A 72,089-nucleotide genomic window follows, 5' to 3' on the forward strand; every position below is an offset into this window, starting at 1 on the left:
TCATTGACTATATTCTTTAAGCTAATGGAAGGTACTTTGCCTCTCCTTGAACTTGAAGCATACTTCTTTTTTTTAGATTGGGCGTTGCTTTTATTCAGACTTGCCACCATAGCTTTTTGCATCATAAATCATATTCAAATAATAATTATTAGTAATATCATTATAAGATTAGAAATATATATTTTTCTAATACATTATGCATCAATCATTATTTTGAGGCATATCAAAATAAAGAGAGAGAGGGTGGGAGAGAAAAGGAGAGGGAGGAGGAAGGGGTAAGAGAGAGGGAGAGAGGGGGGAGAGAGACACACCAATTGAGCGAGAGGAGACTCAATGTAAGAAAAGCTCTTGGACCATCGACTCGAATTGGAGGAAGGGGGTGGGGGAAGGGTCATTAATAAAAACAATTATCAATATTAACACTTTAGCAACATGCCACTTTAAAAGTCAGCAAGTGAGACTTGTATAATTAACAATTATGGTGTGGATTACTTGGCATGAAAGTAGGACCTTGTTTTTTTTCTTTTTCTTGGTAAAATAAGGAGGGGCCATCTATTTCCAGCTCCAATTCTAATACAACTCTTATATCATATTTTGATATTACATATAAACCTTATCATAAATTACTAGGAGAAATCTAATATATAAACCCACAAACTTGTGATTTATTGGAACAAGAACCATTAAGCATTATTAATGTAAATTATTTTCAAAAATAACTTTATGATTGTAAGACTCCAATCCATATAGAACCAGGCCTAGCCCACTCGACTGACCTTGAACCCAGATTAACCCAACCTAGATGGGCCCTTTTTGGGCCATTCACGTGTGATGCATATGGTAGGGAGGAAGACTCCAATCGAAGGAAGACTTCCGATCGGAGTCTTTATTTTCCCTGATTACGATGGAAAGGAGAGTTATAGGACAAATTAAACTTCAGTGAAAATCCTAGAACTCCAATCTATATATTCTCTCCCATCTTCCTCCACGTGTCATGCAAATCTTCAATCAAATCATCGATGATATCGTGACATTTATTGGGTTTTCCATAAGCATTTTCAGTGTGCCACCATTGATTGATCACGGAAGTTAAGATACTTGATCTCTTATTCCTCTTCACCTTTTCTTTTTCGAACCCTAGGAAGCCTTTGATGGCCGGATTGAGCCATCGACCGTCGGATTTTATGGTGGACTGAACCTTTCCTATTTCTTCTTTTCATTCTTTTTTGCTGGATCAGCCATCGTCGCTAGATGTGGTCATGTTTTGGTTGCTGAGGACTGGAGCCACCACTACCAGAGCTGTCTAGTCATTATCATCAAAGGCTTTGGCCATGGAAGATGGCTGGCCTAAGATCTCCTCTTCTCCTATTATCATGAAGAAGAAAGAAAAAAAATGAGAGAGAGAGAGAGAGAGGAGAAAAAGAGAAAAAATAAATGATAATAGTAATAAATAATGATAAATTGCTCTTTCCTTTTCCTCTCTTCTACTTTCTTTCTTTATCTCTCTAGATACTCTATGGATTAGTGGAGGATCTAGAATCTAGACTAAACCTAGTTAATTGGTTGGCCCTCAGAAGGGTCTTAGACTTATAATGTTACGATCATCGATCTTAATTTTTCCAGCACTAGGATAACATATGATTATTATATTGACTTTGATTATGTAGAGGTGTAATTGTCTGTATAAAATGTCGAGTGGAATATTTGACCTCGAGTTTGTTGGTCGAGAGATTAATTGATTACTATGGTAAGGACCCCTTTATATGATTATCTATATATATGTCTTGTACGATGCATGATGATTTTTTTTGGCTTTATGTTGGATATATAATTCTTTATTACACACACACATATATACATATACATATACACACACACACACATTTACATACATACATACATACATACATATATATATATATATATATATATATATATATATATATTATATATATATATATATATATATATATATATATATATATATATATATATATATATATATATATATATATCATATGTTGACCAGTTTGATTGTTGAAAATATGATATTTGATGTTTTGAAATTGAGCAAGATATGAAATACAAATTATTAAATGGAATGCAAACTTATTGATTGTATGAGAGGATTTAGACTAGCCATGATATGGATTGTAGGTCACGAGTTATATTGTGACATCTTGAATTGCTAGTCATTAGCTAAATCATGACATCTTGATTTGTTATTATAGATCAAAGCACAAATATTCTGGTTTGTCACCATGAGCCGAAGTATAGATATCTTAGTTTACCACTGTGAATTGGAGTAATATATCTTGGTTGACCACTACAGATCGAAATGCGGATATTATAGTTTACCACCATAGGCTGAAGCATAGTTCATGGTTTGTCAGTCACTGACTGAACCATGATCGTGGTTAGTCCAAATTGAAATATAACCATTGATCTAAAATATATTAACAAAATATAAATGCTAAGTCATAGAAACCTACTGATGATATTTATGATTGATTTATGATAATACATAATTTGTGATATATATTTATGTAACTACTGAGTTATATTGGATACGTGACTTGAGATTTTATGATTTATGATTTTTTTGATACTGCTCACTCATTATTTTTAAATTATATTATTATATTCGTGTAAGTGTGATGGGATTCTTACTGAATTGTAAAGTTCACACCTTCAATTTTTTTTTTCTTTTAGAGTCATAGGACGTGTAGCATTAGTCGAGTTGGACATAAAGTTTGAGTACCAGAGCTATTAATTTATTAATTAGTTTAATTTTTGATATTGATGAATATTTGAATAATTATAATGGAACAAGTTTATCGGACTATGATGAATCTATTAAGTTGACATATTTGTTCATTTATTAATTGAAATACATTCTAGTTTTATTGGAGACTTTATATATTCTATAGGTCTTGCATGATCATCTCTAGGATGATGCTCTAAGATTCATGCGGCCATATTATATGATCAAGCTAGGTGATGATTTTAGGGAGTGACAATAACAAGTCAACTTCTTAAGGTCACATCTCATGTTTGGCTAAGAAAATATCAATTTCAATATTTTCCTATAATTTAATATTTTAAAAAACTATTTACCAAAAACTGGTGTACCAAATACTAAATTTAGAGTTTCTAAGTAAGCTGGCATTTGAAATTCTAGGATTACTTGAAGGCTTTGCAAATAATAAAAATATTAAAAGGTCAGCGTGCTTTGTCTCTTTGTAGCATTGTCACAACAATGAGGATATTAAAAGATTAGATCTATTAAACTATTGTCTAAAATCATCACATGATATTTCCCCCCTTTTGGTCATGGTTTTTTTTTTTTTTTTTGAGAATACTTTTGATCATAAATTTCATGATATTAAATATTCATCTATGAAGCAACCATGCAAACAAGTGGGTTAATCTTGGCTTATTTTTATGAGACTAATAAAGAAGTTGAAATATCACTCTACGCTAAAAAAAAAAAAGAATCGTCAAAAATAAGTTTTAACTTGATTGGATGTAGTCAAGCTTGTTCATGTCATACAAAAATTAATTCAAATATCAAGTCTAACATATTAAACTTAGGTATCCATAAATTAACAAGGACAGATTTGAAGATAATTATAAACTCAGATTTAAATTAAGAAAGGCTCATGTTAAACCATGTTGGTCCTGGTTGAACCCACTTCCAACTAGGGGTGGAAGTTTATGTCCCTACTTATCAATCTGATTCATTCAAATTTGGCCCAAAAAGGTACTAGCCAAAAAAATATGTTGATCTTATTTAACATATATATTAAAGAGGTCATGTTCAGATAAGGATGGCAATTTATGATCTGATCCATTCATCCAATCCATAAACAATCTGCTTTAAGTCGGTCTGGGTTCAATATAAATAGGTCAATCTATCTAGATCCATTTATTATATGGAATAGATTTAGATTTAGACCTTTAACTCTTTTAACCCATTTTAACCCATTTAATAATTAGATCGGATTATAATATCCAATCTATTTAAACTGTTTAAAATATGTTTAACCTATTTAAAAGCATGTTTAATCTGTTCTTGTTCAATCCGATCCATTTAATATGTTTAATCCATTTAACATGACTTGTCCTGTTTAATAGATGGGTTATACGAGTCATGTCTGGTTTCTTATTTAATAAATAGTTTGGATTTAGATTTGAGTATTTGATCCATTTAATAAATAAGTCAGATTTTACTGGATAAATTTTTGATCTGATCGATCCAATTACCACCCCTATATTGAGGTTTAAAGTACTGACCTATTACCTGTTCTAGTTATTTAAGACTCATTTAATTTGTTTGACCCATTTGGCTTTCTTATCAAATAAGTTATATGGGTTCCAATGGAACGAGCCATTTGCTTCCAATGAAGTGGCTCGGATTTGAGTCACGACGGACACCGAGCTTCGATTAAATGCCAGAATTACGAATGGAGCGTATCTTGGTGGCCCGAACACAGCATCTGGAAGTGGTATCTGATTCATTAATCCTCGGTGATACTAGAATGACGTACTCACCAATTGGATTCGTCCATATGGTGGGGAGGAGGCCGCCTATATACCCAAACTCGATCCTGAATTGAACATTCTCCAGTGGAGGCTGAGGCCCTATGGTCACGCTCAGGAGAGGTAGATGCATCGGATTGCCCCCCTCCAACTCTCATTTTTCTAACCAAAAAAAGAAGTTATATGGGCTATATTCTCTTTAATAGAAAGACCAAGTTTGATTCAGAATTTTTGATTCATTTAGTAAATGATAGATTTTGATCTGGTTTGTATCTGATCCAACCCAATTGCCATCCTAGTTGCAGCACTAGCTTATGCAGTTTATAAACCACAAAGTCATGCAATGTAGAATTGAGACTCACAATTTGAATATCTGCATATGTTCTCGTGGTCCCCAAAAGTTCATCATTTTTCATAGCCGCACTTCATAACTTTTATGCTTTTACAATCAACAATGATGCCCCAAATATCCTACACCACTCAATGGTGGACATCAAGTGTTATCCTTCCTAAATTTCACAAATACTACTTTTTTTAGGTTTCTGGTGGCATAAATTTCCCAACAACTTTGATTCAAACCACGTTGTGAGTGTGTCAGATACGTAAAAATAATGGTCTCCCAAATATCCTACACCACTTGCAGGCTGCACATTCTAAATGGCGATCAAACCCCCAAAAAATAAATCAATAAATAAATAAATAAACAAAAAAAAAAAAATGAAGTCCCTCCTAGGGTTTTAGGAACATATTCCATTATATGTTTTGATGGCTCCAAAAGCTCATTATTTGGTGCCCATGCACTTCATAATAAAACCCAAAATATCCTACATCATTCGTGGGAGGACATTGTCCCCGCATCTTTGCCAAAGTAGCAGTAATATTCTATACGTAATTGGAGGGACTCAGAGATATAGCCAATTGGATACCTTGAATAAGTTAATGCATGCCCAATGAAATCCACAAGAGACAGTATGGTCTGACGGAGGAAAGCCATGCAGACATCTTAGCATTCCAATTCATGATTGCTTGCAACCGAAAAAATGATTTTGATATATTTGACTTTTTATGAAAAAATGACACGTTCTTGAGTATCTTATATTTCGTTTAATATCTATTTTTTAAAAAAGATGCATAATATGCCTATTATATGAGAAGATATTTGTTGTAACGGTGATACCATATTAAATTTGTCAAAAGTTGGAATTTAATAGCTAGTGTGGGGCAACATTTACAGTAATCGGTGAAATACACGACACTCGATGAAATACAGATGTTTTTATTGAGTTGTGACAAATTGGATGTGATATCATCGTTGCAACGAATATTTTCTCTTATCGTACAAATATTTGTTCTTCAAAAAATTTATAAACCCAAGAAGAGACGTTTAGAGGGAGAAGCTCCGATGATTGAGAGAGACTCTTCTCTCCCCACCAATAACCACCCCCACCTTCATTGACATATTCCAAGAGTAAGTTCTCCCCACCAACTATAATACAAATCCAAGATAGACAGCCCTCACCCACCCCATCTCCCTACGCCCAAACCACCTGCTAGCCACTGTCCGCCTCATGCCATGCACTTCATCAAACCACCATTGCCATCTGAAAAATAGGTATGGACTACTGTATCTTCACACCGTCCACAACAGAAACGTCAATCTCATACACAAAATATCCCAAATGCCTGGTGGTGGTGCCGGGCATCAGAAGTGAAAGTTAGCAAATTAGGATGGCAAAAACCTAATACATTAGAGGGCTCGTATACTGAAGTACTCCGGTATGGTCACCCCCTTTCATCTTACTCTACTGCAGCGGTGGGGAGAACCCTTTCCAACATATCCGGCAAACCAAACACCATTGCACCTACTCAACAAACCTACCAAAACCCCACCATCCCTCCCAACCCTTTCATAAGAGGCTCTTGCTACCACTGTGGAGACCTAGATCACCTCAAAGGGTAGCTTGCCATAACCCCATCCGATGCTACAAATGCTATAAATTTGGTCACTCCGGTGATTGCAAGTTCGACCCCTCCCAACCTCCAACACAGCAAACCAAATTAGTACCTATATCCAACCAAAGTGGACACCCCCCTCGGGCTAACACACCCCAAATCGGGCTAACACACCCAAGGTCTTCCTACCCTTCATAGTTGAAATGACTGAAATATCCAACTACTTGATTCAAACGGCACATCTGGAATCTTTTGGAAGATTGATCAAAAAATAGATGATGTTTCTTGCACCTTGGCACACAAAGCTCGTAGAATCAGATCTTGAACCACTCGATAACTCTCTCCGCATGAATTCTTCATATCTTGCCAAAATAACCAAATAGTTCAAAACCTCATGGCAGAATGCCACATTAGAGGTGATGGTTTTAGCCTCATCACCAACCATTGGAACCAATTCTGAGGTGGTGTTCCTCATGATCTGAAGTTCAAAGTTTATGCAACTCTAAAAACCTGCCTTTAATCTGCTGGATGGTGGAACAGTGGCCACAATTATCTCGAGCTTTGGATCTCCTCATAGAGCGAGTCACTCGAGTCTTAGATGGGAGGATTTAACAGGATTCAACATTATATTTTTTTGTAAAGCAGTGGCAAAAAACATCAGAAACCATCTAGATAATGGTAGGACCATACACATATCAAGCTTCCATCTTGATTCACTTTGTCTCTGAGTAAGAGCCCAGATACGATGATTCCTCATTAGCATCTCACAACGATCATCATGATGGCGGAGAGGGAGAGAATTGGGGATTTTGGAATGGTCCAGCCAGAAGATCACCTTCTACTTATCACCACCTCAACTAGAATGACAACGGCCTCTCCTCAGAAACCGACGCAACCGGGGCAGAGGTGGGTGAAGCCAAGTCCATTCAACCGAGTCTGATCCATCTGCTTCGAAGCTCCACCTAGTTGCTCCTTCGGGTCCATCTCTTGCTCTGATATATCCTGGCCTAAAACCACACCCACTTATGCTCAGTCCACCCACCCTTCTGGAGCCTTTGCTCACAACCATCACCCATGTTCTTAGCCTGAGTTTCTTAGCACCAAATTTGAACAACAATCCCAGCCAATGTCTACCTACCGCTCTACTGCCACCTATCTATAAACCTCTTGCACCCAGTAATGAGATGGGACTCATGCAGTCTCAAAAAAAAAAAAACATTTTTCAGCATCTACCTGGATACTCAAGTCGTTCCAGTTTACCAACTATTTAAAAAAAATCCATGCAGACCTAGAAAAATAATTATTGCCTAACAAGGTTAGCTTCTCCAATAATTATCACCTGCACCTCCAATCGACTCACGACCTCCAAGTAGGATACTAAACACCCTCTAGCTTCAAAAGAAATGCCAGACTCTGGACAAAGAAACTCACAATCCTCAACTTAGATGAATCAAAATAGCTTCCATAGAATATCTTATTTCTAAATTCTCTCATAGCTGCAGAGATAAAATCCCTTGGCAAGCAATGTGGCCTTTTATTCACAGGTTCAAAGGATTAAATAGTAGCCAAACTCAAAGAAGCCGAACTTCTCCACTGTAGCATGCCCTCACCTTCAGCATTAGCTCAGTCCCTACACCAATGCATCACGACTGCAGCCTTTTGGATGTTAGTATGCGGACAACAGACTTTTGGGGTTCAAGATACACGTGCAACCATCTAACCATGGGTCTCAATCAGGCTAGAGACCTAATTGGTTCTTTTCTCAAACATGGTGTAATCCTTCTTTTGTATCACATACTACAATGGAATAGTATCTCAGTTACACCATTGTTAGCTTCTAGATGTAAATATCTTTGCAATGTCACAAGGCAACATGGAAATATTATTCTGGAATGTTAAAGGGCTAGGGAAAAAACAAAAATGCAAGAGCAACTCATGAAATCATATCCCATTGGAGCAGTAAGATAGTACATCTTCAGAAAATGAAACTAGATTCAACTATTGCAGGGATTATCAAGTCATTTTATTGGTCAAAATTTGACAGTTGGTTCACCATGTATGCAAAGTGCTCCTCAGGTGGAATTCTTACTTCCTGGGACTCCCTTGAAATGAAAGGAAGTTTGTTCACCAAGGTAACTTCTCACTAAGTGTTTGCTTCTCTCTGACGGCATCAAACTCCTCAGCAAGTACACTGGTAACAAATGTTTATGGACCTGCAAATAAAAGCTTAAGGACTGAGTTCATCAAAGAACTCATGATAGTTTCACAAATTTGAAATAGTCAATGGATTCTTGTAGGAGATTTTAATCTCACGAGATTCTCCCATGAAAAGAAAGGGCCATCTAAAGAGGTAACGGCATCTTGCCAATTCAATGCTCTCATAGATCATCTTCAACTTCTAGAAATCAAACTCTCTTAGTGAAGATATGCCTGATCAAACCATTGTGACGTACCAACCTTGGCGAAGTTAGACCACTGCCTAGTCTCAATGGATTGGTCAACTTATCAACCTCTTTCTATGCTCATACCTCTAAACAAAATCATGTCTGACCACCACGGACTGCTGCTAAAAGGAAGCACAAAACGGCAAGCAAAAACATCTTTCCTCTTTGAAAGTTTTTGGCTTACCACCCCAAGATTCTATTGTTGGTTACTAAACCTATTCATGAATAGTTATGTCCAGTGAGAAGAATTCCATCCATTATTTTGGTCTCATAGGAAGTATGTGAAATGTCCATTGGATGTAAAGATGTGTTTGATAGGATATTAGGATTTGTCTTTTAAAAGGATGCTAATTGTATCCTTTTAAAGAGTTGTCAATTGTATCTATTAAATAATTACAAATATGCATGTGTATGGGAGACCAAAATGACGAATTGAAATATTGTTATTTCAACACTTTGTGCCCTTTCTCCTTTTTAATTTCTTCTTGTGTGTCTCTCTTTGAGGCTTGCTAAAAGGCCAATATTTTGGTATTAGAGCCAAGGTCAAAGGGGAGATTCTATCAAAAAAAAATGGCCAACTATTCTTCCAATCTCAAATTTCAAAACTTTTAAAAGAGAATTGTAAGAATTGGTCTCTTCAAATAAAGACATTGTTTGAATCCTAAGATCTATGGAAGATCGTCAATGATGAGTATTATGAACTCACATTACAAAAAAAAAATTAGCCGCTCTGCAAATCAAAAAAATAAGTTAAGAGATGTAAGAAAGAAGCATAAGAAGGTATTCTTCTTCCTTTATCAAGTGGTGGAGTCTTCCTTTAAGAAATTACTGAAGCGGCATCGAATAAAGAAGCATGGGATATCTTTGCAACCATCTTCAAAGGAGATGAGCGTATGAAGTAGATTCGCTTACAGACATTACGAGCTAAATTTGAAGGCATCATATGAAGGAGTCCGAAAGTATTGTAGATTGTGTTTCTCGGATTTTAGTTATTATGAATCAAATGAAGAGAAATGATGAAATGCTTGAAGATATTCGAGTTGTGGAACAAAATTTTGCGCTCATTATCTCCAAAGTTTGAGTATATTATTGTTGCCATAGAGGAGTCGAAGAACATCGGATCCCTCTCTATCAACCAATTAATAGGATCCTTCCAAGTATATAAGCAAATGTTGCCAAAGAAACCTAACATAGAGTCAATAGAGTAAGTTCTGAAGACAAAGTTAAAGCTAAATGAACAAAAGAGTAAGAAACAAAAAGAAGACAACAGCAACAAAAAAAGAGGCAATGATCATAAATACTATACTACCAACGGAGGTTGCAAGTCTACAAAAGGAGAATACCATCATGAAGAAAACTTTAATCAACGTGATACTTATAAGTCTAATATTTAGTGTTATGATTACAAAAGATATGGGCATTATAGCAGACAATGTTCGAATAAAAAGGTCTAAGAAAAAAATTAACTCCATTAATAGCATTGTGGAAGGAGAGCTAACTCTCCTACTTGTTTGTCAAGAAGATTGCAAAGATGCTTCAAACATATGTTTCTTTGATTTAAGCGCAACAAACCATATGTGTGGCAAAACAGAGCTATTCATGAAAATAGATGATGATGTGCATGGAAATGTTAAGTTTGGTGACTCTTCTGAAGTTCTTGTGAACGAAAAAGAAAAGATTATGATCCACTTGTAGAATAGCTCACATGAGTATATCTCCAATGCATACTATATACCAGAATTAAAGACCAATATCCTTAGCATTGGACAATTGTTAGAAAAGGGCTACATCATCCACATGGACTCTACATTGACTTTAAGCAATAAGAATGAAAAGTTGATCACCAAGGTTCAGATATAGAAGAATCGAATATTTCCTATCAACATAAAAACAAAGATCGAGAGATGCTTTCAAGCATATTTACAAGACAATACATGGCTTTAGCATTTGTGGTATGGGCACTTAAAGTTTGATGGACTAAAATCTTTGTTTATTAATGGAATGGTAAAAAGGTCCCAAAATTAATGAACTATCCAAAGTAAATATGTGAAGGATATATAATTGGTAAATTGTCTCAGCTTTCTTTTAAAAATGGCAAGACATGGCATGCCTCAATATTTTTGAAGTTGGTACACACAGATATTTGTGAACCTATGCTAGAGTCATATGGAGGTAATAAATATTTCATTACATTCATAGATGACTACATTAGGAAACCAAGGGTTTATTTCCTTCAAGAAAAGTTTGCTGCATTTTCTATTTTCAAAGAATTTAAGGCTATGATAGAAAGGGAGAGTGGTCATAAATTGAAGGTATTAAGATCAGATAGAGATGGAGAATACACCTCAAATATTTTCAAAAATTATTGCAATGAAGAGAAAATTCATCAATAATTTATAGCAGCATGCTCTCCCCAACAAAATGGTATCATAGAATGAAAAAACTGGACTATCTTGAATATAACAAGAAGTATGTATATATGCTCAACAAGAAAGGACTGTCAAAGTTATTTTGGGAAGAATCGGTTGTGTGTGCAGCCAATTTATTAATAGAAGTCCAACCAAATGTCTCAAGTATATGGCCCTACAAGAAGTATGGCGTGGACATAAATCAAGTGTCAGTCATCTTAAGATATTTGGATAAAGAGAAAAGAAATAAGTTAGATATTCGAGATGAGAAGAACATCTTCATCGGATATAGCGAGCAATCAAAAGCTTACAAACTCTATAATGTAGTAATAGGAAGGATGGTGATTAGTCGAGATGTAATTTTTGACAAGAATGCTTCATAGAATTAGAGCACACAAGAAGGATAAAGTAAAAGACTCATGGATAAAGTCATTGATGTTAAGGAAAACATATATATACCAAATAATCAACTAGTTCGTTCTCTAATTCATTCTGCATCTACTCCACCTTCACCATCTAGAAATTTATCTTCTTCACCATCAAGGACATTCGATCAAGTACAAGCATAAGTCCGATGAAAATGAAGAGTTTGGATGAAATCTATGAAGAGACAAAGGAAACTCATAGTGTCAGTATGTAATATTTATTTTCCAACTAAGAGTCACTAACTATCACAAAAGTCTTGCAAAGTGAAACACAGAAAGCAGCCATAGATGAAGAAATTAAGACTATTATGAGAAATAAAATCTGAGAATTGACTACCCTACCTGAAGGCCAGAATACTATTGGCATGAAGTGGATATATAAAATTAAGCAAACTTCGGATGGCATAATTGTTAAGTATAAGGCAAAGCTTATTGCAAAAGGATACAAACAGAAGAAGAGATTTGACTATGATAAGGTACTGGCACTAGTCACTCGTTTTGACATAATAGAGATAATTTTTTCTCTTACAGTACAACATAGTTAGAACACATATCAAATGGATATCAAGTTAGCATTCTTAATTGTTATTTAGAAGAAGAAGCAAGCATATAGATACAAGGTATCATTTTATTTGGCAACAAGTTAAGGATAAAGTCATTAAGATGAATTCTGTAAATCAAAAAATCAAATTGCAGATATCTTTACAAAGCCACTTTAACTTGAGGATTTTAAGAAATTAAGAATAAAGCTTGGAGTAAGTTCTCTATGAACAAGTTTAAGGGGGAATACGTTGTCTACTGAACTATTCATGAATAGTCATATTCGTTGAGAAGAATTGCATCCATTATTTTGGTCTCAGAAAATATCTGAAATATCCATTAGATGTAAAGATTTGTTTGATGGGATGTGTCTTTTAAAGGATGCTAATTGTGTCCTTTTAATGGGATACTAATTATGTCTGTTAAACAACTATAAATATGCATGTGTATGAGGGATCGGTGAATTGAAACATTGCTATTTCAATATTTTGTCCCTTTGCTTCTTTTTAATTTTTTCTTATGTGTGAGTTTCTCTTTGAGGCTTGCTAAAAGGCCAATATCTATAATCTCATTAAATAATGCTGGACCAAGGCTCTTCATTCAGATGATGCAGCAACAAATCTTGTCAGAAAACTCAGCTTCCTCTGCTCAAAGATGAAAGCATGGTTATATACAACACAATGGCAACATAATAAGAAGGAAAGAGCAGATCAGAGAGGAACTAACAAAGCTAGACTAGGAGGAGGAATAGAAGAACTTGGAAAATGATGACCTACAACTCAGAAAAGAACTCAAAAAATAACTTGAAGAAATTCTAAAGCAGGAAGAGCTACTCTAGAAACAACGATCGAGAGTAAACTGGCTACAACATGGAGACAACAATTCAAATTTTTTTTATGCAGTGGCAAGTGCATGAAGGTGAAAGAACAACATCGGAAGCATTGTCCACAACAGGACAAGCATCACTAATCCACACCTGATTCAAGATACTTTTTAAATTTCTACAAGAACCTTTTTGGACCAAGCCAGTGCTTTACCATTGAGACGGACTAGGATTCACTCTTCGACCAAAATAGAATAGACCTTTCATGCCTCGAAGATCCATTTACAGAGGATGAGATCAAATAAGCAGTATTTGGGCTGGCAAAGGATACGGCACCCGATCTTGATGGTTTTGCAAACAGCTTCTACCAAAATTTTTGGGAGCTACTAAAACCAGATCTCTACAACTTCTTCAAAGTTATCCACAATGGATCAATAGACATTTCAAGGCTCAATACTCTCACATAGCTCTCATCCCAAAGAAGGAAGACAACCTCTCTCCGTTAGAGATTACAAGCCAATTAGTCTTACTAATGGCATCATAAAAATTCTAACGAAGGTGTTACAGCAAGCACAAATATAGGACACACACAGATAAGTACAATCATACAAAATAGAGAAGAAAAGAAAAAATAAACACAGGATTTACGTGGTTCGGTTGAAAAGCCTACGTCCACGGACAAGACACGAGAAAAAAATTTCACTATGATGAAAAGAGAGATACAATCATTCAGAATTCTCCAAACCCTAGCCGCAATTTGATTTCCCAAACCCTATCGGCCCATGCCCTCTGCTACCACCACAGACCTCCCAAAAAATTTCATTCAGGTCACAACGCGGGCTTTTCGGATCGGATCATAGTTCGAGCCCATAAAAAATATCCAAAATTTAAGCTACATTAACAGAAGGTCTAGAGTTTCAGACTTGCCAAACATATAGATGCTCTCATCTCACAACCACAAACTGCATTCATAAAGGGAAGGAATATCTGTGATAGTTATCTAGTGGCTGCCAAAATTTTGAACCAATATAAGAAGAAGAAGCCCAAAGGTCTAATGTATAAGTTTGATTATGAGAAGGCTTTTGATAGCATTTACTAGAACTTCCTTATATCTCTTCTACAGACCCATGGTTTCGGACAACGTTAGACTTCTTGGATCAAAAGCATCCTTCAATCAAGAATTGGTCATCTTAATTAATGGCGAGCCAACCAAATGGTTTCAAATACATAAAGGTCTCAAGCAAGGGGATCCTTTGTTCCCTCTTCTATTTATCATCGTAGTAGATATTCTAGCATGCATGATGGAGAAGGCATCCTCTAACGGATTAATTCAAGAAATTGGAACCGAGGACTTCATGACAAAGATCCAATGCTTACAATATGTGGATGACACCCTCCTCTTCTACAACGCCTCCAAATTCAGTGCTAACAATCTCAAATTCATTCTATATAGCTTTGAGCTCCTAATAGGTATGAAAATTTTTTTTGACAAAACCTCACTCATTGCAATGGGACTACAAGAAGAACAAAGTAAATGATTTGCAGATCTGATGGGATGTCAACTAGCAAAACTCCCAATCAAATACCTAGGCTTCCCACTCCACTATTAAAAACTGAAAAAGTCTGATTGGCGGTTCTTGGAGGATAAGATTAAGAAAAGAATTAGAGGGTGGAAAGGTAAGTTATTATCAATGTCAGGAAGAATTGCATTAGTTAATGTCTTGCTTGGTTCCACTCCTTCATATTGGATGTCCTCGCTACTACTACCAATTGAAGTAATTCAAAGAATTGAGAGTAAAAGAAGAGATTTCTTATGGCGAGGGGATAAAAATTGCAAAAGGGGTCACTGCCTAGCCAACTGGTCAGCATGTGGAGGGCTTGGCATAATTAATTTATGTTTATTCAACAAATATATGCTAATGAAGCATTGGTGGAGGTACTCCAATGAACAATGGAGGAAGCTTATTTAGAATATCTACTATAAAAAGTCCACTCCCAGTCTTACCTCCACATCAAACCACAGATGTTTTTCTAGCTATCTGGAGAAGTGTTGAAGCAGCAAAAGAATGGTTTTTTCAAAGTATCACATTCTAACTGAGAAATGGGGAACATATACTTGAAGAAGAGAAATTGGTGTCACTCGCTAGCATGCACACTGTGTGGATCACATATTCATCACCTATACTTGTACTACAAGGATAATATGATAGCAAATCCAGAGACATTTGCCTATTTACCGGTAATGTCACTCATATTGACAAAGATGTGGTGCTCTCGGAGAACAAGGAAACATGCTGCAAAACTGAACAAATGGGATTATTTTCTCACGGTCTTGATGTGGTTGATCTGGAAGAAAAGAAACAATAGATCTTTCATATGGAAAGCAACCTCCCCATAGAAGACTTTGAAGTGAAGAGGGCAATCTTTCTCCTTGGAAGCTAGACAGCAATTTATAGGGAAAAGTTGAAATTAGACATCATAAAACTCTTTCAGGTTCTTAAGGATAAAATAGCGTATACTGAATTCAACAAAGAGTTCCTCAATGTCAGTGCCAACGAGCCGTAGCCACACTACCACTGGTAATTTGTAAATAATATCTTTGAATGACCATTGACCTTCAGACTCTCAGAGGTTTAGATACGTTAGGGAGAAATAATTTCTTCTAGCATGAGCCCCACCACCTACAAAGGGTTTGTCTACGGAGAGCACGTTTTCTACCATCAGATCATCTCTGATATTCGGATTTTGATGGAATTCATGGGCGACCTGATAGGGGAAAGTCCCATTTGCATACGCGAATGGGCTTTCCAAAGTCCAATCCATCCACAAAAGCTAACAAATAGCTGTATCGTTTTAATATCATAGATACAATAAATCATGGATGGTTGCTTTCAACCTTTGCTTGCATCAAAAAAAAAATATGCTTTCACCCTATTCTATTTATGGCTTTAAAGATATTTTTAGATAAAAAAAAATCTCTGTTTCCATGATATATAGAAAATCTAAAATCATATCGCATGTAGATTTTTTATTTTTATGAATTATAAAAAAATTAGTTTTATATAAATACCATATTTTAATCTCTCTTCTTTGAAAAAAACTAACTAAATAAAAGATGCTCCTTTATTTTTCCATTGGCAATAGTTTTCTTTAACTCTTCCCATGAATCAAACGAGTCCGTTAAGCTACAATGCATACACAACATAAGGCCTATCACATACAGATGTCATCCTTTTTAAATTAGCGTGACAAATGTATTTAATAATATCCAACTAATCTATGCTGTCATCATGTTTTTCTATTAAAAATAACTTTGGTCAACCACATTTTATGTTTGAAATGGAGATGCAGAGGACGGAGGGAGAGCCTTATGGCCCTTATCCTAGCCCAATGCCTCTGCCAGCCCCCAAGGGCAATTTTCCTCCACCCAAGGCCAACCCTATCTGCTAAGCAAAAGCCACCACCTTTTTTTATTCAATGCTTGTACACGTCATTTGGCCCATTATAAACTGTTAGCCTGCTCACGTTTCTCTCCCTCCCAAAAATAGAACTTGACCCCTTTCATAACAGAAAAGCCTTTCTGTTCCTCTCATCTTCTTCCTTCTTGTAGCCCCTTGCCACTTCTCCATACTTCCCTATCCTCTGGTAAGCATTCCGCCTCTCTCATTTTCATTTAACGTAGAATGCGTTACTTGGAGATTGGCCACGATGAGTTCATGGCTTCATTGTTTTTTTTTTTTTTTTTGATTGAATTCATGGCCTCATTGTTACCATGATACCTGTGATGCTTTTATTTCCAAGTCTTGTTTTTCATTTTTCTAGTCATTTGATATATGTTTGGTGAATGTTGGAAGGGTGATTCATCCTTTCTCTTGTTCTCTATCTGAAAATAAGAACCAACTCCAACTTGTTACAAACCTTAAGGGGTAGGTTGGATCCCATTTCAATGGGGCTACGCTGGGATTGTTGGCTACAAACTAGTGTGCTTTGTAAAAGTTCCGTGATTCTTGATTTAGTGGACACTACTTATTGAGCTGTTTGTTTTTTGATCGGGCTTCCGGTTTGGTAGACATTAAAAGTGGGTGTTGTATATATGAGTTCCATTTAGTCGTGGAATTAATGGAGAAGAAATGGTTTGTTGAGAAGATTAATAATTCTTTGATGAGTGTTTTTCTCTTTTCTTTAAAAAAGAAAAAGGAACAAAGGAGGGAGAAAACTCACGCCCTTTTATGTGCTTGTTACGTTGCGGTAGTCCTGTAGAAAGAACAATCTCCTCTTTATTTTCATCTTTTTTTCCTCTTTTCTTATTTTTAGTGTATTCAGAAAAAAAAAGAAAAGGGATTTTAGTGTATGTCTGATGCTTTGAAGCATATAAAGGAATTTATACGTCTCCAGTTATTTTTAGCTCCATTCTAAAAGAGTAGAAGATGCTAAGTATTAATGTTTTATCAGTGACCTGGTCAAAACCTAAAGCAGCAAACCTCATCCCATGAATATGGGTTTGATTTTGTGAATTAATGTGTGATACTTTTTGGAGTTTGAGAATATTTCATGATGGGTATGATGAATCTGAAAAAAGTAGTCCCTGTCATGAAATTAGTTAGGAAACACAAAACTGGTATGTGTATGCAGGGGATTTCATACTCATTCTTATACTTTGAGATAATAAAAACTGCCATGCTTTCCTACTGGGGTCTTATCTTTTACTTAAATCTACTTTACATCATAGAGTTGGGGGAGGTAGGAGGAGAAGATGGCCCGTATGCTGGTTCCTTCAATGCAATGTCAAATGGGAATGACAAGCAACTCTATTCAAGCTCGGCCCATCATCACCACAAAGTCATGGAATTCTCTTCTGTTAAATTCTCAAAGGCCTAAGACTAAGAAGAGCACCTCTACCTTCAAGGTGCTTGCTCTGAAGTATGACAACAATGGTACTGTGTCAAGGTTGGAGAACCTGCTTAACATGGACATCACCCCATTTACTGACAAAATTATCGCCGAGTACATCTGGTATGTAACAACAACATTTTTCCTTTGCTCCTTCCAGTAGATTCAGATAATCATAAGTGAAAATTATGACCAGATTAAAAATGATGCTAACGCACTAGGAGAAGACATCATTTAGAAAAAAAGAACTTACTGAATAAATTGGTGTTCTTCTTTCTAGTATGTGTATCATGTTCTTTGCAACCCAATGCAACTAAAGCAAGAGACATGGTACCTTAGAGTAAAGATAAATATTGGCCTTGTATTTATATTGTTTCGAAATATGAATATAGTTTTTATTTTATTTATTCCTATGTTTTAACTAGGATTGGAGGAACAGGCATTGACATCCGAAGCAAACCACGGGTATGTTTGTGAAATGGTATCCTGACTTGGCGTTTTCATTTATTTGGAGGAACCGAGGAAGGTTATAAAACATAGGGAATGTATTCGATCTCTTTTTGTTGCTAACAACTATTATTCATCTTATATAAATTTCAGACAATTCCCAGGCCTGTGGAACACCCATCAGAGCTACCAAAGTGGAATTATGATGGATCAAGCACTGGGCAAGCTCCTGGAGAAGATAGTGAAGTCATTTTATAGTGAGACAGATTTACAGATGTCTTATAGCTCTTTATTAAGTTCTTTAAGATGAGCCTCTCCATTTTTCCCCATCCTAAACTACTACTTGTGCTTGCAGCCCCCAAGCTATTTTTAGAGATCCATTTCGAGGAGGCAACAACATCTTGGTTAGTTCCTGAAAGTTATACATGATGTCTATACAAAATGGAGATTAAAATGAGCATCATCTATAATTTCAAACAAGAAACTCTTTCAAACATCAAGTTTCTATACTAGCTTGTGAATAATGTCATAAATCTTCTGAAGGTAATATGTGATTGTTATACACCAAGTGGAGCACCCATTCCTACCAACAAACGTTACAGAGCTGCTCAGATCTTCAGTGAGAAAAAGGTCATTGATGAAGTCCCTTGGTAAGTTTCACACATTGAAAATTTATACACATGGATATGTATAAGGATTCACATATTTTCATGTCAACAATTATATGTTTTGCATTTCATGTGCTCATTCACCTTCTCAACAACTTCTTTTTTTTTCCAAAAAAAATGTGTTCGATGCATAAATACTTTAATATGACTTTCACTAAATAAAATGCTCACAGGTATGGGATAGAGCAAGAGTATACCTTGCTCCAACCAAATGTGAAGTGGCCTCTAGGCTGGCCTGTGGGAGGATATCCAGGTCCCCAGGTAATCCTGTTTTTCTCTCTTCAGACATATTTGCTAGTTGTCACAACTCAAGCTTGTCTGAGAGGCTCAAACTAGAGGCTGATGACCAAAGAGAACTAGATAAGCAGTGGAGAAAAGAAATATAGAAAGGGTTGCCTTAATCCTTAATAGAAGATATAAAACAGGAACCAAAGAAGTGGTATTTGGAGAGAACTACAATCGGTGGGATATGTTTTGTTTGTTATATTATAGTTATTGCTGCAGGCCTTTAACTCTAATTGGTAATCTTTCTTAAGAATTATGATTGGTTCAATATATGTTGCATGATACGTATTTCACCATATTTGAAAGCACAGTAGATATTGGGCTATTTTCTTTGAGAAATAGCAAACGGAAGCTCTAATGTCACAACTTGACTGAAAAGAACCAGAAATAAATTCATGATTCATAATCATATCATCTTTCAATTATTTCAGGGCCCCTACTACTGTGCGGCTGGGGCAGACAAGTCATTCGGGCGTGACATATCAGATGCTCATTATAAAGCTTGCTTATATGCCGGAATCAACATCAGTGGTACTAATGGGGAGGTTATGCCTGGCCAGGTACTACTGTATGCTCTTCTTTTTTTGCATTCATGGATGCCTTCTCCTGTGCTTTTTTTCCCCTTTTCACTCTGTTTTTCCTCCTTTTTCCTTTATTATAACACCTCTTTTTAGGTTATAACAATTTTCTTTATAAAAAATATGTCCATAAAGTCCATAAACTTTGTCTAAACATCATTTGACAGATGATATATGCATATGTGTTATAAGTCTCTATTTCTGCATATGAATTTAGTGCACAGATTCAATCATATCACATATGCTTGTATGCACTTAAATAGGTATAGATTGTTAGAGAGAAGAAGGATCTGAAGTTTAATGCTAGTCTGCTCTCTCTTTCTCAATCTATCTGTTTTTTTTAATGGACCTTTTCAATAATCTTGCCATTCTGACCACTTTAAATCATTTTTCCAGTGGGAGTATCAAGTTGGACCAAGTGTGGGGATCGAATCAGGAGACCATATATGGTGTTCTAGATACATTCTAGAGGTAATTGCTGTGATGTATTTTTAACCATACAGGCGAGCGAGTAAAAGAATAAAGCTGAATGATTTCTGATGGTTAACTTTTCAATAACTAATACACTCCATGGTCAATAAAGAGAGGAAAAAAGTAGTAGTGAAGCAGATTTAGATGTTTGTTCCTTGTAAACATAAAATAATTCATAGAATTTAATGTATTTCTCAGTGTTTTATCTCTATGAAATCTCATGTCCAACAACCAATAATGTATAGGAACCATGAAAAAAAATTAAAATAATGGTAGTCATTTGCAAATATATTCATGATAAAACTTGGAAGCCTCAAAATCACCCCTTCCTCTGATCAACTTGTGGTCCTATGACTAAAATCAGGAAGATAATGACAGATGGTTATCTATCTCAAATCTCCCTCAAAATCAAACTTCCTCCAATCAATTGCATTCTTTCAAACCTGAAAGAAGAATATTTCAAACTTAAGCAAGTTTTTTCATATATTTTAATGTGTCTACTGGATAGAATAACTTCAAATATAAATTCTGGAGCATATCTGACATTCTTAGTGATCAAGACCCAGTGGACCAACTACCCAGTCTTTCCCAAGAAAAATAAGCTTTTCTAAAAAGGTGGGCTACAGCATTCCTTTTTCTTAAAAAAATGGTTTTTATGGTGATTCCTCTTTCCAGATGTTGTCCCCACATCCTTGCAGTCCTAGCAACCAAACTTGGTAAATATGTACATTGTTGGCCTGAGGGAAGGGATTAAAGTTTGTTGGTTGTATTAACAGGCACAGAATTCCTCTCTTGGTTAATGCTCTTATTATTTAGCTTCAAATTTACTAATATATAATCACATATCATCCAGAAAGACATGCCATTGTTATTGTTGGTGCATGACATCACTTCTTTGACAGTCTGCAACTCATCAGATAAAACCAACACAAATTGAATCCTGAGATAGCCAGCTGACTAGATTCTTGATAATTTCTGATCTTACATCTGGCCCTGCCTATGCCAAATTGCTAATTTCATCATCTGGCACAGGTTTCAAATTTCAATGACTTAAGTCATCGAGTTTGTCATTTATAAGACAGATTCTTTTGCCTTTCTTCTGTGAAGCCCTCCAAAGTTCGCACACACTCTGCACCATTGCTAAAAGGAAAATTCAGTTTCTTCTCTTCCATATGATGATAGTTGGCGCATCTTTTGTTTGAATATTTTAATATTTTAGATCTTGTGCTTTTAGTATATCATACCTAAAAAGTTTTGGAATGCCATTTCTAGAATATTTTTAGGTTTCATTCATCCAACAGCTTCCGCATAGATACTATAGCTCTAGGAATAATCCTCTGATCAATTCCACTTTCTAGGAAACTGCTGCCTTAGTGTTGGTACTCTAGGAATAACATAGACCCCAATAACAGAGATTTCCCTGTTTCTAGACCAGTGCCTCTCAAATCACTCCTGTCAGTTGATTCACAGATGTGAATTTGAAGGATTATAGTCATTTTGCTCTCCAGAAATCTGTAAAACAGCTTGTTGGATCCTTGAGATATTATCTGATGTTTCAATATATGGGTTCCAATAATGCTAATTAATAGAGGTACTGCTATATGAGTACAAAATCTAAAAGGCTCTTCTAGTTGGTGAAACAGAAGTATAGAATCCTGAGAGGCTGAGACACACTTGAGTATCTTGCAATATGCAAATTAGTATTTATGATTAAAATATCTAACATTCCAAAAGGATAGATTAGACTTGTTTTCTATAAGTCCAGAACATAATTTTGTTCAAATATTGTAATATATGAATAAGAGCATAATGTACAATATGTCTTATATACAATTTATTGTGGGTCAATAATTATATTTTGTTCACCTTTCAGAGAATCACTGAACAAGCAGGCGTGGTGCTCTCCCTTGATCCAAAACCAATAGAGGTATTTGCACTGCCATTTATATACAATACATGTGCTTAAGGCATTTATAGAACTGTGAAATTTAAAAATTAGAAAAATAATCTGTGACTTTATCTGGCTAGGGTGACTGGAATGGTGCAGGATGTCATACCAATTTCAGGTACTACTGTTATGATGTCAATTATTTTTCTTCATATAACATGTTTTAAGTCATGGAACTTTTTATGCAACCATGATCTTAATGTGTTTCAAATAAAGATAGTTGAGCTGAATTATGCTTTGGAAAATGGGCATATTTTATCTAATTCACAATAAATATCAGCATGCTTGCTTGTATACGTGTGTTTTTTATTAGAGCAAAAGGGAAAAGATAATATAATAATATGTTTTATCTAAGTAACACTAATAAATTTCAGAGAGAAATAAAAGAGAAATACTAGTTGATAAAATACAATACAAAAACAAAGATTTCAAAAATCAAGTACTATTCTCTTATTTAATAAGTTTGAATGTGGAAAGTTTAGCAGGCTTTGGATTTCCTCAACTTCAAGATTTCTAAATAATGTCTCAAACAATAAAAACCTTTCTTCTCTTCAATTAATTAATGGCATAGTCCTAATCAAGAAAAGGTTTTCCAACATGTAATAGCACTACAGCCGAGTCCAATAATGCTTTGGTCTTCATGGAAAAAAGACTTTTACATCTTTTATGATCAATTTTTGTGAGAAATTTTCTTAGTGACAGACAGAGAAACCTGCATACATGTTAGTCCTTATCAGATTTATATGAGTTGTTAAAATTGTTTACATGAAGTTTACAAACGACATCAAATTTTTGCACTGTCTGTGTAGCACTAAGAGGATGCGAGAAGATGGTGGTTATGAAGTAATAAAGAAGGCAGTTCTCAACCTCTCTCTCCGGCACAAGGAACACATTAGTGCATATGGGGAAGGAAATGAGCGGAGGTTGACAGGGAAGCATGAGACAGCCAACATAAACACCTTCTCTTGGGTAAGCATTGGTAAAATTACTACTTTGTCGTATACTTCTAAATTCCCGATGTCTTAGTGAATTTATTATTATTATGTATGTCCCTCTTACCAACAGGGTGTGGCCAATCGTGGCTGCTCTATTCGTGTCGGACGTGAAACTGAGAGACGAGGCAAAGGTGTGTTTCTGTCTAAAATATTTGCACAAGTACTCGAAGCAGCTGCTATTGATGCAAAATCTAGCTGTTGCTGCAACATAGAAATTCTGAATGTGGTTGCAATGGTGACATCTTAGTCCACCGTTTCTGTATTTTGTTTAGGCTACTTGGAAGATCGTCGACCAGCTTCAAACATGGACCCATATGTGGTGACCTCTATGCTGGCAGAAACAACAATTCTGTGGGAGCCAACTCTTGAATCTGAGGCTCTAGCTGCTAAGAAGTTGCAGTTACAGGTTTGAAGCCTGAAAGTGGTTTGGAGGGGGGAATGAAGCAAAAATTATCCGTCCATCCACAGTTGATACCACCTCTATTGATGTTCTCTGACATATTTATAGTCTCATTTTTCTTTTCCTTTGTTTGGTTGGTTCAGTAATTTTTTAATAATTTGGCCTTCTCTTTTCTTTTTGAATTTCAAGACAGAATATAAATTGTCAGCAAGTTCTATACTGCCAATTGGAGAATTTCTTCCGATGTTCCTTTTGTCCCTGTGGTGGTTACAAGAATCCAGATATTACTGAGATCTAGGCCTAGCTTTCTTGCTATTTTATACAATATATTGTGTGGCAATGTGCCAAGATTTGTTGGCTTTGGCTGCAAACGGTAATAGTGTGAGTGTACCTGACTTTCTATGGTTCACTATGGTAGAATGTGAATGTCTAGCTCATTGCCACAGATTAGTCAGACCATAAGATGGCTAAATACACCAACCTCAACAACATCTTTCAGTGAGATCTGGGACCTCCCAAGGACTCTCTCTCTAAAATTTTGCTCCTAAGACAATAAGGTCTGAAATAACTTTAATTCATGGAGGAAGCCGGAAGGTGAAATCTGACATAAAACATCCTTCTAGGGAGATGCATTTGTAAACACTCGAGTGATATCTAATTTCATGTTGAATTCATGGATAGATATATTTAAATATCACATCATGACTCTTCTCAACAATCTTTGTTGTTTATGGATTAGCTTGCAGGCATGGGATCCTAAAAAGAAATACTTTCCTTTGCATGGGAGAAAGGAAGGAGATGCCTCCTATAACAGCAAAGGATGTTATCCTTTCCCTTGCACTAAAGGCAGAACAATTTGTTAAGCTGCAGCCATTAACTTATGCCTCTCACTTTATGGCATGCCTATATATATGCATTTAGGCTTTGCCAAGCTATTCACAAGTAGTTAGTTCTCTACAAGATTCAGGTTACCCTTAACCTCTTTCTATCATGGCCTCCCAGGGGGCAAAGCCTTTTGCTTCCTTCCTCCTCTTCCTCAACCTCATAATGTACATCATTGTCGCGGTGATTGCTGGTTGGGTCGTTAACTATGGCATCGATGAGACTCCAAATGCAGGTAAATTGAGTAGCCTGGAAGGATATGCTGTCTTGAATCTAACTAAAGGATTGTCGGTCCTGCAAAATTTAACGGTCATGCAATTAACAATGTTCAATGTTTCATGTGCATTTGGCAGTGTCGGGCTTGTCGCTACCAGCTCGACTTTTTCCAATTTACTATCCGATTGGAAACCTGGCCACCGGATTCTTTGTCATCTTCTCGCTCATCGCTGGAGTTGTAGGCATTGCCACTTCACTCACTGGCTTGCGAGATGTCCTCATGGGGAATTCGGCCAGCTTATTGTCAGCTGCAGCTTCTTCTATCATTACTTGGGGTCTCACACTTCTAGCCATGGGGTAATAACTTTATGCTTTTAATAAAATGAAACTTCTCATTCTAACACTCATGGTTATGAGAATGGCTAAACATACAAAGTTATAAGTTTTGCATCATTAAGGTTGTCAAATGAGAGATCCATTCTTCAGGAACTCGTGTTCGGTTTCATGCCTGATTCAATTGGGGCTTGCTCAATTAATGTTTTTGCGTATTTCAGATTGGGAAAAGTCATTAACAAAATTCATCTATAGATAGTGCTATTCTTGAGTTTTTGTTTGGATTTTTTTTGTACCATTTAAAGAGCCTATATTTTGAATTTGTTTTTCAAAATCAATATCGATTTAAGAGATGAATTTTGTTAACCACAATGCATTCTGATTCCGGCCATCAAATTGATTTTCACTGATTGAGATTATAGCTTCCAGTGTAGACATATGTAGATTTCTTAGCAGGGACTCATCCCCTTGCTTCCCTAGCAAGTGGTTCTCAACAGCTAAGCTTGAACTCAAAGTTAATCAAGCCAAGCCAGAGACCGGAAGTTTGGCTTGCATCAGAATCAAACTTCTAGATGGAGCATGGCTGGGCATTTACATTCAAAGAATAATTGATTTAAATCTTCATCATATAAACCACCAAAGCTTGAATATCCACGAAGAGAACCAATTATGGTGACCCATGCAGATGTGTATTTAATTTTTTATCGGCTTTGCATGATAGATCTTGGATAGTTACATAGGATCAAAAAATTTAAAAAGAATATTTTCTCTAGCCATTTCAGCGTTCCAAAGTTGTGATAAATGGTATTAAAGCAGACTTGGTTCATGGCCTACATAGATTAGAGAACACTATAGTATGGGACCATTAGGATTGGCTAATAGTATTTATGATTAAATTTGTAATACTTATAAATAGATTTATATATTAAACTTTTAGCCTGGAGAGGTTACCAAGGCTCAAACAGGGAGAGTATATGACGACCCATATAGGAGTGGTAGTTTTGCATCGACTATACGCTGGATAGATCTTGAACATTAATGTAGAATTAAAAAAATCCAAATAATATCTTCTAACTAACCATGTTAGCTGAGGTCCTGAATTTTTATTTATTTATTTTATTTTAACTGAGGTCCTGGGTTGTTGCATCAATTATTATGTCTTCCACCAAAACCTATTTCTTTTTCCTCAGATTGGCTTGCAAAGAGATCAGCATAAGTTGGAGGCCTCCAAACTTGGTAAGATCTTGCCAACTCAACTAAAAGTAGCATTGGTTTAACCAGCCCCATGATCAACTTATCTTCCAAACAAGGAGCCATTATTTCTAATATTTAACATGCACGTTACCATTTGTGCAGAGAACACTGGAGGCATTGACCATCATCCTGAGCGGCACTCAGCTGCTGTGCACAGGGGCCATTAATGCTGGTGCAATAGCCACCGCCAATGAACCCTACGTCACCGGACGAGTCTGAGATCATGGAAATCACTCCTCCTATGTTATCTAAACCTCCATATTCCCTATGTTTAAATTTTTTGCAACTATCTTCTTCCATCAGTTTCATGTTCCTCATTTTTATGTAAGTATTGGAGGTAAACACTAATGGAATTTACAAAGACAGGTCTGCTACATGTAACATGGAACTCCATAGAACACAAATTACAGTTCAATCAATGGCTTGTAGATAAAATAAGTGGAGAAAAAACTATGATTCTAAAGTTACATCGGTTATGAGAAATTCAATGTATCAACACTGTTTCTCAGGATACAAGTTCTGACTCGAGGAATCTCAAACTCACTCGTAGGAACCTTTGCCAGGATTCAAGGATTATAAATAGGCTTTTCCACATGATACAAATTCATAATATAGATGTATAGAGAAGCAATATCTACATAAATTTGTAATTATCCTTCAACATCTAATCAAATTTTGTCGCGAGTAAATCGATCAAGAATGGGACAGATTGATCTCGATCAGCTTATGAAAATGGCATATAATGTTGCTTTCAGCTTTCTCTCTCCAAGCGTCAGTGTAGAATGTTATTGCTTCCCCAGTTCTTCCTGATCTTCCATATCGACCAAATGATGGATTGGCAGTTGTAGATTTAGTAGCTAAACAAATAAATGGAACACAGGGTAACGATAATTGTCATGCCTCCAACTCAGTAATTATATCGACTATGTGACATGACCGTATAATCCCAGAAGAAGCTCCAGAGGTCATGTAAAACTTATGAAATAATAAAATCTTCAACAATACCAGAGTCATCAAATCAATCGTTAACTAAATAAATCCATTATTATCAAGTAATAAAGTTTAGAAAATCAAATGTCTATCTAATATCCGAAAATCAACTAACTAACAAACTAATAGCTTCCAATGCTCGAAACTCCGTGCCCATCCCGATCAAAAATAATCAAATGAGCAATATCATAATGAGAAAACATAAATTATGAAATATGATATCATAATATAACTATATGAAATGGAGAGGTCTATTTCATATAGACTTCTAAGATATTACAAGATGAATATTAACCATCAATGTAATAAATAATCAAATAGAACTGTAAACAGGGAGTTTTGCAAATAGATCTGAAAATAGCTTAAAGCTGCAAAACTGTAAAAACCAAGAAGTTCTGAAATGTATACATTGAAAATGATATTTTAATAAAAATTGAAACCTGCTATGCAAACTATTGTAGCCAACTCCTTATCGCCTGTCACCGGTGAAGAGCACCTGCAAAATCAAGTCCTCACAGATAGGAGTTGTGTTCGGTGGAGACCCTCCGATACTTAAGTCAGAGAGGAGTTGGTGAATAGTAGATAAAATGAGTAGCAGAATCTTGGCTCAAAATTATCCCTCTCGGTGTTGCTCACTTACCTCCCTTTTATAGATGATCCTGATGTAACCGTCGAGTATGTGGTCCCATTTTTTATGGCACTAAATTATCGGATCATTATTATGGAGTTAGTGTGTCGTTAATTCTCAATAATTGCCATGACACATAGTTGATAATCATTCACAATAGTTAGGATGTGTTAAACAGATAAGCCGACTGTATGTCGGTAATACTGATAAGTTGGTAGAAGATCCGAATGTCTATCGGCTGGTAACTTTAATATGTAGATGGTCTTCGATTAGAGTAAATCAACTGTTGTTGGTCAGTAATAGCCAACTCTCGGTCGGTCAACCAATTGTTAGCCGGCGTAATATGTTCATTCGGCCGATGTTGAATCGGAGTCGGGGGTCAGTTGTATTGTCCCAACAGTTGTCCCCTACTCCTAAGTCCAAGGTGGCTTGACGTGTATTTCATCACGTGATCTATCATATTAGACGAAGGGAGTTGTCATATGTCACCTCGAACCCTAACTTGATTGCTAGTCACTTGAGTACGAGGGTTCTTCGGTCGTTTTGTCATTTTGGTGGTTGCAAAATTATTATTGAGCTGTTACATCGATAGGACAATTCGATACCAGACATCTGTATCGGACGTCGTTTCAAGAAGATAATTTGATGTCGGATGATATGATTCTGACTAGTAGATTTTGGCCACATATCCAAATGATATTGGATCAGAGCTGTTTACGTGGATGACGGTGAGGTGGCATGATCAGAGACAGGTGCGTCGAACCGTCCGATCAATGATCGGTATGGATGTTGCCATGTGTCGTCATCTACTGATACTCTGATTTGATCACTTTTATCTTGACCGTTGAAGGATACTATATATATAGAGTCACTTTCGGTCAGACTTTTACTTTGCATTTTGTCTTCATCCTCTATTGCTGAAACCCTGTCGAAAAGTCACCCTAGCCTCAGAAGTCCCAGTCCTTTCCTTCATCTTCTTTTTGGTTTCAGGTTAAGTCTTTTTTGTCCTTCCTTGGGTCTTTTTTTTTATTCTGTTTCATTTTCTTTTTCAATGGCTAGGGTCTCTTCTTCTCAGGATAATCGATCGGAGAATCCGACCGATGACTCCCCATCGGATCTGAAAGTGGAGGCTTCTTCATTTTTTGAACCGAATATCGAGCGGCTCCGGGAACAATATCGTATCCTAGAGCAATATCAATTTTTTATACCTGATGCCGATGGTCGGGTGAACTCCCCTCCTTCGGGCCAGATGGCCTTCTATGTCGAAGACCTTCGGGCGAATCTTCGATTTTCGATTCTGGAATTTGTCCGAAATCTTTTGGACTATTATGGTCTCTGTCTCGCTCAGCTGGCATCAAATTTGATCTGGCTAATAATCAGTTTTGCTTTATTGTATCAGTTAATACCGATTGAACTTCGTCCTTCACTTTTTCATTGCTTTTTTGTTCTCCATCCCCATCCAAAGGGGAAGGGTTGGTGGCTCTTCAACCCTAGAAAAGGTTTTTCCTTCATTATCGGTCTTCCATCATCTATCCATATATGGAAGAACCAGTTCTTCTTTGCTGCTTCCTCTCTTCCCTGGGGCTTCCCTTCATGCTGGGGTGATCCAAGGATCGGCCCAAACGATAATAGTCGGGTGGAGGTCGACGATCGAGAGGACTTCTATCGGTTGAAGGATATGATAGTCCCATCGCAGAGAGAGCTGCTGAACGAACAAGCTCTCTACGATGCCGGTCTCAGTTCGATCACCAATTTAGGTATAGCATAGTTGATTATTTTTATTTTTTCTTTATTTATTTTCTGAATTGTACTGACTTCCTTGTTCCGATTGCAGCTATGCAGCCGAGGGGGCGAGTATCGACCGCCAATATTCGCCAGCATGCTGTCAAGAAGAGGGCAGTGGCATTCGAAGCTGGACCCTCCCGACCATCGAAGAAGGGTCGGACAACCACATCTGCATCGGTGAGGAAATCTGATGTACCATCGACGTCGGTTCCCAAGCCGGTTCTGGCACTGTCGGCTCTGACAGCGCTCCCTAATGTGCCATCTACTGAAGAAAAGGCAGCGAGAGAAGACGGGGCTATTGCGGCAACATCCGTAGCTTCACTAACCGAGGTTCGGGCCGAGGTGGAGGCCGTGGCTGAACCCGAATAGTCCGCAGCTGTGCTGGTCACTCCTTCAGCAGGAATTTCTTGGGCGCAATCAAGTTCAAGCTTCCCTGCACTTTCAAATGTGGGATCGCCGACAAGAGATCGGGAGAAGGCACCAATGACATCGACGGATGATGCAATGTCTGTGGGTCACACAGTTCATTTTGACATCCAACTTTTTGAGGATGAGTCGGCTTTGGCCAATCCGACGTTGGCCAAGCGGCTCATCCAAGCTACTTTTCTCCTGGCCAACCAGGAGAATCGAAAGAATAGAACTGTGGCTAAGTTGTTCTCTTCTTTCTATTTGATAATACTCAGGGTAAGTCTTCCTTTGTATTTTTTTTTTGATTTGATCCAATTTGTCTTCTGCTTGCAGTTGGTATATGATATGTTCGACCTGAAGGCCAGCTATGGAAAGGTTGCCGACTTCCATCAAACATGGATGAATAAAGTGGCGGCCGTCGATGCTAAGAAGGTGGCTGTCCTTGAGCAACTTTGGGCGACAGTTGAGCGGGAGGTAAAGCTCTAGGAGGAGGTCCTCCGTCTGTCTGCTGACCTTCAATCCTCTGGAGCCAAACTTGAGTCGGCTCATCAAAACAACTTGACTCTCGAACTTCGGATCAAGAGCAAGAAATATTCCATTCATCGGCTTCGACGAAAAAGAGATGGGTGTATTCTTGAACTTGAAGCCGAACGTGAGCGACATCGGACCAGCCTGAAAAGGTTGGCATTGGCCGATGAGAAATCATCTTCCATAAGAACTGATGTAGAATTGGCGAGGGCGAAAGCAGAGTCAGCGAGGAGTTCAAAGAAGAGATCCTCGAACGTGGGTTGACCTTCTACTACGTTGGGTACGAGGATGATCGAGATACGATCGAAAAATTATATCCAGACCTCGACTTGAGTAGCATCGTCCCTCCAACGTCAGAAGATGAAGCAATTGAAGAAGATGCTACACCGACTTAAGGTAGAACACCGACAGCATCAGAAGTTGTCCAAGTCCCTAATGCCACATCGGAGCAACGAGACGAGGATGGTGACTAGTGATCGATGTAATTTTTGCTTTCTTTTTGTAATCAAATACTTGTAATCAAACTTCGGTCTACTTGTAATCTTCCTTTTCAATGAAATGAATAAATTTTTTTCTAAGCACCAATTATCTTCCTTGTATGTGTATAATGTCGTAGAGTGTAATGTCGTAGAGTAATTGTTTAACTACCGAATATCGATCGATAAACTGAATGTTCGATAGTAGTTGAGTAATTGTTTAACTTTCGAACATCGATCGGTAAGCCAAACATTCAATAATAATTGTAGAATCATCAGTTAGTCACATATCTATTTGACATACTTGTAAGTATTAGGATAAATGGTCATAAGTCGAATACCCTGAGTCCGATCTTAGTTGGGTTAGTACGTCAAGTTATTTGATAATCGATGGCAAGCCGAATATCCTTCGACCGACCGTAGTCAAGTCGGTATAATTTTAATCCGACCTTGATCATATTGGCATAATGTTCCAATTAGTTAAGACTAAGTCGGCATAATAGTCGTTCGACTAGAGTCGGCTTTTATAATGGAAAGCCAAGATATAGTCGGTATTGAGATTTTTACAGTGAAAGTCGAAGTATAATTTTTATATCGATTTTTACAGTGAAAATCGAAATATAGTCGATTGGAAGCGAACATCCATTTATCAGTCTAAAATCACTTCGTAGTTGACTAAAATTTATGATTTTAATTTCAACATTTCATTCTGAATAATGTATACATGAACAACTTTATTGATAATATATTTTTAAGTTATCAGCATTCCATATTCGAGGAATAGCTGATCCTTCAAGAGTTACCAATCGATATGCGTCCAGTCTGAGTGTCTCTATTATTCTGTAAAGTCCTTTCCAGTTTAGAGATAACTTTCTTTAGTCTGAAGGTCTTGAGATTTCTGCTTTCCTTAAGACCAGATCTTTTGGATGGAAGACCTTCGGCTTGACTTTCACATTATAATATTGGGCTACTCTTTGTCGATATGCTACCATCCGAACTTGAGCTTACTATCAGACTTCTGATAGTAGATCTAAATTGGCTCTCCGATATTCAGAATTGCTCGGCTCACTATATTGTTCAATCCTTATTGATGGCAATCCGATCTCGAGTGGGATCATTGCTTCCATTTCATAAGCCAGATTAAATGGTGATTCTCTCATTGGTATGCGAGGAGTCGTTCGGTACCTCCACAAGATCGGATATAGTTCTTCTATCCAAAGATCTTTAGCTTCATTCAGTCAAGAGTCCATGCAGAATCGTTCGATTGGTTATCTCCATCTCTCTGTTGGATTGTGGATGGCCGACTGATGTGAGTTTGTGCGTAATATGAAATTTTACACAGAATTCTCTGAAGTTCTGATTGTCGAATTGCCGACCATTGTCAGTGATGATAGTGTGTGGTAAACCGAATCTACATATTATTGATTTCTGAATGAAGTCTTCCATCTTACTTTCAGTAATTTGTGCCAGAGGTTCAGCTTCTATCTATTTGATGAAATAGTCGATAGTGACCACTATAAACTTTCTCTGGCCAGATGTCAGAGGAAAAAGATCAAGTATGTCAATTTTTTATGGTGCGAAGGGCCATGACGCAGTAATTGATGTTAATTGACTTATCAGTTGGTGTTAAATATTTGCATATTTCTAACATGGTTCACACCTTCGGATAACTTCAACTGCATCTTTCTTCATGGTGAGCCCATAATATTCTTATCGTAAGACTTTGTAAGCTAGAGATTTGCTCCCCAAATGATTTTCACAAATCTATTCATGGACTTCTCTGAGTGTATAGTCGGCATTTGTTGGTCTCAAATACTTCAGTAAGAAAAGAGAGAATGACCTTTTGTATAGATTATCATTCATTAAAATATATTGAGAGGCCATCCATTTGAGTCATTTGACTTCTGAGGGATTCATAGGGAGAGTCCCATCAGTTAAGTACTGGATAATTGGATCCATCTAGCTTGGTTCAACAGTGAGTTGTAACACTTCCTCAACTTTATCAATACTCGGCTGTTCAATACATTCAACGAATGTCCGACCCAGCGAGTTGAAGGAGGTAGTTGTGAGTTGCGAAAGTGTATCGGCTCAAACATTTTCAGTCCTTGGGATATGAAAGATTTCAAAATACTTTAGTGTTGAAATTAGATCTTTCATCTTCTAAAGATACTTCATCATAATAGGGTCTCGGGCTTCAAACTCGCCCTTAACCTGTCCGGTGATCAAATTGTGAATCGATGAAGACTTTCAGACTATTGATTCAAGCTCTTTGATAATTTTTAAGCCGACTAAGAGTGTTTCATACTTGGCTTGATTATTGAAAGTTTTAAAATTGAATCAAAGGATGTATTCAATAATATCCCCTTCGAAATTTGTAAGTATGAGACTAACTCCGCTGCCTTGTGTATTAGATGCTCCATCAATATGTAGCACCCATGCTGATGTTAAGTCAGGGTCGGAAGTCGTGGCCTACTTTATTGTGTCACTAGCTTCATTCTCAGGTTTATTATCTGGTATTGTACATTCGGTGACAAAGTCGGTCAAAACTTGTGCCTTCATTGACGGACGTAGGTAATATTGTATATCAAATTTATTGAGCTTTATCACCCACTTTGCCATTCAACCCGATGTATCAAGTCGGTGTAAGATTGCCTTCAATGGCTGATCTGTCAAGACCACAATAGGATGTGTCTGAAAGTACGGACGAAGTCGTTGTGCTAATATAATTAGAGCGTAGATCATTTTTTCTACTCTTGAATATCTCACCTCGGCATTGTAAAGTACCTTGCTGGTGTAATAGATCGATCATTGAATATGATTTTCATCTTCTTGTATGAGTATCGAACTGATCATTTCTGTTGAAGTTACCAAATAGAGATACAGAATTTATCCTACCTTCGATTTTGTCAGTAGAGATGGTGATGCAAGATATTTTTTCAGATCTTCAAAAGACTGTCGGCATTCATCCGATCATGAGAAATCTTTTGTTTGCCACAGGGTCTTAAAGAAAGATAAACATCTTTTAGTCGATCTCGAAATGAATCGACTGAGTGTGGCGATCTTTCCATTGAGTTGCTGTATCTCTTTTTTTGAGCTCGGATGCTTCATGTTGATGATGTCTTTGATTTTTTGGGGATTGGCTTTGATTTTCCATTGTGATATAAAAAATTCAAAAAAAATTTCGAAAGTCACTTTGAACACACACTTAGTCGATTTCAACTTCATCTGATATCATCAAAGTGTGTTGAAAGCTTCCTCCAGGTCCCGAACATGATCTGAGATTTGAGGATTTTTCACCAGCATGTCATCTATATAAACTTCTATATTTTGCCCGATTTGTACTTTAAAGATCTTATTGATAAGCCGTTGGTAAGTGGCTCCAGTATTTTTTAAATCGAAAGACATTACTTTATAGTAGTAGATACCTTTGTCAGTTACGAAGGCTGTATGCTCCTCATTTTCGAATGCCATCTGAATCTGATTATATCTGATGAAGGCATCCGTGAAACTCAAAAATCGACGATCTGAAGTCACATCAACTAGTTGATCAATCTTTGACAAAGAAAAATTATCCTTCAGACAAGCTTCGTTCAGATTTGTGTAGTCGATGCAGATTCTCTATTTTTCATTGGCTTTTCTCACCATTACGATATTAGTGAGTCAATCGAGATAAGTAGCTTCCCTGATGAAGTCAGGTGCGACGAGCTTGTTGACTTCTTTGTCAATGATCTTCTACCTTTTAGAAGCAAAAGTTCTTTTCTTCTGTCTCACCGGCTTGACCTTTGGATCAATATTGAGTCGATGAGTTATTACTTCCGGAGAAATTTCTAGCATGTCTGTTGCCGACCAAGCAAAAATATTGGTATTTGCCCTCAATAGATTTATTAATTACTACTGCTCCGGATCAGACAGCTGCGATCCAATTTGGATCGTCTTCTCTGGATCTTCTTCTTTTAATGGGATGAGAACTATTTATTTGTCTAATTCATCCCTCTGTTCATTTTCTTTTTAATCTAATTTATCGACGGACAAAAAGTTCAGATTTATTATTTTGTGAGGAGACCAAAAAGCAGCGTCGGACGAGTTGTTGATCTCCATGCATTTCTCTAACTCCATTTTTTGTTGGGAATCAGACTAACAAATGACATATTGAGACTACTGCTCTCAAGACATTAAGTCCTGATCATCCGAGTATGGCGTTATAAGCTGAAGAAACTCGGACAATCGTAAATGTCAGAGAAATAGTACTCTATCGTGGTTCAATTCCTACGATCAAGGGAAGAGAGATATCTCTTTCCACAGTAACAGCAACTCTAGTAAAACCGACCAAAGGCGTTGAGACTTTTCTGAGTCAATCAGTCGGTAGTCGCATTCGAGAGAAAATCGAGTATAATAAAATATCTATTGAACTTTCATTATCTACAAGAATTTTTTTTACATCATAATTAGCTATCATTGCTGAAACAATGACAGCATCATCATGGAGAGTTTGTATTCTCCGAGCATCTTCTTTCAAAAAAATTGTTATATTATCAAATCGTCGCTTCTTTACCGACTCTTTTTCGAAAGTTGCCCCCCAGTCTAGTCGTCTGGAGATCATGTTGATCACTCCTACAGTCGATCGATTATTGATAGTCTTCTCAGTTTGCAGTTGAGATTGTCGATCAGCAGGAGGTTCCCTTCGAAACTTTGCAAGGTAGCCTCATCGGATCAGGTAGTTTCTATCTCGTCTCTGAGCTGGATGCACTATTCGGTATCGTGACTGTGATCACGATGGAACCGACAGTATTTCTTCCTGTCTTGGCTCCTCGATGGTGCTTTCATCGATGGAGAGTGTCGTAAGTATTCTGCTCCTTCGATCTCCATTAGGATCTGCATGTGAGGAGTAGAAAGAGGAGTGTATGAGTCATACCTGTCATAGTTTGACTTCAGACTCCGTCTTCGAGGTAAAGCTCGCTTATTGAGAGCTGGCCGACTTGATTCGGCTGGAGCTTTACTTTTTTTTTTTTCTTCTTCTGATCTTTTTCATCTGTTTGACGTCGGTCAGAAGTAGCTTCATCCATATGAATATACTTGTACGTGTGCTCTAGAAGTTCAGCATAGATCCGAATGAGAGTTTTGTCAAGAGAGTAAGTAAATCTGGATCCCTTCATATCTCTTTTCATGATCGATATAGCCATGTCTTCGTTGAGGACCCTGACCTCAAGCGTGGCTGTATTGAAACGAGCCACAAAGTCTCTTAGTATCTCTGTCTCACCTTGCTTGATTAAGAAGAGACTATCGGATGTCCATGGTGATTTTTGGCTTGTGCTGAAGTGGGCCACGAAAAAATGTTCAAGCTGCTCGAAAGAATTGATGTTTTTTGACTGAAGTTCGGAATACCAAACTCGATCAGCCTTTCGAAGAGTTGCTGGGAAGCCAATGCATAAGAGGGCATCGGTTGCCCTCTGGAGTATCATGAGAGCTTTATAGCTCTCCAAGTGGTCGATCGGGTCGGTGGAGCCATCGTATGACTCCATCTGTGGTATCTTGAATCGAGAGAAAATTGATTCCTCCAGGATGCATTGAGAAAGAGGCTGGGAAGTGTGGAAGTCGTAGTCATTGGATGATTTTTGATCTTCCACTTGAAGTTGGGCGAACTGACGATCAATTTTTCGAAACTTACGTTTATAGTCATCAAGTCGTCATTGCTAAAAAACTCTGAGGGTGAAATCTCCTGAAGAATTTGAAGAAGGAGAAGTAAAAGGTGTTCACAGTCGTTTCTCCTTCTTGATACTGTGTGCATGAGAAGGAGAGGAAGAACACCGCGAATGATGGGTGGCACGGTGAGAGTGTCGAGAATGTAGTTGTCCATCTCGACGAAAATATCGAGATGATCGCTCTGGGATGAGGAAGGTGATCATCGTGGAGGACGGCGGCTGTGCCTAGATGGCACTGACTGTGCCACCGATTACTCCGCTGGCGGTGGCTGTTGCTGCTACTGGGTTTATTGCTACTAGAGGCTTTTAACTGCCTCCGTCAAAATATTCATTTGCTGCACGAGTGCAGCAATCTGTGCGTCTGTGGTGACCACAGGATGCGAGGAACTAAGCTCAGTTACTGGAGGTGGGGGAGGAGCATCTTTTCGGTGAGAAGAGTGCTTCATCGATTCAGTCGAGTGCTGGGCTCTAGTTTTTGACATGCTTGATTGTAGTTTTCTCCTATCTGGCGCACCAATCTGTGGCGGCCAACTCTTTATCACCTATCGTCGGTGAAGAGCACCCGTAAAATCATATCCTCACAGACTGGAGTTGTGTCCAGTGGAGATCCTTCGATGCTTAAGTCAGAGAAAAGTTGGTGAACAGTAGATAAAATGAGTAGAAGAATCTTGACTCAGAATTATCCCCTTCAGTGCTACTCACTTATCCCCTTTTATAGATAATCCTAATGTAACCATCGAGCACGTGGTCTCACTTTTTATGGTACTAAATTATCGGATCATTATTGTGGAGTTAGTAGGTCGTTAATTTTTACTAATTATCGTGACACGTAGTTGATAACCGTTCACAATGGTTAGGATGTGTTGAACAAATAAGCGGACTATATGTCGGTAATACTGATAAGTCGGTAGAAGATCCGAATATTCATCGACTGATAATTTTGATATACCGATGGTCTTCGATCGGAGTAAATCGACTGTTGTTGGTCGGTAATAGCTGACTCTCGATCAGTCAATCGATTGTATGCTGGCGTAATATGTTCATTTGATCGATGTAGAGTCGGAGTCGGGGGGGCAGTTGTATTATCCCAACACAAACAAAGCAATGTTATCAATCTTTTGTTAGGCTTGGAATAGGACATCCAAATTGGGGAAATATCAATGGAGAAGCAACAAACATGTGGTTTGATGGCTGATGATCCCACAAAAGGAGCATGAGAAGAAAGATAAGAAAGAAGAGATTGGAGGAAGATCCTATTGCAATTCTAAGAGGAGAGAGATTCAAAGGAAACCCTTCTTTCATGGAAAGGAAAGGAAATAATTAGATACTATTGAGAGTTCGAATACCCAAAGTGATGGTGTGAAATAAGAGAGTTTGATGAAAATTCCACCATGATTCTACCAATTAAGAGGAAGAGATTAGAAGGAAACCTTTTGAAAAGAATCCTTTCTTTCATGGAAATAGAAGAAAATAGTTTGATGCGATTGAGTCTCAGATATCCAAAGGACTCAGTTGGTTGACAAGAAGTAAAGAAAAAGTCTCTTGTTTGATTGAAGTTTTAAGAAGAGAGAGAGTGAAAAAAATATTTTTTATGAAAAGTTACTTCCCACGTTTCATGGAAAGTGAAAATCCATGAAATAGGTAGATTTTGGCACTTTTCGTGATATAAAAAATGATGGTACTTTTTTCTTTCCTAAAATATCCTTTTAAGATCCATAGCTAAAATTTAGTAAAATATTAAATGGATGGTTAGAATGAAATAATGAATAGTAATATAATATTATATTAATATTATCTTAATATTTATATAAATATAATATTAATATTTATTATATTTTAATATTATATTAATATTTATATTAATATAATATTTTTATTAATATTAATATAATATTAATATTAATATAATATAATATTTATATTAAAAATAATCATACTATATTAATATATTAGTATTATATTAATATAATAAATTATAAATTTATTATATTAAAAATAATTATATTATATTAATATAATATTCATATATTAGTATTATATTAATATAATAAATTATTTTAATCTAATATTATATTATAATATATTAATGTTATATTTATATTAATATAAATATAATATTAATATTTATATAAAATTTATGAGTAAAAATATAGTTATATATCTACTAAGGGTATAATAGGTATTTTATACAGTTTTCTCAGAAAAATAGATGTTCATCAAAATATAAGCTACTTTATAATAAGTCATCTTCCTATGGTTAATCAAATATACCAAAATCTTATTTTCAAAAAATTACTTCTTAAGAAGAAAAATTTTTTTCACGAACCAAACGAGTCTAAAAATGTAAAACAAGGGAGATTTTAGGAAGATCCCATCGTGATTCTACAAAAAGAAAGAGATTGAAAGGAAATATTTTGAAAAAGAAAGCTTTCTTTAACGAGAACGGGAGGAAAGAGTGGACACAATTAGAAGGCCAAAATACCCAAAGACATGAGAGGGGCATTGACGGATATTGCAGTATTTTTTTTAAAAAAAATTTGCAAATGTGATATTTAGCTCGTAGTGCTACATCTATGGGAAGCGAGAGAAAGTCAGATTTACGTAAAACTACATCTTGATTAATCTTCAATATGATTCAAAACTATTTTTGGATTATAACCAAATAATCAAAATTCTGCTTTTAGATTTAGAATTAGTGGTGGATCTAGAAATTTTATTTTATGGGATCAATATATAATAAAAGAAATGGAGCTACAACAAAGAGAGAAAGAAAAATAATAATAATATATTTTTTAAAAAATAATAAAATATATAAAAATGATAATGTGTAATACCTAAATATTTTTTATGATAAAATATTATAAAAAATTATCGTAGCAAAATCTTAGATATTATTAAATATTAAAATTGTAATGGCTAGCCAAATCATATATATTTAATATAAGTGAAAAAAGAAGAAGACAAAGAAAAAAACTAAAAAAGTGTTACAAAAAAAAAAAGCTAAAAGGGACATCTAATTCAGATTGAGAAGAGAGATAAAAAAAATATATATGATTTTCTATTGTATTTAGATTGATTAGAGTATAAAAAATAAATTAATATAGGATTTAAATATAAAAGATGGATGGATGGAGATCATAGGATTGAGGTGGGATATTAGAAGATAAATAAAAAAGTAATGAATAAAGAAAGAAAAAGAATAAGAGAGGGGGGAGAGGTCAAAGGGGCATGAGAAAGGGAGAGAGAGATAGGATTTGTAAGTTCTTAAAGAAAAAAATGTATGTTATAATTATTCATTTTATCTTTTAATGTGGTCCTTGTAGGATATAAAAAATAAATTAATATAGGGTTTAAATATAAGAGATGGATGGATGGGATTGGGTTAGGATATTAAATGATAAAAAATAAAATAATTAATAAAAAAAAGAAAGAGAGAGGAAGAGATGTCAAAGTGGAATGAGAGAGGAAGAGAAGGAAAGAGAGGTAGAACATGTGAGTCATTAAAGAGAGATTGTAGATCATAATTATTTTTTTTATGTGATTTTTTTTATCCTCTATTTTTTTAAAATTTTATATGAGATATGGGGTCAATCATAAAATTAATGGAATCAATTTTGATTTTTCCTACTAGTGTGTGTATATATATAAGCTTAATATTTTTTAATTTTTTTTTTGATCAATTGGCCCCACATTTTGTTATATGCGCCCACCACTAGACTACAAACGCACCTTCAAATATGCACAACATGCACTAAAAAGAGTGGTTGCAATTGGATACATTTTGATCTCAAGAAAGATCATTTTCTTCGCCCATTTGCCGATTAGGATATATTTATAAGCATTTAACCTTGGTGAAGCAGTTCATTTGTCTCTAACCAAAGGAGCCAGAATAGTAGTAAGTTAAAATATTTTTTTAATTGCTTCCGAGATAAACTAGATTCTAATGAATTTATTTAGAAATTGAATCATGCTACAAGTGTTTAAAATCTTAACCACAATATTATAGAACATTATGTGGGATGTGTTTGGAGGCAAAGAGCTTCGATTGCATTACTTTACGATGTATCGTATTGCGAGTGACGTATGAAAAACATGAGAGTTCCCACTCCTGAATGACTTCCCAACCGCCATTAACCCATTCCTTTATGACCTTCCAACCACCGTGAACCCTTTTCCTCCTCCACTCACTCACATCAAAAACCTCTTTTAACCAGAGCAAACTCCATTCCGCGCAGAGGCTATCACAAAAAGCTCACAAATGGAAGGTTCAAGCCCTACGCTAACCCCACAGCCATCCTATCCAACATGCCTCATAGCCGTACCGGGGCTACATGCCTCTTCTACCGAGTTAGAAACAAGCAACGTTTCCTCAAAGCACCTCGACCAGCTGCAAATTAATGGCTCATGGATAGAGGTATGGTCACATTGATTACAGAAGACTGGAGCAGGAAACCCATCATACTGTCAACCAATGGGCATCCCGAGAGGTTAGTTGAGGCATCAAGTCGGAGAGATTATCTCATCACAGCATGGAAGGAAGTGTGAACAGTCAAATAGTGGAACTCAAAAGAAAAAAAAAAAAAATCTTATGCACGAGTTTTGAAGGAAAGGGTCCAAGAATGAAAAGAAAACTTGGCAAGGTACCCCATTCCTCACCGTCAACCAGGTAATGCACCGCGCCGTCTGACCCTCTGCAACAGTCCTGTTGTGGTCATGGGTGTTGTGGTCATGGGTCAAAAGATTGAATGATTCAATAATTACGCAACTTTCTACAATAGTCCTATTATGATCATGAGTCAAAAGATCGAATGATTCAGATAATTGATTTATGTCTTCATCTTTGCATACATGAGGTATTGTCCGTTTGGATTTATAACCATTTTTAGGCTTCAGTGGATCTTTAGGCTTCAATATATCTTGATCATTTAGAGACTCACGGTTTTGTCCAGACACCTCACATTGGGAGAGAAAGTTTCAATCCATATAAACTATATTCTCTCTTGACTCATAACCGATATGGGACTATAGAAGCCCTCTCTACACCACGCACCTCATGTTGGGAGAGAAAGTACTAATCCATATAATCTATATTCTCTCTTGACTCATAACCGATATGGGACTATAGAAGCCCTCTCTACACCACAATACAGCTCCCCAATCAAGAAGAATGAGGTATTGTCCGCTTTGATTCATGACCATTTTTAGGCTTCAATGTACCTTGATCATTTAGAGCCTCACAATTTTATCCAGGCACCTCACGTTGAGAGAGAAAGTTTCGATCTATATAAACTATATTCTCTCTTGACTCATAACCGATATGGGACTATAGAAGTCCTCTCGACACCACAACACAGCTCTCCAATCAAGAGGAAGTATGTATGGATAGGAGGCATTCTCACAGACGGCGCCAATGTTGTGGTCATAGGTCAAGGGGTCCAATAGCTCAGATGATTGACTTATGCCTTCGCCTCTGCATACGTGAGGTATTGTCTGCTTTGACTCATGACTATTTTTAGGTTTCAGTAGATCTTTAGGCTTCAATGGACGTTGATCATTTAGAGCCTCACGATTTTATTTTTTAAAAGGTGCCTCACGTTGGGAGAAAAGATTTCAATTCATATAAGTCATATTTCCTTTAGACTCATAACCGATGTGAAATTATAGAAGCCCTCTCTACATCATAATAAATTCAACCCTATCCTTGTCCCTTCCCACTTCGGTGGCAAATCTTTTGAAAGGGAGGTTTGCTTTTAATGTAGGTATACCGGACACTTCAAGAGAAGCTATCGGAATCCCATTCGCTGAATCAAATGTCGCACCAGAAGCTGCAAATTCTCCTCTCTTTGGAGCCACAAAAACCATTTACCTACCCAGGAAACAATGCTTAGCCCTTCCCACATTCAACACAACACCGCCGAAAACCACAACCCTCCATCTACGGTTTTCGTATCTTTCACCTCCGAAATGACGAAGATCTACACCTATTTAGAAAGAGCTGCCTTTGTACAAACCTTTGGTTGTCCTGTCCAACCTGATGATGTCTTATCTACTCTTGCATGCAAGGCAAGGAAAGTTGCTGCATGGACAATGCGGCAATTATCAGCAAGGTAGTTCTTTATATCCTTCTCTAACTCACAGATGCTCCATTCGTTAATGGCGGAGGGCTATATTCGAGGTGATGGCTCTATCTCGCTAGTTAACCATTGGAACCATTTTCAAATGGGTATGTAATACAAACTGAAGTACAAAGTCTATCCAACTCTCAAATATCACCCCCTCTTTTGCTGGACTGCCAACGCTAGCTGTTCCAAATATTTGGTTTTGGAGTGCCACACCGAGCCAGTCATTCAAGCCTTAGATGGGAGGATCTTGCCAGTTTTGACCTGATTTTTTACTGTGAATACCCAAACTGCATCCCGGAAACCATTGAGGCAACGGTCGGCCCTCAAACTTATAATGTTTCGATAACCCTTAATTTTGTTTTAGAGCAGAGTCCTCGTTTCAAGGACTCGGAGTAATTGCAAGGAGACCAAAACGATGAAGTGATGATTGAGACTTGTAGAATGGCCCAGGAGGTCATTCTCCTTCCACTGGATCTTAACGAATAACGACACCACTTGGACCAATCAGATGAAAGTCAATCGTCAGACCGTGGAAATCTGGATCAAGAAGGGAGGAGACATTCAGGCAATGGAGCACATCTCACGAGTCCTGATGGCGAACTTAAATGTGGAAAAAGCATAACGTTACCCCATACTTCGAACCCACTTCCCACTCTCATTGAACCATGAAAAAACTTTAAGCTTGGTGAACCCAATTGCACCGCCACCTTTCCTAGTCTTCCACGTCATGGCACTGCTCAACTCTTTTAAACTTTTGTTTAAGGGGGCCATGACTCACCTTGAACATATCAAAGTGCCGGTTGACCATCTTAAATCAAGTGACCCCACTCCAATTGGGGTACAAGGGGGCCATGATTCACCTTGAACATATCAAAGTGCCGGCTGACCATCTTAAATCAAGTGACCCCACTCCAATGGTGTACCCTTTTTCAAATTCAAAAAAAAAAAATTTTTAATGAGGAAATTTTTTTTTAAATATTATTTTTTAAATATTTTTTTAATTTATTTTTTAAAATATGATAATTTGGATAAGATGGCACGGATAGGATGAAAGTGCATGTTGAAGATACGATTTCTATTTAAAACTATATCTTCAATATACTATTTCAAATGAGATGAATAAAAAATTTAAAATTTAAATTTAATTTTAAATTTAATTTTAAATTTAAAATTAAAATCATGTGTTGAACATGTGGTTGCAGTTTTGAAGATGAAATCGCATCTTCAATATGCAATTTTTTTTTCTTTTTCGTTTCAGAACGTCGCTATTTTTTTCATTTCCGATTTCATATCGGATAGGAGGGCTTCGTTGGGACCAAAGAGGGAGGGGAGGGGGGCCGCCGATCAGTTGGGCAGTGTTCCAACGATAGGGCGATGGTGTGCGACGCCAGGGTGGGGGGTGCGTGGGATGCGGGCATAGTGGTTGGGAGAGGGCGAAGGGGGTTCTGGGGGTGGGGCCGGTTTTCGTGTTCGCATGAATGGATGTCAGAGCCTGGGGGAGGGGAGGAGAGGGGGGTGGTGTTCGTGCGGAGCTGGAGGCGGACGGCGAGTATGGAGAGACAATGGTGGGGTGAGGCTGCGGCGAGTGCGGCATAGACGGTCACGATAGGGGCAAAATCGGCATGGGCCTGTGGCGGACGGCACGGAGGACGATGGTGGGGTAAGGCTGTGGGTGGTGCGCCTGAGAGAGGTGGGTGCGGGTCGACTGTCGGCAAAGAAAGACAGAGGATCGACCGGATTGGGGGTGGGAGGAAGGGAAGGGAGAAACGAGAGAAAAATACACAAAAAAAAAAAATGAGAAAAAAAATTAAAAAAAAGAGAAAAAATAAATAATAAAATATTTTTATTTTATTAATAATAAAAAATATTATTAATTAATAATAAAATATTAATATTTTATTGATAATTAGATATTATTATTTTACTAATAAATAATTATTTTATTATTATATAAATTTTAAAAATAATATATTTTTTATTATTATATAATTTTTTATTTTAATGATAAATATATTTATTACTTTTTGATGAAATATATTTATTGGTTTTTAGTGTAAAAATATTTTAAAATAATATTATTAATCAAATAATAATAATAATTTATTATTAATCAAATAATAATATTTAATTATTAATCAAATAATAATATTTAGTTATTAATCAAATAATAATATTTTATACGTTGAAAATGTGGTTTCAAACAGAAACCACGTGAGGTTTGAGGTTTTGTTACATCCGTATTATCTCAACCTTACGACCGTATTTTGAAAAACAAGTAGGAAAGTAGGTAGATTAGAAAATAAATATTAAAAAAATAATATTTTAAAAAAAATCTTTCTAATGATGTCATGGGCTCTTTAACCAAGGAACCAATGACTACCTACACCTCGGAACCCAACCCACACCCCACTTTGTTCCTATCTCTGGGGTGTTTTCAAGCCTTTTAAAAATGCTTCCTGCCATTAGCGCTATTGTTGGTACTGAGGATTTGATCCCCTGCAAAGGACTGCTTGATGGGACATTGATGGAAGTCCTGAGTAACACAAGCACCCACCATCAAACTCTTCACTAAAAAAACAAACGCCGTATAGTTAAGGTTCAATTGTGTTTTGGATACATTTTAGATATACTTTAAATTTAAAAATTTAATTATATTTTAAATATTTTAATAAATATAATTTTGATATATATAATTTATATAGATCAATATTTATTATTATTATTATGAATATAAATTGATTAGATAATACAATATATAATATTAATGATAGTAATTATCATAAATATTATATATTTTTAATGATAATATAATTTATCATTAATATTTTTTTATTTTAATGATAAAGAGTATGGTCACTGATATATAAAATATTAGTAATAATTTTGTGGTTATTATAAAAAAATATTATGATATTATTTATATTATTAATAATAATATCATTAGTGATGATATTTATATCATTATTATCATAAATTTTAATAAAATAATAATATTTTAAAAAAATTTTCTAATGATGTCATGGGCTCTTTAACCAAGGAACCAATGACTACCTACACCTCAGAACCGAACCCACACCCCACTTTGTTCCTATCTCTAGGGTGTTTTCAAGCCTTTTAAAAATGCTTCCTGCCACTAGCGCTATTGTTGTTGGTACTGAGGATTTGATCCCCTGCAAAGGACTGCTTGATGGGACATTGATGGAAGTCCTGAGTAACACAAGCACCCACCATCAAACTCTTCACTAAAAAAAACAAACGCCGTATAGTTAAGGTTCAATTGTGTTTTGGATATATTTTAGATATATTTTAAATTTAAAAATTTAATTATATTTTAAATATTTTAATAAATATGAATTTGATATATATAATTTATATGAATCAATATTTATTATTATTATTATGAATATAAATTGATTAGATAATACAATATATAATATTAATGATAATAATTATCATAAATATTATATATTTTTAATAATAATATTATTTATCATTAATATTTTTTATTTTAATGATAAAGAGTATGATCACTAATATGTAAAATATTAGCAATGATTTTGTGATCATTATAGAAAAAATATTATGATACTATTTATGTCATTAATAATAATATCATTAGTATCGATATTTGCATCACTATTATCATAAATTTTAATGATAACATCATCGTCACTAATAATAATAAATTTTATGATTACATATTATCATCATTAATAATATAAATATCAGTGATAATATTATTGTTATTATTGGAATGAATCAATAGTGATCAATTTTGAAAGTCGTCGCTGATATATTAGTGATTTGAATATTAATGATAATGAATGATAATTTAAAATATTATTATTAAAATTATTAATAATAATATTTTGTATGGTAATTATTGTTATCCCTAAAAATTTAATTTTTCTGTAGTTATATATGCAACAAAATATATAAGAGAAGCGCATAACTTTTGGACAAAGAAGACCAAACTATTAAGCATGCAAGAGATAAACTAAAGTCAGAAGATGTACTCTTTCTAAACTCCTTAACTACATCGGAAGTGCGAGCTCTGGGATAAAGGTCTGGCATCATTTTTTCCTCCTACCGACCTTGAAGCCACTATTAAGCTGAAGAGCCTGGAGAAACTTTGATGCAAGTCAATGGCGACAACCTTCCCAAACTAAGAAGCCCGCAAAAAAAAAAAAAAAGGCAATGAATAATCAGAAGTAAATCTGCATACAATCAATGAAGGGATCACCTGCATCTTTATCATGTTTTGTATGTTACTTTACTAAGAATGTACGCTCCCTTGGGAGGGAAGGACCTACACTTTTGGATATTAGGGATGCTTTGTATGGAAAATCTTGTAATAGTTTGAAAGGTGTATCTCTCATGATCCAAATGAATGAAAAAAAGACTTCTACATGCCTTGTTTCACTGTCCTTCCAAAATGAAGAGGCTAAGAGCACATCATCAGACAATGACCATTCTATGTTGGAATGCAAGAGGAATAGGAAAAAAAAAATCCAAGAGGAGGGCTGTTTGTAATACAGTTTTGCAGTCAAACCGTAAGATCCTATGTCTTCAGGAAGCAAAGTTGAATTATATCTCCAATCAGGTGATTGCCTCCATATATGGGTAGAGATTTTCATCATGGGACTTGATCTCTACCTGGGGATTGATCGGAGGACTCCTAACATGTTGGGATCCGACTAAAGCTGAGGGATCTCAATACAACCAAAGTAAATTCTCTTTGGGATTGTTTGGTTGGGGAGAGTGGGGTTCTGAAATCGAAATCGGAAAAGGTGACTTCTATTCCAACCATTTGGTTGGAAAGAGTTCCATTCCGATTTTGATTCCAGAGTAGAATGGAAATGGCTCAATTTGTATAGAACTCAAGCTCTACTCTCCTCTATGGATTCAAATTTTCATTCCAATTCTGATTCCGATTCCACTTCCGATCACGAACCAAACCTTTTGAAAGATTTGGTCATTCCGATTTCGATTTCAGACCATTTCGATTCTGATTTTAGGTCATTCCGATTTTCATTCCCATTTCGGTTACGAACCAAGCACCCCCTAAGTATTATGTTCGCATTAAAATCAGACTTTACTAGACTAAGTTGGCTTCTAACAAATGTCTATGTCCCAATGGGAGCGGAACCAGGATTATAGAAAAACTTTTTTGAAGAACTACTTTTTATCAAAACTAAGGGGGTGTTTGGTTCGCAATCGGAATCAGAATGGGAATAGAAATCGAAATGGTTTGGAATCGAAATCAAAATGGTCAAATCTTCCAAAATATTTGGTTCGTGATCGAAATTTAAATTGGAATGAAAAATTGAACCCATAAAGGAGAGTAGGGAATGAATTTTATATAGATTGAGCCATTTTCATTCCATCTCGAAATCAGAATTGGAATCGAAATAGGATTCTTTGGAATGCAAGTCATCCATTCTGATTTCGATTTCAGATCCCACTCTCTCCAACCAAACACCTCCTAAATGACAAGGTCCATGGATGTTGTTGCGGGTTTCAACATGACTCACCATGCTTTTGAAAGGAAAGGCTCCACGAACAGCATGATGATATCCAAATACTTTAATGCGCTCATAGACACTTTGCAACTCTCAGAAGTCCGACTCAGCTCTCTACTTTATACTTGGTCCAATCATAGAGAGAACCCATTGCTCCCAAAGTTGGACCATTGCATAGCAATAACAGAATGGTTGACAAACTTTCTGTCATGTGTTCTTACTCCGATAGCGGAAACCACATCGGACCACTTCCCACTACTCCTCGAAATGGGACAAAGGCTACCTTTAAATAAATTGTTCCATTTCGAAAATATATGGTTTTCATATCCTGAGTTCCATGAACTAGACATTTGGTGCAAAGAAGCGTCAAACATGGATAATCCAATAAAGAACATCGCATCAAAGTTGTTGGTAAAAGCTTCGCACGGGCTGATGATATGAAGAAGTCCAAAGCCCAAGATATCCAAATCTGATAAGTCTGCCTGCTAAGGCCCTCACCGACTCCTAGTTGGCCATAATCACTGTCGCTCTATCACCGATTAGTCCTCGCTTGTTCAATCAGCGCTCCACACCCTAAGCAGATGAAGAAATGCCAACTATCGCTCAACAACTCTCACACATGACCGTCAATATTTTCTCAACGGCAAACTCCTGTAGGCTAGGCTGATATGTCGACAGCACGTCTGAATGTCCAGCTCAGTTCGATCAAAAGACGGTCATCAGCTAATCACATCCGACTGACCAACCTCTTCTTGCTGAGTGGGCCCTCAGTTCCTGACTTCCTCATTTGGAAGCAGCACAAGGCATTAGACTCTTAATTGTCATCGACTAGTCCTCACCTTGATAATACCAAGTTAATATATCAATTTGAAATTTAACGCCTGCCAGACAACAACTGTCGCAAAACTAATAAGGCAAGCACAACCGCCATATCTCAAGAATCTCGAGCGATAGTTTCATCACTATGCACAAATTGTGTCCTAGCTGGATAGAGTTGTACCAACCAACTTGCCAATCAAAGCTCCCATCTCTGTCCCTAAAAGGAGACCTGAAAGAGACCCTGATAAAATATACGTCGTTATTCTTCTCTCACGCTCCTCCTTTTATGGAACAAGAGTTTTGACTTAAACATCGAAGGGGTCTCCATCGGAGCAATCTCGAGTCAGAATTTTTTTGCAGATCACACCCCCAGGAGACCCAATCTCGCCGTCCACTCTAGTGTCCTGATGCCTTATGAAACTTTGCACCAACAGATTGGCGCTAGAGGGAGGATCTTTCTGAACCCGTTTGGAGGAGTGCAGATCAAGAGTAACAGAACCATACCACCTAAGAGAGTTTCATCCTACCATACCAATGCCACCACCTCTCGATCAGTGGGGAGTCAGGCTGACAATCAGGTACAGCCACCAGTGGTAGAACTCCCCTACCTTCGCAGTCGGTGTTGGTCATGATGGATTAGTTCAATCTGCTCTTTCAATAGGTCCAAAATTTGACAACTACTATCCAGATGATCCAGACCACTCTTGCACCTCCACAAGCAGTGCTGCAACCCAATCAAACCATCCCTGCACCTCTCTCAACGGCACCATCACCAAATCCGACTTCGTAGCCACCGCTGCTAGAACAATCATAGGCCCCTCTGTAAAGTCTGGAGAGGAGATAAACCTAGCAAAGCTGCCCCAGAACTCTGAAACTAAGAAGGCAGCGATCTTTGAGCCCTCGATCAGGATATGACTCAACTCTTGATCGACGATTCTCCTAGCACTTCGAGGCCTATACTACCTGAGATCCCATGCTTGAGTGACACTTCAGGAGATTGATCAGTGGATTGATGCGATCTGCAATACTTTCTCGACACCTTATGATGGATTTAATAACGACCTGCCTTTTGATTCAAGGATCATGCAAGAGCCATTTCCTCGATACTTCAAGGCTCTGCAATTGGAAAGCTACGATGGAACTGCCGACCCTGTCGATCACCTTGAAACCTTCAAGACAGTGATGTTTCTCCATGGAGCCACCAATGCCATCCTTTGTCGAGCCTTCTCCTCAACTCTAAAGAGAGCAGCCTGATATTAGTATTCTAGTTTAAAGCTAACCTCGATCCATTCCTTCAAGCAGCTGAGCTGGTCCTTCATCGGCTATTTTGTCAGGAGCCAACGCTAGCAGAAATGGTCCGACTACTTTTATACTATTAAGCAAAAGGAGGATGAGTCGATCTGAGCTTTTATCAGCTGCTTTAATACGGCCACTCTAGAAGTCCATGACCTAGACCGATCAATTAAAATGTCCGCAATGATGAGTAGACTTCTGAAGAATGACCTCAAGAGGTCACTGATGAAGACCTATCCTTAGAACTTCTCTGACATGCTGATCATGGTGGAGAAGTACGTCCATATGGAGGAATTCTTCACTAAAGATGAAGCCCCCACTAGTTTCATCATAAGAGAAAAGCAAAATAAGGAGCACTCTCTGAGTTAAGAGGAGAGAATCCGATAGCGCTCTAGATCTCCATCTCAAAAGTTGAGGAACAGGACCTATCCTCGGAACCACCGACCAAGAAGCCCACAGAGAAGGGATCGGCATGCTCCACTATCGAGGAGATACAATAATTATATCCCACTGAATACTCTAAAAACTCAGGTGCTAATGGAGATCAGAAGGCAGCTCTCAGAGGCAAGAAAACTACGGACACCTTCTAATCGGAGAAATCTAAATAAGTACTATCTGTACCACCGACATTACAACCATGACACAGAGGAATGTATTCAACTTCAGGATGAGATCGAAGATTTCATCATACGTGGTCATCTCGATCTGTTCATCCGATGAAGGAGGGAGCAGCAGGAAGAATGGTAGAGATCTCCTCAGCCAGTAGAGAAACCACAACAAGCAGGGTCGTAGGAAGACCAACCTCCAGTCAGCATAATAAACACCATCACTGGGGGCATCATAATGGAGGACCCGATGGAGATGAAGAAGCAACAAAAAAGCAGAGAATTGGAGAATTGTTAACTTTTACCGAGAAAGATACCCAAGAAATTCAATTTTCGTATAACGATGCTGTGATTATAAATTTAAATATCATAAATTATGATGTACGCTGTGTCTTAATTGATCATGGAAGCTTTACCGATGTCTTGTTTTATGATACTTTCTCAAAGATGGAAATATCTATCGATCGACTGGAGAGGATGGACTTTCTACTTGTTGGATTTATCAAGGACACCATCCCCATGGAAAGAGTCATCATGCTATCTGTGAAAGCTAACTGATTTTCTATCCAGTCTACTGCTTAAGTTGACTTCTTGATCGTCCAAGCACCCTTGGCTTACAATGCCATCCTCAACTGATCAGGCCTAAATGCATTTTGAGCTATCATCTTTATGTACCACCTAAAGATGATGGAGTCGGAGAAGTCCATAGAGATCAAGACTTAGCACACCATTGCTACAGCATCGCTCCTCAAGGAGCCTGACATGCCGAGTCATACTCGGTTGAAGGATTAGACATCCGCGATGAGCTGATCATGGAATGGGGAGAACCAGTCAAGAACCTCATTTTAATCTCCTTGATAGATGGAAACCAGGAGCACACAGTTCAGATCGGATCGAATCTGGATCAGATAATAAAAGACTAGTTAACCTCCTTTTGATAGAAAACTATAGACATCTTCATCTGGATACCAGCGGACATGTCGAAAATCGATCCCTCGATGATCATGCATCGATTGAATGTGAGTCTGAATCATCATCTCTTCAAGCAAAAGAAGAGGAGTTTCACATCCGAACGACAAAAGACGATAGCTAAGGAGGTGGACAAGCTACTCCAGGTGGGTTTTATCAAAGATACGACTTATCCAGAGTAGATTGCAAACGTGATCATGATGAAGAAAGTGAATAAAAAATGATGAATTTATATTGACTTCACCAACCTAAAGAAGGTCTGTCCAAAGGACAGCTACCCCATACGGAGGATTGATCAATTAATCGATGTCACCTCGGGTCATGAACTCCTAACCTTCATAGATGTCTTCTTTGATTATAACCAAATCTAGATGGCGCCTGAAGAAGAGGAGGAAAAATCTTTTATCACTAAGTATGGTCTTTTCTATTACAGGGTCATGCCTTTTGATTTGAAAGATATAGGTGCAACTTATCAGCACCTCATAAACAAAATCTTTAAGAACTAGATTGGGCAAAATATGGAGGTGTATGTGGATAAGCTCATCAAAAGCAAATCCATGGAACCCATATCGATGACCTCAAAAAAGATTTGGCTATCCTATGGAAGTACAAGATGAAGCTGAATCCAGCCAAATGTGCTTTTGGAGTGACTTTTAAAAAATTTTTAGACTTTATTGTATCCGGCTGAGGAATAGAGGCCAACTCAAAAAGATTAGGATAGTGCAAGAGATGGCTCCACCAAGGATGATTAAGGAAGTGCAGCGCCTCATGGAAAGGATCGCTGCTTTGAGCTAACTTGTCTCAAGATTGATTGAAGGTGCCTACCTTTTTTCAAATTCTGAAGTAACCAAAGAACTTTTAGTAGATCGAGGAGAGCCAAAAAGCCTTTATAAATTTCAAAGACTACCTTGGTTCTGCTCTGCTGCTTGGTAAGCTTAATCTTGATGAAGAACTATTTTTATACCTTACGATTTTACCTATCACAATGAGTGCAGTGCTAGTGCAATAGCGGAGCAAAATCTAAAAGCTGATCTATTATATTAGCCAAACCCTGAGGGATGTAGAGATCTGATACTCGAAGTTGGAGAAATTAGCTTATGCTCTCTTTATTACAGCTCGAAAGCTTCAATTTTATTTTCAAGCTCACACCATCATTCTCCTGATGGATGAACCTATAAAGAGTATCCTCCATCAGCCAGACACATCAGATGAATTGTGAAATGGGCAATTGAGCTTTTTGAGTTTGATATTTAGAATCAACTTTGACCATCCATTAAAGCTCAAGTTTTGGTCGATTTTGTGGCTGAATGTAGCATTCTAGATGAGCCAGTTAAGAAGAAAAAAGTTGAGCCATATGTCCCGACGGATGAGGGTCCTTTAGAAATTAGTACTGATTCTTTGATGATGTATGGAGACGGCTCATCCAACTCCACAGGATCCAAAGCAAGACTGATCCTCTCGAGTTCAGAAGGGATATTAGTCGAGTAAGCCTTGTACTTTGAGTTTTCAATAATAAATAATAAAGCTAAATACGAAGCCTTGGCCGCAGGGCTTTAAATAGCCAAAGAACTGGGGATATGAAATCTGAAGGCTTGCAGTGACTTCCAGCTGGTCATCGGATATATTCAGGGCAATTATAAGATCCAAGAGGAGAACATGGGTAAATACCTCCAAAAGATCAAAGATCTAGCATCCATATTTAATAAATTTGAAATTCAATAGATACCCAGATTGAAGAACTCTAGAGTCGACTTGTTGTCTAAGTCGACAACATCGATGCTACTTGAGTTCTCAAGAAAACTTTTTTTGAAGTGATGGGTCAACAAAGTATTGAAAAGCTGATGACCATAATGCAGATGGATGAGAAATCCTCCTGGATTGATCCACTGGTCAGTTAACTTAAAGATGGGGTGCTACCTGCAGATCGAAAGGAGACTCGAAAGATAAAATATCAGTTATCTAGATATCTTTTTCATGAAAAAAAGCTATACAAAAAATCTTATTCACTACCTCTTCTCAAATGCCTATGACCATCCGAAGCCGACTACATATTTAGAGAGGTCTATAAAGGCATTTATGAGTCATATCGAAAAGAAAACACTGACTTATAAGCTCCTTCGATAGGGCTACTATTGGCCAACTATGCAAAAAGATTTTGAGAACTATATTATGAGGCGTGATAAGTATCAAAGAAACTCTAATATATAACGACTGTCCGCAGTACCAATCACCCCCATTTGTGCTCTCTGGCCTTTTACACAATGAGGGATGGACATTCTCAGCCTCTTTCCACTGGCTTTGGGTCAGTGCAAGTACCTGCTCATCACTGTGGACTACTTTGAGTACTAAATGGATAGAAGCCGAACCACTGACCCACATCTCAGAAGCAAAGATGATAGATTTTGTTTGAAAATCAATCATATGTCGGTTCGATCTACCTCGAGTATTGATCATCGATAATGACGTTCAGTTCACAGGAGCTAAGTTCGAAGAATTCTATGAAGAACATGAGATTTCACATCATCTCACCTCCATATCTCACCCTCAAGCAAATGAAGAAGCTGAGGTAGCAAATCAGACTGTTTTGTGGGGTTTGAAGATAAGATTAGATAAAGCCAAAAGATCTTGGATCAATGAACTCCACCATGTGCTTTGGGCATACCGAACAATGCCAAGAGTTCTAATAGGAGAAATCTCTTTCGATTTGGCCTTTGGGATGGAAGTAGTGATCCCTATCAAGATTGGGGCACCATCAGCATGAGTTGAGAACTATGACGAGCAGACCAACTCAAAAAGCCTATGTGCTGATCTAGACTTACTTGAGGAAGCTCGAGAAAGAGTGCGTATTTGGATGGCAGCTTATCAGCATAAGATCGCCTGATACTGCAACTCCAGAGTTCGGAATAAGACCTTTAGAGTCGGTGATCTAGTTTTATGCAGAGTAGAAGTTTATCAATCTGATGAATGCAGTAAGCTAGTCCCAAACTGAAAGGGTCTATGCCTGATAGATGAAGTTATCAAGCCAGGAACCTATCGACTGAAGCAACTAGATGGAACCCCACTCTCTCAACCATAAAATTTAAAAAATCTCTGAGTGTACTATTAATAATGTATCATACAACACTAATAAGACCCTTACTATCTGAAAAAAATATTTTTTTATCTGTTCGTTAGCTCATAATCCTCGAAGATTAAAGGAGCCTTTGATTGACTTTAAAATAAGATGGCCTTTGTTTAGCCTGATTGAAGGAGCCTTTGATCAGCTTTAAAATAAGATAAATTTTGTTCGACTTGACTGAAGAAGCTTTTGATCGGCTTTAAAATGAGACAGCCTTTGTTTGGCCCAACTGAAGGAGCCTTTGATCGGCTTTAAAATGAAACATCCTTTGTTTGACTCGATTGAAGGAGCCTTTGATCGGATTTAAAATGAGATGGCCTTTGATCGGCTTAATAAAAAAATAATCATCGATCGATAATGACATACATGAATGACACATGAGGAGGTATAACCTAGTCTTTCATTAAAAGGTATTTACAAAAAAATGGTGCTTCGAGGACCATCCAAAAAAAAGGAGGAGAAGAAGAAGAGGATGAGGAGTTCATTCTTTATCCGAGGAAAGGGCCCCTACTTCCTCATCATAGTTTCTAGGGAGAAGGTAGCAGAGGTCCAATTGCGGCATCATCTACTCCAAGCGAACCTTACAGTCCTCGAAGCCGAAGACGAAGGTGGAGGTGGCAATGCCGGTGGCCTCTTCCTCAAATGCTATCCAAGCCTTAAACTCTTCAATGCAACGCTCATGGACCGCATAGGGGATCTGTTGGGTGGAGAGAGAGGCACTCTCACCCTTGGCAGGTGGCGGCAGCTTCTTCCCAAGCTCCACAGACGAAGCAGAGACCTAGCTCACCTGGGGGGTAGACGACATCCAAAAGGAAGAGGACTAGCCTAACCCTCCTTTTTTCACCCTCTTGGATGAAAGGGCCTTCTTGGCGGCAGCCCTCCTCTCCTTGACCAACTCTTTGATAGATTTCTTACAGGTCATCATGGTAATGAAGGAGATGAGGAGTTTTCGTAGGTACTATGGGAAGAAAGATAGAAGATGAAGTTCTCACCAACTATCGGCCCTCTTTTATAGGCGCGCAAGCACCTCCATTAATAGCCGATGGCCAGCTTCGACAGCATAATTGTTCCCCAGGCCATAAATGGCACATCTTTTCAATCTCGAAAACTACCTTAGGCGATGCTTCGCAGATCGGTATATCACCATGCGGCGCATCCCCACAGGCTCGAAGCAATCTTCTAAAATTTATTCCATCGAAGAAAATAACGATTGTTATTCCCTAGGACTATTGTCCAATCTCGTCATGCCTATCTTAAATGTGTCAGAATTGATGAAGCACCGCCATAGTTAATGTAGAAAGCAGTTGACATAACAATTGCCGAGGATTTCTAGTCAAGATTTTGATATGAAGAAATCCAGCGGCGATGCTAAATAGCATTGCAGAGCAAAGGAGAATATGATACAAAAAATTTTTATTGCATTTATCAAATTTTTATGACTATAAGAACATCGTCACCCAAAATGGATGACAAAAGAATTTGTTATATGAGGTCACGACTGGTCCTGGCCTTCGAAGCTTTATCAAAAACTACCTCATGGATCTCCACACCGTCAAGATCAAGCTCTCGAATCTCCACCCCTCGAGACCTACATCGGAAGGCAGAAACCTCCATGTTGCCTTCAGGTGAGAGGCTAGAAAGATCAAGCCCGAGAAATACTATGATTTGATTCCTGCACATCCAAAAGCCAGCCGTATAACCCACATCGATCAAAGGTTGGACTGTATCATTTGGAGATGCAGGGTCGAGTAATCCTTATCTGACCAGGCTCTGGGACCTTATGACCACTGGCCAACTTTTTCTCACTATGTATTCGGCAACCGCATTCTTGAAACGCTCAAGTCTGGAGATTTTCTCTTGAAAATATGAAGATCTTTTTGGAGCCGTGTTACGTGATTGGCAAAACGACACCTAGCCTCTTTGGCAGCAGTCTCTAATGACTCCAGTTTTGAAATCCTTTTCTGAGCCAATGGAGTTGACTGCAAAGGTGGAGCTATTTGGCAGCGGTACCCCAAGTGGCTTCCTTGATGAGTCTCGACAGCTTCATAGATTTAGTGGCTAGTCGAGCCTTCTTCGTGGAATGTGTCTTATTTTTCTGATGAATGGTCGACCTCAACCGACTGATTTTCATCGAAGCCTTGTCGAGTGCCTTCTTGATCTTCGATAGCTCCTTCTTCCATATAGCACCTTTCTTGTTTAATTCTTTGACCCTCTTCTTTAGGTCACTTATATGGGGCCTAATCCTTAAAGCAGAAGGCACCGATAAGGGCTCAACGACAGAAATTGAAGGGATATAACCATCGAGGACATACTGACATGACTGAATAGACAAAAGAAGCATAGCATAAACTTAAAAAGGAACAAAACTTTGTTTCATTGACAACAACTTTTCTACAAAAAGAAAAGAAAAAAAAGTACAAGATATCTCATCCTCCAACCTCACCTTGAAGATCGGAGGAGCTTGGTATGGCTCCTGATGGGCCCAAAAGTGCTTTAGTTGGAGGAATCATTCCCAGAGCTGACGTATTGGTGTTAGGCATCTCTCCAACTTCTTTTTCCTCCTGATCCTCATCCAAGAAGGAGAGGTTGGCCTCAGAGATCCAAGCAGCAACTCGATGGTGGCAGTACTCGAATCTAATCTCGTGTCCTACATTGAAGGACTCCTGACTGAATACGATCATGGTATCATGAAATTTTTTCGATGGCATGAAGCTATCAACTGCCTGAGCCTTCTCCTACTCAAAGTCTATTGAAATCTTGAAAGCCTCCATGGCTAATCAACAGGCCTCAGCAATTTTTCTCTCGACCTCCTGCTTGGCCTCGGTGATCTGGTCCTCGACCTTCTTCTCAACCTCTATGACCTTGACAATGACCTCCTGTAGCTCCTCTTCCTTCTGGATAAGATCAGTAGTAGCTTTATTCAGAGACTCCTTCAAACTATTGACCTCCCCACAGGCCACCTTGGCTTACGTGCATGCCTCTGCGACGTTAGATTCAACCTCCAGGCATAGATTCATCATCATCTCTACTTTGCACACACAGCTCAAAAGAACGATCAAGAAATGAAGATCTGCACAGAAGCCATGTTAAAAAAAGAGATGAAGAGGAGAAAAAGAGCGAAGAAATAAAAAAAGAGGGAAGAAAGTACCAGGTGCATGGTAGTCGCAGAATGTCATTGTAGGTCATCAAAGTCCATGCCATTGAATTCCCTCAGTTCCATTAGAAGCATTGTCCTCTCAATCAGCTCCTTGACAACCTTTCAATCATCAAAAGTCATGTTCTTAGGGATGAAAAAAAGGCGAGTATCTAGATCAACTTGGTCATCCGGGAGGGGCAATCTGCTTGAGCCTGTGATTGCGAACGGTCGGACCCTAACACCGTAGGGGAATATAGGAGAAGTTGGCGTAGGAGCCAGGGGTGGTGAAGGCACTTACACCTAAGTGGTGAAGATGGGGGCCACAGAAATGAGGGCCACGATCGATAGAGATGGATCCAGAGGGGCAGCAGTCGCCAGCACGACAGTGGTCTTGATCGCTGAAGCCCGCTCGTCCGCAGTCTCTTGTCAGTAGACTGCTGGTTTCTTAGGAGTGCCTTCTAATGCCAAAGCCTTTCTATTGTTCAAAAGGTTCTATTTCATTTTGACGAGATCCTCAGGCCTCATCTCTACAATCAACAAAACTCAGTTAGAAATGGAGAAAGAAAGAAATAAAAATGATGGATGACTACGCTACTCACCCCTGGCATCGGTGGAACGATGGATGACTACGCTACTCACCCCTGGGGTTGGTCCGATTGAGTCCTGCATTATAAAGGATTTCATCGAACAATAATTCATCGATGGAGGGTGCTTTGAAATTCTTAAGGATCTTAAAATGACCCTCCTCCTCAATCCCTAATTTTTGGATTTGGAATGCTGAAGCCTCTAGCCAACCCCAGCTCCGCAAATTTCAATTATCTATAAAAGCACTATAAATAAAAAAAATCACTTTTTTCACCCATAAATGGAGGACGGAGTACCCTTTATCAAAGAAAAAATCTTTCTTTGGAAAGAGATGTACCACCAATCTTTAGCATAGAAATGCCTCTTGATGGTAAATAAAGAATGGAAGAGAGAGATAGATGACCGAACATTGGCCATAACATAGATAACCAAAAAATCTATAACACATCTAAATGAGTTCAGAACAATTGCACAAAGAGAAAGGCCATAGAAGCAGAAGATGTCAAGGATGAGAGGAGGAATAGAAAACCTCAAGCTTGCTCGGAGTGCTTCCTCATATACACCGAACTGACCGAAAGATGGATTATTTACTCAATCACCAGCCTTAGGGAGTTCTAGATCAAAGTCTAGAAGAACTCCATACTAAATCTGTATTCGACTCAAATCATCCAGATTTAGTACGAAACCATAGGCACTGGGCTCGACCTCGCTCTATTCAACCTGTTGTCCAGAAAGATAGTAACCCAATATGGGGGTGAATTGGGTTGTTTAAAAATTTTAACTAAATCTAAAACTAAAATAATTTATACTTTAAATTAATTTAACTTATGCGATTGTGAATTGAATGCAAAGTGCTATGGTGGAATTAAGATATTGAAGCAACAAAGATAGAACTAAAAGCAAATAAAGAAAGTAAGACAATAAAGCAAGAAAGAGATAAGGCACAATACAAACATAAAATAATTTATAACGGTTCGATGCAACTCTACACCTATGTTCACCCCCCAAGAGCTCCTTGAAAATTTTACTATAATCTTCTTGATTATAGCATATTTATTTTATTCAGATACAAATATATCCAGTTGATTTTTCGGGATCACCAACCAAAATTTATACACCAGTTATTTTTCAAGCTCACAATCCATCCAGTTGGTTTTATGGGCTCAGCAACTAAAATCTACAAAATCTATTTTTGAACTTAGATGGGCCTAAATGTAAACTCTTTTGATGAATTTCAGCACAAATATAAAAATAAAAATTGTAAACTCTTTAAAGCTCGGAGAAGAGATTGATGAATTACTTTTTTGATGCTTTACTTCTCTTCTTTGATGCTTGAGAGGATGTAAAAAATATTGGAGAAGATCATTCTTTAAAAGCTCTCAAATCTGTGTACTAATTCCTCTCATTTCTTTTCTTTTCAATGGTATTTAATGTTCCTCACTCAACTTGATAATTTTCTCTTTTCAATCTACTTAGCTTCCTTCCAAATTGATTCTCTAGTTTTTATAAACTTGAAAGTGGCTTGAGAGTAAATTTTGGCCATTGGAGAGTTTGGAATAGCCGTTAAGCCTAAAAACTAGTCATTAAAAAAATATAGAAAACTAGCCATTATGTTAGTTAAATACCAGCTCAATTTGGATTTGAGTTAGCTCCGTTGCATTTCAAGTCTGCTCGGCTTTGGATCTCAAAAATCTAGCATTCTATCCCACTAAGAGAGTAGGGCTTCGATTTTGATCAAGTATGCTTGATTTTCAAACTTTCAATTTTTAGCCTTCTATTCCACTGAGAGAGCCGACTCGAATTGGATCTTAGAAATCTAGTGTTCTATCCCATTGAGAGAGTAGAGCTTCGATTTTGATTGAGTATGCTTGATTTTTAGACTTTTGATTTTTAACCTTCTGTTCCACTGAGAGAGCCGGCTCAGATTCAATTCGAGTCGGCTTGGATTTGTGCCAAGCCAACGTATCAGTCCTTATTCATGCCAGAGCTAGCTTGATTCACAAATGAGTCGGCTCCAAACCTTCCAACTTTAGTTTTCTTCATATTTTGACCTCTCAAACTTGAATTTCTTGATCCTAATACTTCCAAATGATATTTTTTTCTTTCAATTTTATTTTCTCTTCTTTTAATTTTATTTTTTTCATAACGAGCCATCCAAACTTATATGAATTTATTATTTTAAGTACTTTGGTGTGGCATCTTAAGAGAATTTATTCTTAAGATAAATTCTTCATTGTGAGCATCTAAAAAATCCTGCATCCAACTTTAAAATATATGATTAAAATCATAATTACTCAAAGTTTGGTAATCATCAAAATAAATCATAGAGTCAACCATCTCTTCTTTTTTAATGATGACTAAATTTTGAGTATATACACAATAAAAAATATAAAATATTTTAATTAATTTATCCATATAAATATGAAGTAAATAAGCAAACACTTGTAAACACTTACTTCATAAATGTTATCATTATATTCAAGAGTGCATATATCCAAAATTATGTTCAACATAACATACTCATTTTATATAATTTTCTCAAGCAAGTGAATGAGTATTTCAAGCACAATAAATCAAGTGGTCAACTCAAATATTTTAAGTATAGGATCATCTTAAGCATATACTCAACATAATTCTTCCTCTTTTTGATAGCATCAAAAAGCACAAGAAAAGGATTATGTTAAATTTTTAAAATTTGACTTTCAAAATTTTAAAATCAAATTTAGTCATCAAAATTATCTAAAAAAATTTAATTTTTAAAATTTTATTTAAGTTCTCCCCCTTTCAAATTCAACTTGAGTTTAATTTTTAAATTCAGGCCAAGACATCTTTCTTTTTCTCAAAAATATAGATGCAAAAATATTTTTTGATTTCAATTAAAAGTACTTGAATTTTAAAGATTTACTAGAGATTTAATTTTTGAAAAATATAGTCTTAAAAATACTTCTCTCCTTTTTGATATTAAAGTAAATCATTCAAAAATATATCACAAGAGTTTGTTCAAATAATATAATAGTAAGAATATAGTCATAAAAATTTAGATTTGGCATATAGCATACTTTTCTTTTGCTAAAAGATAAAGCGATAAAATTTAAAATATGAATAAACTATTTGATACTAATTATGAGAATCATGATATCAATTATGATAATATTTTTGAAAAATTCTGCTTGATACTAATTAAAAAAATTTTGAGTTTTTTTTAAAAAATAATCAATTTAATTCTTTTTATTACCAAATATTTTGAGATTCAATTCAAATAGCAACTATCCAAAAAAAATTATCTTTCTTCATTTGATCAATATAGATTTAAAAACATATCTCCTCCTTTTTGAATAAAGTTGATGCATTAAAAGGTGTCTCAAATTTAATTACAAATAGGCTTTGAACTTCAAAGATTTAAGAAGGATAAAGCTTTTCAGAATAATAAATTTTCATAAGATAAGTTCAATTTTTCATAAATTATTTTTTTTTTCTTGAAAAGTATCAAACACTTACATTCAGAAATGATATCAATTTTCTTAATTTACTTCAAATAACATCATACCAAGAATGTATCAAAGCAAAACATGGTATCAAAGCAAAATAAACTTGAGATAAGACATTCTTTTCTTTTTGTCAAGAAATAAAGTAATGGAATACAAAGCAAAACTAGATTGTCGGATACCAATTATGAAAATTAATTTTTTTGATACCAATGATTATGAAAATCAAACTAAATAGCAATTATCGTGATACCATTAGAGATTTTAAAAGGAACATATTTTAAATCTATTTCTCAAAAATAATCAATCATAGTAAAATATAAAAATATATTTCAAATTTAATTTGATACCATATAGTTTGAAATAGAAATCTTTTTGAAAAATTTTTGATACCAATTGTTTTAGTTTTGAAGTGATAAAGATATATCGATTCAAATCAAATAGTTTTGATATAAGCAATTCATTAAAATTAAAAAATTTTTAGTTATTCTTTAAAAAGATCATTTTATCATTTTTATAAGAAGTATTAAGCAATTAATTTTAAAAAAGATATTAATTTCTTAGATTTGTCTCAAATAATATCTTATCAAGAATATAGCTTTACAAAATCAGATTTGAGATAAAGATATTCTTTTATTTATGTTAAAATATAGATCAATAAAATATAAGATAAATAGTAAGTTATCTGATACTAATTGAATAAAACTAGAATCTTTTTTAAATATTCAGCTTTAAAGATACATGATAGCTTTCTTGAAATATTTTACTTCATATCAACTTCAAAAAGTTCAAGAAGAGTATATTTCTAATTCAATTTTTGAAAATAATCAATCAGAGTAAAGTACCAACGTTCATTAATAAATTTTTTTTTGAGATCAAAAATAATTTTTTGATACCAATTAATTATCAAAAATTGATGATATAATCAAAATATATGAAGTATGAATAGTTGCTCAAAATGAATTAATTGATCAAAATCATAAGAATGCTCAGACAAATTTATATGGCTAAGTTGAAACAAGTAAAGTACAAAAATTTATCAATAAATTCTCTTTTAAGTTTTAAAATAATTTTTTTATAGTATTCAAATAATATTTTCTCCTTCGATTTTTCATAATAAATGTAATAAAAATTTAATTTTCTTAATTCTTCTTTTTTTTCTTTCAAAGCATGGACATTCATTAATCTTAAGTATATTTCTCCCCTTTTATTTTGCAAACAAAGTAATTTTTTTTTAATTAAGCAACTAAACATAAGTAAGGGCATCAGATATGTTGTATTTTAAGAAAAAATTATATTTCATTAATTATTGAAATAAGATCATAACAAATGATAAAAGTATGAAAATATATAAGATGTATGAGAGCTATATCTATCAAAAGATGGATTGCTAGGATTACTAAAGCTCTATGAAAAAAATTCTAGCATCCTATGTAAGTATAGGTTAGGATAATCCTAAGATGTAGATCCAGACTAACTAGAAGGAGAGGGTGGTCTGATGTCTCTAGATGACTGATCTCAGTCATGAACATCCTCTCATGCTGAAGTAAGTACCTAAATTAATCTAACTGACTCCTCTCTGATCAAAGATAGAACCTCCATCAGATCTCATCTCACTTGCTGCACCTTTGAAGTATACCTCTAAAGCTTTGCACAGACTAAAGTGACGATCCTAGTGGAAACTCTCTCAACAAGTGCATCTCCATTCAGTCTAGCAAGTAGACAATGTGAACTCTTTAGACGACTGATCTATATAGGAGAAGTGGTCTCTCATGCTACTCTGTTGGTTCTTCAGTTCTGATATTTATTATAATAGATTATATTGTAGGAGTCTCATCATCATCATCTACATAGCATGAGTACTGGCATGCAAAGTGGAATCTTTCTAAGAATGTGACACATAATCATGAAGAAGATCCTGTTGATCATATGATGTAGTAGCCGTATCTCCATCTCAACTGGTTGGCATAGATATCCTTGATACGCTTGACATCATCTCAATCCAATATAAAATTTCAAAAGTGCCATTGCTTAAGATAATTCGAGGTGCTCCCATCGATTTGTATATGTAGCACGTATCTGATACTATTAATATCTATCTTAATCAGCACACCTTTTGCTTTGAAAACTAGACTTCTAATCATTTTGATGCTTGGTCCTTTCTTGCATGAGAGAACAACTTAGAAAAGTCCTAAATTCTTAAATTGCTGCAAGTAACTTTATCTTCCTTTGGGAGTATTAATTCTAAGGTGCCATTGGAGAACAAGAACCACAAGAATCAGATAAAAATAGAGAGGAGAGGTCCAATTTTGAAGGAAGAGGGCATCACAAGAATTTGGACTATTAGTGGTGGCTATTTATGATCACTAATAGTCCACCAACCGTCGCTAATAATATCACCATCGCTAATTCCGTCATAACAGTCAATTTGAAAAAATCTTATCGTTAAATATCCTTATTAGCGATGAAAAATATCATCATCGCTAATAGTCATATTAGCGACGGCATTAGTGATGGAAGAACTCTGTCGCTAATTATTTTTTAATTTTTAAATTAATTTTTTTAAAAAAAATTTAAAAAATATTAACGATAAATAATACCATCGCTAATACCATCTCTAACTTTTTTAATTTTCAAATTGAATAAAAAAAATTTAAAAAATATTAGAGATGACGATATCATCGTTAATGACGTTGCTAATAAGTATTAGCAACGATATTTTTTGTTGCTAATACTGTTGCTAATAATTAATTTTATTTTTTAAAAAAATTAATAAAAATATTATTTAAAATTTATTTTAATTAATCATAATGAATTAAAATTTTTAATACCTGTTATAATTAAATTCAAAGATAATATTACAATCAAAAATTAAAAATAAATTATATTATATTAAAAATATAAATTATATAATTTTTTTATAATTAGTATTAAAAAAATATAATACATCAAAAAAAAATCAGATTCGATCTTCATCATCGTTCGCCTCCTCCTCCTACTCCTCTCTAGCAGCTGGTAGATGAGAGCCGGATATTTCAACATCTTATAACAAAAAAAATAAAATAATATTAGTAAGTTTTGATATGGAGACGTATCTTTTGATATGGGATGTATCTTTAGATACACTCCTTCGATTCTTGAATAAATTATTCCTACACGTTCTATTCGATGATACGGAACTATAGACACCCCCAGACTATCGATTGGATGGTTAGATTAAATTTTTAGCCCCTAAATCTCATTTTCAGATTCAAACCTAAATATATGAAGCTTCTAAATATGAAAATTTAAAATAAGTAAAAAGATTTAGTAACATAATTACCTAATGTGATAGTTGGAACGATGAGCCCAGCCGGTTGTGCAGTAGTGGGTCTCGAAGAAGCTCCATGACCGTATCGCAGATGGCATCATAGAGGCTCTGAGGTCATTGGCTCAAAAGCCTATGCACGACCTCCTCCATGTGCGCATCGCTCCAGATCTGAGGCGTCGAGGCCTGTGAGGATATCGAAGGATATCGAGATGGTGGAGGGTTGAAGTTATGACTGAGTCTTATGACTCAGCTCCTACTCACCTCTTCGGTGGCAGTGAGCCATCCCTCAAGGTCAAGGAAGGGCTGAAAAGACAGGTCATCACCATACCTTTCAGCAACATACTCCGCATAACGCGTCTGTACAGTTTAGAAATATATTTGTTTTAATATAAAAATTAGATCCTATAATAACTTAATTAGTCAATAAAATTTGAAGTTCTTACCATGATCTGTCGTGATGTAGAATCAAAATAGTCACCAGTCTTCCTAGACTGGTGTGTGGTCTCCTACAACTATAGCTGGTCTGGTGGACGATCCAGCTGTCGTGTTTACAATAAGTAAATAATAAAATTAAAGTAATTAAAGCAAGCATATAAGAGTTTTTACAGTTCTAATGAAGAGTTTTCGTATAAATTTTTTATTAGTCTATCGGCCACAACATGTGTGCCGATCGAGCTGCCCATGTGTCTGATCAGATTCTACTGGACGGCCCGATTCTGTTGGGTCCTTTGCCATCTACCGAAGTACTCCTCGCTACTCCAGTAGTTGTAGAGGGCCTGCCATCTATCCGCCTGCATCCAATGATCCATGAAAGACCTTCAGTCCGATGATGATTGAAAATCGATGTGCTGGATGCCGACAGACTGTCTGAGGCTGTAAAGGCTATCTCGAAATCTTCATGTGGCCACCTCCTCGAAGGTCCGACAGTTAGCCTTCTTATTCTAGGGAGTCTCGAATCGATAGTACTCCTATAAAATAGAAGCAAGCTTGTATTAATATATAATTAAAATACCAACATACCAAAAAATTAAAAATTAAATAAATTTTGACTTATCAGAAATATCTCTCAGGCTGCATCACAAACTCCCAATGGCTAACTCGAGAACTCATTCATCGATCTCGGCATCAATCGACATATGATCCTGATAATGACACGAGATGCAGAAGGCTCTCTGAATATACTGCAAAATTGATTTCAAAGAATAAATGTTTAGTCTAAAATTACTAAATTTTAAATATATTAATTGAGCATGTAGTACTACGAGTGACTCTGGATATGGATGATCTCTCTATCCTCTGATCGAGTTGGAGGTGCCGCAAGTCGGGTGGATCCTTGACCACAATGCTGTGTCTGAGAGCCAGCTGTCGCTACTGCATGTGACTGTGGGGTCATTGGTGATCCCCAATCTTTCGAACCTGAGCATAAAATATCTAATACAAAGAATATCATATTAGTTGATCAATGATAAAATAATATAAATAAAAATATATAAATTAAGTGTTACAACTTATCGTTCGGTCAGTCATGCGAGCTGGCCGCACGATTGCTCTCTCTTCAAGAGCTCTGTCCTCGACTGGCACGACTTCAACCTCTGAAAGACATGATGTATGCTTTTTAAAAATAAAAATAAATAGATTCATCAAATTAATTATACAATTATGGATGGCAATGCAAGATTTAAAATGATGCAAGACAAGTAACTAAAATGATCCAAGAATTATATACTTAGTACTACTCATCGGCCTCTTCAGATGTTTGGTATCCTTCAGAATCTTTTTCTATTTTTTCTTTTTCTTCTTCTTCTTTTTCCTCTTCATCCATCTCATCCTCTTCTTCTTCCTCTTTTTCCTCTTCTTAGGGAAGATTGTCTTTTAAAATAATCTCAGTTGGATCTACCTCCTCATGTTGGCCATCTTCACATAAGAAAATTCTTGGAACATCCAATTCCACATTATCAAATAATTGATGAACTCCTATTGTCTCATCCTCTTGAAAGCACTCTGGTAATTGGGGCTCTTCTTCTTCTTTGAGTGCGTAATGAATGGCTCAAGACTTAATTTTGCATACAGCCCACCAATCTTTTCTTCCTCTTTTTTTTGATGGAAAAGGACTAAATATACTTGAGCAGCTTATGCAGCTAGTACAAATGGCTCGTTGACATAAATTTTTGATTTATGTTTGATTTCAATAAGTCCATACTGTAGATCAACCTTTATACTATTATCAGTATCGAACCATTGACACTTAAATAGATTGACAATATTACCTCCAATATAGCTCATCTTAATCATTTCTTCGAGGATTCCATAGTAGTCACTCTTTGCCTTATCTTTCCACCAGCTGTCTTTTATACACACACCATTATTCATTGTGCTTTTATAATTTTCATATTGCTAGATGTGAAATTTGAAATAATTTATATTACAGTCATTATAGCATGTCACATATTTTTCAGGCCCATAACCTAATAGTCTCAGCTTCGTTGGTATGGACTCACTTCCTTGAATGACCTGCATATTATAAAATGAATAGATTAAAAAAATTAAAATATATAAAATGACAATAGACACTTACCAATTGACGGAACTAACATGCAAAGTTCATTGAGCGCTGTGTTAATATTTCTTCATCACTTATACTCGAATTTTTTCCTTTCAGCATATCATCATATTGCCTAAACATGTTTAAGATAAGTATACTAAAATAAGTGATTAAAGAGCTGGGATTGTGATGGACACTTATAGGACATATGGGTTGACCTCCGTGCAGTTTAGCAAAAAATATATCTCTGCCTGTCGAAGTTCAATATCGGAGAAAATCCGACCGACGAACCTCGTGCCTAAATTCTCGAGTGGGATAGACAAATATTGAGATCTTCCGCTCTGATCTCTCAGCACCACCGTCATCATTTCAGCCTACTTGAGTCAGCTTGATCTGCACATTAGGATTAAAGTAGTGTCGGCTGAAATTTGAAATCTCTTCTATTATATAAGCCTGCACAATAGAACTTTTGACTTGGACCTTATTTTTCACTTTCTTTTTGAGATTGTGCATGTATCTTTCAAATGGATACATTCACCTATATTATATTGGACCCTCCACCCTAACTCCATATGCCAGGTGAATCACAAGGTGCTCCATAAAGTCAATGAAGTTAGGAGAGAATATCTTCTCCAACTTGCATATGGTCTCTACACTGCTAGCTTTAAGACTGGAGATATGATTAGTGAATAGTTCGGTAGTACAAATGTCTCTGAATAAAAGACTAAGCTCAGTCAAAGAACTCCATATGGAGTTGGAAAGGAGATTATGCCAAGCTAATAGGAGTAATCGTTGCATGAATATATGGTAGTCATGGCTCTTTAGCCCATAAAACTTATAATCTTTGACATTGACACATCGAGCTAGATTACTTGCATAACCATTTGAAAATTTAAGGCTCTTACACCATTCACAAACATTCTTCAGTTGCTCCCTTGTTAAGGCATAAGATGCTTTGGGCATCAAAAATTTCTCAGATGACACCTCAACAAATTCTAATAGAGAACACTTGCATATGTTCTTCATATCTGCTTGAGCCTTAGGATTGTCCTTCGTCTTGCCCTTGAACATTTATGATAGTGTAAAAAATATTATCAAATATATTCTTCTCGATATGCATGACGTCAAGATTATAACGGATCAAATTGATGGACCAATAGGACAATTCCTAGAAGATGCTTCGCTTCACCCAGTTATGAGTTGTATCGAACCCCTAAGGCTTCTGCTTGTCAAATTCAATGCTGAATAGGACTTCGTCCAATTGGGATACCCTCTAAAACACTTTCAACCATTGAGGTGCTGGGGCGCATGGTCCTTCTCTATCTTATTCCTCTTAAAACTGTTCTGTTGCTTTCGAAAAGGATGATGCTTGAGAAGAAATTAACGATGACAATCAAACTAGCAGGACTTATGACCATGCTCAAGCTGAAATGATTTTATATTTTTTATGCAATAGGGATATTGTAGCTTTCCATGAGTATTCCATCCTGACAGCATCCCATAAGCAGAAAAATTACTAATGATCTATATCAACGCAGCCTTCATTACAAAATTCTACATCTTCGATGCATCAAAAGTATGAATGCCATCAGACCATAACAATTTCAGCTCATCGACAAGAGGCCTTAGATATACATCAATGCTTCTACCAAGATGTTGTAGTTCAGGAATGACTAATGTAAGAAAAATATTATGTTCTTTCATGCACATCCAAAGTAACAGATTGTATGGAGTGATAAAGATTGGCTAACATGAATAAAGGGTTGCTACATGATCGAACGATGTAAAACCATCCGTAGATAGACCCAGCTGAACATTGCATGATTCTTGAGCAAATAAAGGATGGCAAGCATCAAATTGCTTCCATGCCTCACTATCCGACAGATGACACATCATATTGGGATACTTGCATGGTCCTTCTTTGTGCCATCTCATCTGTCCGACAGTACTCTTGGACAAGTAGAGCCTCTAAAGTCTAGAAGTGATGGAAAGATATCGAAGAATCTTGTATGGTGTGTCCTTCTGATTCCTACCCTCTTGTCTCGGCTTAAATTGGCTTGCACTGCATACGCCACATGAGCTTTTCTATTGATCCTCTTTATAGAAAAGCATGCAACCATTACGGCATGCATCTATCTTCTCATATCCCATGTCCAATACTTTCATTTTTTTTCAAAGCATAGAAGCTCTCAACAAGCTTCTCATCCTTTAATAGTATTTTTTTTATTATTGCTATCAATCTATCATAACAATTAACTGTCATATTAAACTCAATCTTCAGATTCAATAATTCTGACACAACTGATAGTACAGTGTGTATTTTACATTCCGACCATAGTGGTTCATCAGTATCTTCAGCATACAGTAGAAATCATCGCTGTCAACTTTTGGATCATCCTCCACATCCTAATTAAATTCAAGATCAGCTGCATCCATAACCATGTCTATCATTCTATCTGTGTCCATATCCTACTCGATTCTAACCCTTGCAACTTTCTTCCACATCTCTCTATGTAGGTACCAATGCTTATAGTTGGGTATAAATCTACTCTTATACAAATGGATAGAAATTGTATCCCTATCAAATATTTCTCTATTGCCACATCTGTTACAAGGACAACGAGCCGGTCCTTGATGTAAGAATGCCGTATTCTCAAAAATAAAATTACAGAAGTACTTTACACCCTGTATTCAGCAGAAATTTTTCTGTCAACTACTCGATGGTCCATCCAACTACGATCCATGATAGACTATCTAAGAATTTTATATATAAATAAATATAAGATAATTATTAAATATTATTTTATCATTCAAAATAGCTTACATAGTAAATACATCCTATCATTAACTAATAGGTAAAGATAGGTCCTATCCTATTTAGAAAATATATTAATTCTACAGATCCATTATAGTAATCAAACGATATACAACAAGAGCCGTAAAAAATTTTAGCAGTATTTTCTTTTAGTTCTCCCGTATAGGGAGAACAAAAGAAAAATACTGTCCGAAATTTTTTTCGAACCCTCAGCATACCGTTTGATTACTGTAATAACCTATAGAATTACTTGCATTTGCTAAATTATCTATAGTAGATAATCAATTAATCAATGTACATAATTCTTTCACCCATATAAAAATAAATAAATATATAGATATATTAGAATATGTAGATTAATCAATTGATGGGTCTATCGTTCCATGTAATATAAATTTTATTAAAATTAATACATAATTAATACTATCCGATATCTTCCATTGGCTTAAGTGCACTGGACGTGCGAGGGCTAGACGTCTTAGACGCCAGCTGTGACCTGAGGTCCGGATATACAGGACATACCCAAGCCCTGTGTTTGCAATGCTACCTAGAACCTTTCCTCGATCTGAGCACTCTATATGCCTAGACCCAAATCCCGTGCATCTAATTAATTAATTAAATCAATATTTAATTAACTTTTAGTGATGGCATTAGTCGTCACTAATGCCATCACTAATAGTAGACAACATTAGCCATTGCTAATGTCGTCACTAATACTCACAAGAATACTCACAGATGTGCTGATGTAAGGA

At 36.5% G+C, this 72,089-nt stretch overlaps 2 protein-coding genes across 2 annotated transcripts; both read left to right on the forward strand.

The window, feature by feature from the left end:
• The first annotated feature begins 16,639 nt into the window (after window positions 1-16,639).
• LOC105057795 (glutamine synthetase leaf isozyme, chloroplastic) lies at window positions 16,640-24,061 on the forward strand. The gene is made up of 14 exons (XM_073248417.1): window positions 16,640-16,780; window positions 17,867-18,148; window positions 18,451-18,490; window positions 18,626-18,729; window positions 18,828-18,876; window positions 19,016-19,122; window positions 19,314-19,401; window positions 19,857-19,985; window positions 20,400-20,474; window positions 22,348-22,401; window positions 22,503-22,540; window positions 23,232-23,391; window positions 23,488-23,548; window positions 23,690-24,061. Exons 2-14 carry the CDS (start codon window positions 17,889-17,891, stop codon window positions 23,827-23,829), a joined length of 1,305 nt encoding a protein of 434 aa, XP_073104518.1. The 5' UTR covers window positions 16,640-16,780; window positions 17,867-17,888; the 3' UTR covers window positions 23,830-24,061.
• Window positions 24,062-24,207: 146 nt separating this feature from the next.
• LOC105057794 (membrane protein PM19L) lies at window positions 24,208-26,998 on the forward strand. The gene is made up of 4 exons (XM_010940492.4): window positions 24,208-24,934; window positions 25,053-25,272; window positions 26,439-26,484; window positions 26,605-26,998. The coding sequence occupies exons 1-4, from the start codon at window positions 24,808-24,810 to the stop codon at window positions 26,719-26,721; spliced, it is 510 nt and encodes a 169-aa protein (XP_010938794.1). The 5' UTR covers window positions 24,208-24,807; the 3' UTR covers window positions 26,722-26,998.
• The last annotated feature ends 45,091 nt before the right edge of the window (window positions 26,999-72,089 follow it).

The sequence above is a fragment of the Elaeis guineensis genome, chromosome 14, assembly GCF_000442705.2.
Source record: "Elaeis guineensis isolate ETL-2024a chromosome 14, EG11, whole genome shotgun sequence".
NCBI classification, from domain to species: Eukaryota; Viridiplantae; Streptophyta; class Magnoliopsida; order Arecales; family Arecaceae; genus Elaeis; species Elaeis guineensis.

Bases quoted from the DNA above. Each gene is read 5' to 3' on its own strand.
- LOC105057794 (XM_010940492.4), top strand. From the start codon at position 24,808: ATGGCCTCCCAGGGGGCAAAGCCTTTTGCTTCCTTCCTCCTCTTCCTC. The intron at 24,935-25,052 runs GTAAATTGAGTA...TGCATTTGGCAG, and splicing joins CGATGAGACTCCAAATGCAG to TGTCGGGCTTGTCGCTACCA. The intron at 26,485-26,604 runs GTAAGATCTTGC...CCATTTGTGCAG, and splicing joins GTTGGAGGCCTCCAAACTTG to AGAACACTGGAGGCATTGAC.
- LOC105057795 (XM_073248417.1), top strand. From the start codon at position 17,889: ATGGCCCGTATGCTGGTTCCTTCAATGCAATGTCAAATGGGAATGACA. The intron at 20,475-22,347 runs GTAATTGCTGTG...TTCACCTTTCAG, and splicing joins GTTCTAGATACATTCTAGAG to AGAATCACTGAACAAGCAGG. The intron at 22,541-23,231 runs GTACTACTGTTA...CTGTCTGTGTAG, and splicing joins GGATGTCATACCAATTTCAG to CACTAAGAGGATGCGAGAAG.